This window comes from Marmota monax, unplaced genomic scaffold, assembly GCF_021218885.2.
Source record: "Marmota monax isolate L192 unplaced genomic scaffold, Marmota_monax_Labrador192_F-V1.1 WCK01_AAM20220418_F8-fsc00234, whole genome shotgun sequence".
NCBI classification, from domain to species: Eukaryota; Metazoa; Chordata; class Mammalia; order Rodentia; family Sciuridae; genus Marmota; species Marmota monax.
The window spans coordinates 1,240,375-1,307,927 of record NW_026692493.1 but is presented as its reverse complement, the minus strand read 5'-3'; the positions used below and the strand labels follow the sequence as shown (position 1 = coordinate 1,307,927).

The 67,553-nt window shown below is 59.5% G+C and overlaps 4 protein-coding genes across 13 annotated transcripts; 1 reads left to right on the top strand and 3 right to left on the bottom strand.

Annotated features, from left to right (window-relative positions):
- Window positions 1-3,061: 3,061 nt before the first annotated feature.
- On the bottom strand, window positions 3,062-3,940 carry LOC124092125 (palmitoyltransferase ZDHHC3-like). The gene has a single exon (XM_046443483.1). The coding sequence runs from the start codon at window positions 3,938-3,940 to the stop codon at window positions 3,062-3,064; it is 879 nt and encodes a 292-aa protein (XP_046299439.1).
- A 35,866-nt stretch (window positions 3,941-39,806) lies between these two features.
- Window positions 39,807-48,211, bottom strand: LOC124092135 (collagen alpha-1(I) chain-like). The gene is made up of 4 exons (XM_046443488.2): window positions 46,822-48,211; window positions 46,551-46,678; window positions 43,436-43,769; window positions 39,807-41,921 (listed from the first exon to the last, which is right to left on the bottom strand). Exons 3-4 carry the CDS (start codon window positions 43,484-43,486, stop codon window positions 40,767-40,769), a joined length of 1,206 nt encoding a protein of 401 aa, XP_046299444.1. The 5' UTR covers window positions 43,487-43,769; window positions 46,551-46,678; window positions 46,822-48,211; the 3' UTR covers window positions 39,807-40,766.
- A 3,299-nt stretch (window positions 48,212-51,510) lies between these two features.
- On the bottom strand, window positions 51,511-60,638 carry LOC124092137 (uncharacterized). 6 transcript variants are annotated; one of them, XM_046443506.2, is made up of 4 exons: window positions 59,787-60,633; window positions 58,241-58,313; window positions 56,916-57,107; window positions 56,153-56,761 (listed from the first exon to the last, which is right to left on the bottom strand). In XM_046443506.2, the coding sequence occupies exons 1-4, from the start codon at window positions 59,902-59,904 to the stop codon at window positions 56,605-56,607; spliced, it is 540 nt and encodes a 179-aa protein (XP_046299462.1). In that variant the 5' UTR covers window positions 59,905-60,633; the 3' UTR covers window positions 56,153-56,604. The 6 variants fall into 6 exon arrangements, 4 of the variants coding, with proteins under 4 accessions (XP_046299462.1, XP_046299461.1, XP_058435072.1 ...); XM_046443505.1 differs by lacking the exon at window positions 59,787-60,633 and adding an exon at window positions 58,452-59,556; XR_006851531.2 differs by adding an exon at window positions 51,511-56,112 and having other exon boundaries at window positions 56,383-58,313; window positions 59,787-60,638.
- On the top strand, window positions 60,105-65,786 carry LOC124092138 (uncharacterized). 5 transcript variants are annotated; one of them, XM_046443510.2, is made up of 4 exons: window positions 60,457-60,956; window positions 62,511-62,596; window positions 62,754-63,063; window positions 64,582-65,786. In XM_046443510.2, exons 1-4 carry the CDS (start codon window positions 60,793-60,795, stop codon window positions 64,658-64,660), a joined length of 639 nt encoding a protein of 212 aa, XP_046299466.1. In that variant the 5' UTR covers window positions 60,457-60,792; the 3' UTR covers window positions 64,661-65,786. The 5 variants fall into 5 exon arrangements, 3 of the variants coding, with proteins under 3 accessions (XP_046299466.1, XP_058435071.1, XP_046299464.1); XM_058579088.1 differs by having other exon boundaries at window positions 60,459-60,956; window positions 62,754-62,938; window positions 63,991-65,786; XM_046443508.2 differs by having other exon boundaries at window positions 60,459-60,956; window positions 63,991-65,786.
- Window positions 65,787-67,553: the final 1,767 nt, after the last annotated feature.

Below are 67,553 nucleotides of genomic sequence, written 5' to 3'. Positions count from 1 at the left end.
CCTACTGAACACAGTTCTTGAAACTCTACCATCAGGCAAGAGAGGGAAATTACAGGAGTACAAGCAGGAAAGGAAGTCAAACTGTCTGTTCACTGATGACATGACCCATATCCAGAACCTTCTAGAGCATCTACATGGTTTAGCAAGCAGCAGGCTACTAGAGAGCACTCACAGACGGAGCTCTCCTTACCCCACAGCAATTCTGCTGAGAAAGGAAAACCGTCCCATTCACAAAAACCTCAGGGAAAAGGGCATTGACCTAACCAAGGAGGTGAAAGAACTGTACAATGAAAATTATAAAACACCCAAGAAAGAAACCAAAGAAGCCCTCAGAGGATGGGAACACCTCCCATGTCCTTGGATAGGCAGGATTAATGTGAAATTAGGACCTAGATTAGGTTTATAAGAGACAAAGCTAAACCAAGAACCAAAATGATGTGATTTCTCCCCAGCATTCTCTATGCCACCCCACATGTTTGTTCTAAATGGAATTGAAAGTTAAAACCTACCCTTGTATTTACTATAATAAATGGGTTTTACACGTGCAGGATAAAGCCAGTTTGGATTGCATTATGATTTTTATTTTGTAAATTGATGCATTTATATGCAAATAATGTTTTAAATATTTTTCTGTTCATAAACTTAAAAAAATGAACCCAACTACTCTCATAACTATCACGCTAGAATAAAAAATAAAAAACGATTGATAACGAAAAGGCCCAGATGTAAAATGGTTGCAATCTTGGAAAACAGTGGGAGGTCACTCACCTGGTGTCAAGGCTCATGAAACAGCAGAGACACTCAAGACCCCGCGGCATCCGTCAGGACGGGCACGCAGGTCCACTGTGCACGGGAGAACCTGGGACACCGGCCAGGGGAGAGTGACCACCTCTGAACACACAGTGCTACAGCAACTGGACGGGTCAGGAGCTGGACCTGAGCCTGGAGCCTCGTGTGGAGAACTGGGAGTGGACGCCGGGTGGGAGAGAAGACATGAGCTGAAGTGCGTGGAAGACAGGACAGAACCTTGGGAGCTGGGGCCAGACGCCGTTCTTCGCTGGACACCCAAGGCATCATCCGCAAAAGGAAAACCCCGCAAACTGGGCCTCATCAGAATGAAGCTCTTGTGTGGAGGGGACAAGGCCACAGACGGGAGGAAGGGGGAGCCACACAGGACCCAACAAGGCTGAAACCAAACCACTGGCGGAAGCTCCCGGAAGGCGCCTGGCTGAGCAGGGGGCACGGCCAGCAGCGCGTGAAGGGCGGCACCGTGAGCCAGCAAGGAGGTGCACGTCAACCACGTGCAGGCGCGGCCTTGGCGTCGTCCCTGAACGCCCTGTCCCCCCCATCCTGGCCAGTCAAGGGGGCAGAGAGAGGCCTGGGCAGAGGGTGTGGACACAGCACCTGGAGGTTGCTGCTCTCTGGCACACGGGGAACGAGGGCAGCCCTGTTCTCTGTGGGAAGCGCCTTTCTTGCCCCTGAGCTGGGACAGCTGCTCTGGGACGCTGGGCAGAGCAGCACACTAAGCCACAACAGTGACAGCCTCGGTACAGGACCCTGTCTGTGTGGGGACAGGCGCAGGACAGAGGGCACCCTGCAAAGGGCACGCGTCACTGGTCCAGTGGCCACCACAGGACAGAACACCATGAGGGACGAGGTGCTGCTGTCACTCGTGGCCACTGAGCCCTTCTCGGGCAGTCCTGCTCTCTGGTCAGCGTCCCCAGCAAGCCCCGGGCCCCGTGCTGTCTCCGGGCACTTTCCTCCGTCTGTCTGCAGCCTGCCCCAACCTGGCACAGGTGGCTGGGAGAGACACCCTCAACCCCGGGGGAATGGCTAAAACAAATGGGTAACAACAAAAGCACACAAGAGGGTGCACAGGAAACAGCCCCCTCCCCCTGCGGTGGGACGTGAAAGGTGAGGGACTGGACGTGTGATACGCTGGGACCAGGGGACGCACCTGGGCATTGACCCCAGAGCAGCCGAAGCCTTTACACACACGTTCAGAGCAGCTTTACCTAAAATAACCCCGACGGGAAGAACCCAACGCCCTTCAATGGGCAAATGGCCAAACCAATTGCAGAACACACCCCACTGACTACCCACAATCAAACGAATCGGCTTTTCACGTGGGCAACATTCCAGTGGATCTGGAGGCATTCTGTTGTGTTGAGGAAGGCAGCCTCAGAAGATGCGCGGGGACAGTTCCAGGCACAGCATCCTGGTAGGAACCGCGGGCGACCAGGAACGTCAGCTGCTGCTGAGTCAGGGGAAGGGACAGGTGGCCCCTCTACACAATGGCCGTGTGGTGTACACACAAACCCACGTGCACACGCGTGCTCTGTGGTGGGACCTGAAGCGTCCACCAGGCAGGTGCCAGCAGGCAAGGCCTTGTCATGGGGGACCCAGGAAGGTCCTGGGGCCTCTTGTATTTCTGACAACCACACGGGGATCTCTAGCTACCTCAAAACCAAACAGTTATTTTTTGCCTGAGATCCACCAACATTCCCAAGGAACATCCGAGGCAGTCTTGCCCAGCGTGCCCAGAAAACAGTGGGAAAGAACCACAGACCCCCCACTTCCAGCGGCTGGCGTGACCTGGAGTGAGACACACCAGGGGAGGCCCACAGGACAAAGCAAACAGATGGGCCACCTCATGGCCACCCGGGGAGCAAAAGCCCTAAGTGAAATATTGGCTCAGCAAATCCAGCAGGTGACACAAGCTGATGCCCGGGACAGTAGGGCTCCTGAGCTGGACAGGGCAGAGAGGCCCGGCTCACCACAGGGTGGTGGCTGGCAGGCAATTACTTCAGCGTGAGCAGGGTGGCCACAAATCCACGGTACTTTATTCACAGCTGTGTGCATTTGATGGCTCTCCACATTACAGGCCAAAAAGGGGCAGCAGGTTCCACTTCTGCCTTGGACCTTCTCTGAATAGTGGTCACAGCTCTTCTGCTCAGAGGAGAGCCAGGGATCTTACTCTCTGTCGCTCGGCCTCTTCCCCCGGCCTCCGAGTGACTGACAGGCGGTGCCCTAAGGGCTCTGGCCCCGGCTCCATCCACCCTCAGACCACCCAGTGGTGGTCATCGACTCTCTGAGGCTCCGGGGAGGCAAAGGGGTTGAGCCAGTCCAGGGAGACACGGTGGCCAAACACGGCCTTCAAGCTGGACCACGGGGACCCTTTGCGTGGCAGCCCGCGGTCCCTCTGCAGCCGCTGGATGAGGGTCCTGTCGGTGCAGATGGAGTACATTTGCATGGCGAACATCGTGGAGTTGAGGAGGAACGCTATCAAGGCCACCAGGAAGAGGTACATGAGGGAGCGGCGGGGGGACACGGTGCTGTGCCTGTCCCACTCGCCCCGCGCGTGGCTGCGCATGACAGGGACGCCGAGCAGCAGCAGCAGGTGCAGCGAGGCCAGCCCCATGTACAGCGTGAAGAGCACGAAGTACTTCTGGTTGTCCTCGCCCACGCAGTTGTTGACCCAGGTGCAGTGGTGGTCCATCTTGCGGACGCAGCGCCCGCACACGCAGCAGTGGTGCGCGCGCGGCGGCTTGGCGCTGCAGCACCGGAGGCAGCGGGCCTCGGGGGCGCTGCCCGGCGCGCGGCCCAGGGGCACGGCGCCGGGGTCGGTGAGCATGGCCCGCGCGGCCTGCAGGTGCAGCAGCAAGCCGTTGGCCAGGCTGTAGGCCAGGCTGTAGGCCAGGTCCCGCGCAGGCAGGAACAGCTCGCGGGTGGTCACCCACGCGGTGCCGAAGGTCAGCACCCAGGTGCTCACGGCGAACACGATGCCCAGGATGTCCCACACGAACCAGGGCCGGCGCAAGGGGCCCAGCCTCGGGCACAAGGGGCCCAGCCTCGGGCGCACGGGCTGCAGGGTGCGGAGTGGCCCCAGCTGGGGCTTCTGGTCAAGCGTGTGAGGCGCGGGGACCGGGGCGGGAGCCATGGGCGCCCCGAGCAGGCTGTGGCACGGTGTCCTGGTGCCAGGCCTGGGCCCTGCGTGGTGCCACTAGCGGGGACAGGGTCCCTGTGCCTCCTCGCGCCTCTGCCCGGTGACTGGTGTCCCGCCTGGGCCCGTCTCCCGCTGGGGCACGTTGGGAGGCCCCTCCCGCGTTCTAGAATGGGCCCTTAGGGCTTTGTGAACTCAGAAAGGAGGCCCCGGTGCTGGCCACGGAACACCCCGAGGTGTCCCCTGGGGCAAGGCCGGCCCTGGCCCGTAGAGACGGGAGGGAGGAGCCACTACGCTGGTCTCGGCTGTCAGAAGGGGACACTGAGACAAAGGGAAGTCACTGCAGGTGGCGGTGAGTGACCAGGTGAGGAGTCCACCTCTGGCTCTCATCCAGAGCCTGGCCTTTGCCTTGCTCTGTGCTGGTCTGGAGGGGCCACCAGGCTGAGGTCTCAGGACGGTGACAGCAGACACACCCCAAACAGCAGCAGCGGTTGATGAGTGGAGTCAGGGCGTGGCCATATCTGCATTCTGAAAGGACCAGGCCTGATCTAAGAAGCAGGTCCTCAGTGGACACCATGGCATGGAGCCCAGTCCCCAAACACCTATGGCACAAGAGCAGGAAGAGGTGACCTATCCTCAGGGAAGAGTGAGAGGAGTGGAGAGGTGTGAATGTCACCCTGTGTGTAGACATGATGATGTTGCTGCTGGTATAGAGAAGTCATTGGCAGGTTGCATTAATGGGAGAATAGCATGAAGAATCAGGGAGGGGACAGTAGCCTGCATTTGCATCACCTTGGGAAATGTGTGCCCAGAGTGGCCCAGCAGCAGTCAGATGAGGAATCTGGGGGAGTGGGATGGGAGAGATAATGAGGAGGGGGACCCTGCTCCAGTCTCTGTTGAGTGAGCTGTGCAATGGTGAGGGGCAGGGCTCTGCTGGGGGTGGGTGGCAGTGTGCAGGATGCTGGCAGGTGTGGGTGAGGGTCTGCAGGAGGAGCTCGTCACAGGACTCGTCCACACAAGGCCACCGTGCCCCCCCCCGCCCCCGTGTCCTTTTAAACAGTTGGGCCGCAGGGATGGCTGGGGACAGGGTTTGTGACACAGCCACCTCCAGTGTGAAGTTCAGTGTCCTCGTGGTTCGCACGGGTCCCTGGGACCTGCAGCACCTCTGAACTAGTCACCCGCTTCCCTGCAGCTCGTGAAATGGCCTCCCGCTTCTGGGCAAGGGGCCGTGGGCGGAGGGGTCCAGTGCCTGAGGCTCATTCTGCGTGTCCAGGCCACCTGCAGCCTCTGACCGGTTTCCTGCTCCTGGAGCACACCGGTTCCCCCGGAGCCCCCTGGATTCCCCTAGAACACAACAGATCCCCCAGAGCACCCCAGAGCTCCTAGAACACACTGGATCCCCCCTGGAACACACCGGATCCCTCAGAGCACCCTGGAGCCCCCTAGAACACAAGATCCCCCGGAGTACCCCACAGCCCTCTGGAACACACCGGAGCCCCCTGAGCCCCCTGGAGCCCCCTAGAACACACTGGAGCCCCCCTGGAACACACCGGAGCCCCTAGAACACACTGGAGCCCCCCTGGAACACACCAGAGCCCCTAGAACACACCAGAGCCCCTGGAGCACCCCGGAGTCCCCTAGAACACACCGGAGCCCCCCTGGAACACACCAGATCCCCTGGAGCACCCTGGAGCCCCCTAGAACACACCGGAGCCCCCCTGGAACACACCAGATCCCTCGGAGCCCCCCAGAGCCCCCTAGAACACACTGGAGCCCCCCTGGAACACACCGGAGCCCCCTAGAACACACCAGAGCCCCTAGAACACACCGGAGCCTCTGGAACACACCGGATCCCCCAGAGACCCCCGGAGCCCCCTAGAACACACCGGAGCCCCCCTGGAACACACCGGATCCCTCGGAGCCCCCCGGAGCCCCCTAGAACACACCGGAGCCCCCAGAACACACCAGAGCCCCTAGAACACACCGGAGCCCCCCTGGAACACACCAGATCCCTCAGAGCCCCCCAGAGCCCCCTAGAACACACCGGAGCCCCTAGAACACACCAGAGCCCCTAGAACACACTGGAGCCTCTGGAACACACCAGATCCCCCAGAGCCCCCCGGAGCCCCCTAGAACACACCGGAGCCCCCTAGAACACACCGGAGCCCCCTAGAACACACTGGAGCCCCCTAGAACACACTGGAGCCCCCTAGAACACACCGGAGCCTCTGGAACACACCAGATCCCCCAGAGCCCCCCGGAGCCCCTAGAACACCCCGGAGCCCAGCTTGGCCAGCCCCTCGCACTCACCCCCTGCTGACCAAACCCAGCGTTCTGAGCTCTAAGTCCTGAGAGACATCCATTCGTCCAGGCTCCCCAGGCCTAGTGGCTCCAGGCGGGGACCTGGGGGCCCGACCTCCATCCTGCACAGATCTCCGGGCTCCTTGGTGGGGCTCTCTGCTGCTCATCCCTGGACACCCAGGGTTCCCCTCTGAGCCTCTGTCCCGACTGCCCTCCCCCAGCAGTGGCACCTGGGTGCGGTGGCTGCCTGGCCCAGCTGTGAGGGAGCCCAGTGGCCCTGCCCAGTGTGGGGTGCCCACGTGTCACTTCCTGGGTGCTGCTGCTCCAGGGCCACAGCAGGGCTCTGTCCTGTGACTGCGATGGACACTCCAGGAGGCCTCCTGCCTGTGGCCCTGAGGAGCTCCTGGTGGCCCTGGTGCTCTGGGCAGCCCCGGGGGGTGGGCTCTGGGTGGGCTTGGGTCAGCTGGTACCGAGGCCCGTGGGGAGGCTGGGTGCCTGGGGAGGGCGGGACAGCGGGTGGGGCAGGCGACCCCTTGTGCTCGGGAGGACCCTGGGAGCTCACCTCCAGTCCAGTCTCTCTGTCCCCTGCCCACATGTTCCCATCTGGGATGGGAGTGCCATGTAGCTGGGCTGTGGACACATGCTGCACCTGTCACCTGCACTGTGTCCAGGTGGGAGGGCCCAGGAAGCTGGCCGGCGAGAAACCGTGGCTTCAGGTCCACGGCCTGTGCTCAGGATCCAGCTTTGTCCAGCCCCACCCGCCCCGAGGCGCTGGCTCTGGCCCGGCCTGTCTGCCTGTCCCGAGGCCCTGCTTCTGTCCCTGCTCCTACCCAGGTGAGGGCATTGTCCCCTGGTCCCGGGATCCCTTCCTGGAGGAGGACCTGCCCCTCAGCCCAGCCCTGGGTGGTCTTCAGTGGCCACATGAAGGTGGCTGGATGCAGCCGTGCCTGGAGCCAGTTCTGATTATTAGTTTTACATCTTTTATTATTATTTTACTATTTTATTATTAGTTCTACATCCTCAGGAAATGTTGACTTTTACCACATAACTTTTGTGGCTCTTAAAGGACAGAGTGACTCTCTTCAGACCTTAGCTGTGTCCTCCTGGCACCTCTTGGATCTGCTTCCTCGGTGTGGCACTACCCTTGAATCCAGATGCCAGCTGCTCGTCCACGGCATGTCTCAAGTGTGGCATGACAGCAGACCGCTGGCCTTCGGTGGCTCCCTGGCCTGCGGCTTCCCTTTGTGCTCTGCAAGGTCGAGGGAAGTCCTTGCGCTTCCTGGGCTTTGGGCAGCAACGGCTCTGCTCGGTGCCCAGTGCTCGGCCCCAGAGCTCCTCTGCTGAGGGAGGTCTGCTGACCTCTGCATGGGCTCCGGGCTTCCTGCATCTGCGCCCTGGGGAGTCCCTCTTTCTGGGCAGCTGGGCACAGCTCCAACTTCCAGCTGCCCGCCTGCCTGTGGCCAGGTGTCCTCAGTTCCAGGTGGACGCTGCTGGGAAGGCTGCGTGGAGTCCGTGGCTGCCCAGAAGGACGCAGACGTCTCTTGGAGCTGGGTTCTACCCGGGGGGTCGGGTCCCCCTGGGCGTCAGGGGTTCTGCTAGTGGACAGCCTTCCTCAGAGAGCTGGACTGTCCCAGGGCTCAAGTCCTCAGAGGGCCTCTCCCTGCATTTCTGTCCTTGGAATTCTGGGACCTCCCCGAACCCCTCTTGCCGCTGACCCATGGTCGTGGCTTTACCCTGGGCCCCTGGGACCTCAGCCACGCTCTCTGGGTTCCATGCCCAGAAAGCTCCTCTTCTTATTTTTGGAGAACTTATTACCTAAGAATTTGACTTCCTTTTTAAGTAGAGAATTATTCATGCATGTGTTTTTAAATTGCATGAGGTTGGATATTTTTAAACATGATTTCTGTTATTTTTTTCTGGTGTTTTTCAGGCCTTAAGACTCAAGAGTTTCTGTCTCCTGGATTTATAGTTCTTTTTATTCTGCAGTCTTATTTATGATTAATATTTGCAAATCTTTCATGAGTTTGAGGAAAGTGTGTGCTCTGTCTGTGCATATTTATTAAATCAACCTTATTAATCACATTATTCGTTTTCCTCAGTCTCATCCATTCTGTCCATTTCAATGTTTGAGGACTGACTTGTAGGTTAATTATTTCACTATAATTGCTTTCCTGTCACATTTGAAAATATTTGTCTTTGTCTTGTGTGAGAAGCTCGGTGCTGTCACTAGCACATCCCAGGTTCAGGCCGCAGCCCCACCGTGGGGTCGCCTCGGTCCCTCTAAGCCCATGCCCACCTCCTTCCGTTTGCGATGACCTCCTTGGTTCTGGGGCCTTCATCATGCTATTGCCATGTGCCTGTCCCCAACAGAGTGAGCTGGGATTCTGTTTTGGCACCCAGCCCTCTGGCCATGTACAAGTCCCTGCCTCTGGGGCCCTCCCTCCTGGGCTGGGGCCTGCGACTTCCACTGCTCCGGCTCTCCTGCAGGGTGAGGGTCTAGAGTGTTGGGCGTGGCCCCCTCTGATCTCTGGGGATGGGGTCCTGGCTCCAGCGGTGTCGCCTGCACTCCCAGGCGCCGGCCCGTCTCTCCCTGCTCATTCTGAGTTTGCTCTCCTGCAGGGCTGTACCCAGCTTGTACCCACCATGGACATGGGCGGTCCAGCCTGGGAAGAAACCTCCCAGGGAGGAGGAGGTAGAGCAGGTGGCCCCGTCCTGCCCTGCCTGGGATCCCTGGGCTGGCCTCTCCGGCCTTTAGCTCCTGCTCCCCCAAAGCGGCCAGGAAGCCTTTTGCTCAAGAGCAACAGGCACTGCTAGTGGTTCTCATGGTCTTCAAGGTTAAGAACTTAGATCCTCATGGGAAGGAGCCGAGTTTCACATTGAAAAAGACGTATGTACACAGGAGAGTGTCACCGCAGACCGCGCACCGCTGGCCCTGCGTGGGGGCATCTGAAATGTAAATATGTATTTGTGAGGAAGTCTGTTCTCCATGAATCACTTAGGAATGATTCCTTGGGAATGAAGACACCCTGAGCGGTCCCCCGGCTTCTGGGCCTTCGGAAGCTGCCGATGGTATACAGACGTGAAACATTCAGGTGGGGATGCGGCCGTGTGGCTTGGTGCACTGTCTGAGGTGTGCGGGGAGCCTGCTGGCCCCAGAGAGCTGTCCTCGTTCTCCAAGGGTGAGTAGGGGTGGGTGTGTGCAGAGGGTCCCTGAGGCTCAGGGGGCGGCCTGAGCACCCCTGAGGGCCTTGAAGGACATTCCTGAGATGTGAAGAGGGCCTGTCAGGGTGCCCACACCTCTTCTCTCTCCACGCTCCAGCGAGGCCTCTTTGGCTCAGGCCCCTGCCCAGGCTCGAGAGCCCTCCACCAGAGACGGCGTGTGTGCTGAGTGCACCCCAGCTCCCCCACCCTCAGGGAACGGCTCCAGAGGACGGCGACCCCGGTGGCTCTCATGCCCCTCTGTGGCCCCAGCTGGCCTGCACCTGTCATTGGCTCTGTCCCTCCCCACGTCACCTCCTTGCACCTTTGGTGCCTTCTGTGCCACCAAGGCAATGACTTCTGTCCAGTCCCTGACCTGAGGTGGCTTTGGGGCACCTAGTGTCAGCTGGGAGAAGACCTGAGGTGTGACAGCAGGAGCAAATGTGACTCCATTTTGTTTTGTGACTTCATCCTGTAAAACAACCAGGCCAAGTAGAAGAGTCATGACTGGAGCAAGATGTTCTTTTCCTTTTACTTTAGAAACCTTTAAGAACACGGAACTACCTGATGGGCATTGTTTCTGTAACTAGGGTAACGGGGCTCTGTTTCTGTAACTGGGGTGACTGGGCTCACTGTGATTGGTTAGGCTTCCCTCTGCTTGACTGCACTGTCCTGCTTCTGTAACCTGGCTGGCTTGCATTGGCTAGACCCCCTGAACATCCCTTTTGTGGTTTTCAGGCTTATAAGGGGTGTCCTTGCAATTGTTCGGGGCTGATCAGGGGAACAGCCTTATGTTCTGGTCAGCCGCCACCGGTGTGCTTCAATAAAGGCTTGATCTGATGATACGTGAGTGGTCTGGAAGTCAGTTTATGAAACCCTGGGACGAAGCTTTAACTATAACAGAGGGTCTGTGGGTGTCCTTCCTGTGTCCCCCAGGCCCTGCCACCTGGTTTGAGCAAGGCCCACAGATGCCTCTAACGGCCCTCGGCCTGCGAACCCACTGCTGAGCAGGAGGGTCCAGGCCGAGGGCAGCTTGGTGACGGCCCTTCTTTCTCTGTGAAGTCGGCCATTCTGCCTGCCTGGGGAGGTCACTGAGCAGGCCACACTGGGGACAGCCCGGAGGTCCAGGCAGGGCCTGGGCAGAGGGAGGTAAGGCCTGGCACTAGGTCCAGGGGAGAAACCCAGGAGTCAGGAGAGGTGGCACGGGGCTGCAGGGAGGGAGGTGCCAAGGACGGCGCTCGAGTCCCAGCCTCGCCTGGAGGGCTCTGTTGGCGGTGCCCGGGGAGAGGGGAGGAGCTCCCCTGGCGCCCCGACACCACACCGTGCTGTGTGCACGTGCCGGGTCCACGACCAGCAGCGTGGCATGGGGAGAGTTCCCGGGAAGGTCTCTGTGAGTGTCCAACAGAGCTCAGGGTCTGGACGCCAGCAACTGGCAGACCTTGATGGGTGGGTGGAGACCTCGGGGGCGAGCTAGACCACCCCCAGCAGTGGACGGTAGGGGAGACCCCAGAGGGCAAGGGCTGAACCCAGAGGGTGGGTGGTGGGCAGAGACCCTGTTGACTGGTGGTCTCACCCCCAGACACCTGCGTGCATGAGGCTTCTTGTGTATTAAGAGTTTCTCCTGCGACAGAGTCCAGGAAAAGGAATTTATGGGCAAAGTTCAGGATTTAAAAAACCCACTATATTCCTCACCAGCTGACCTCTGTACCCCTCCAGCACCTGGGCACAAGTGAGCCAGTGCCGTCCCTGTCAGATCAGGCGAGGCGGGCAGCGACCAAAGGAGGCAGATTTAAAAGGGCCGCGGAGGCTTTATTGAGATATCACTCCCGGGCGAACTCGATCAGACCCACAGAGGGGACAGGAGAAGGGTCTGAGGAGAAACCACGGGGAGCTCGACCAGATGGACTTTTATGGGGCTTACAGCAGGAAGGGAAGGGCTTGGGACAGAAAAAGGTGTTTTTAGGGTCCCTTGTCCCTTTGGAGTTGGTCAGGGGAGTTGGCTGTACTCCAGGATTGGCCAGGGGGTCCTGCTGATTGACAGGCGATTCCCCCAGCACCTGATTGATGGTCCTTTCCTCCGAGGGCTGCTTTGTTCTAACAGTCCCCACCCACCTGGTCAGAGGGCTTGGTCTGCTGAGTTCAGCTGGGTGCACCCAGCAGCTCCCCAGATGACTGCTTTCAGGTTCCGGGGGAGCAGCGCCCGTGTTCTGGCCGCCGCTGCGTTCCCAGCCCTGTGGGTCCTGGCCAGTGGGGTCCGCAGGCTCCCTGGAGATCGGGGTGGTTCCCCTGCAGGACCACATTCCTGGCCACCAGGACTTCTCCCCTGTGCCGGGGGACCCTGCACTTGTCCTGGATCAAGGTCGAGACTCTCTGCCTCTGAGGGTGCCCTGCCTTTTGCCGCTGGGAGGGTGAGCGTCTCCCTGCTCTGACACTAGGTCCTCTGCCCTCTGCTCTCCTGAAGCAGGCTGGGTGAGGACAGGGAGTGGGGGAAGAATGGAAAGCCTGGGCGTCCCCTCTGCCCCCAGCCTGGCTGGAGGAGGTGGGCACTGGGGACATGGCTTTGTATTTGCAGAGTGGAGTCTCTTTCTCTGCTTCCTGATCATCCTGCTTCCCTCCACCACCCTCTTCCACCATGATGTTAGTCTTACCTTGAGCCCAGAGGAATGGAGCTGGCTCTCTGTGGACTGAGAGCTCTGAAACTGTGGGCACTCAAACTTTTCCTCCTCTTGAACAACAAGTGTCTTGAAAAATTTTGCTCTATGTGTGTAATATGAAATGGATTGCATTCTGCTATCAGGTATAACAAATCAGAATAAATAAAAAATATTTTTTGTTAAAACACCTTATGCTTTTACAACATAAAATGTTGCTAAATATAATAAAACACTATAAATATTAAAATAATTATATTGTCCTCATTTTTCAGGCTGTAAGATTTTGCCTTTTGCTGTTAGGTATGCTCAGTTAATTCCTGATGGTCATACTAAAATTTTATCCTTAACAGGCAAAAAAAAAAACAAAACAAAACTTTTCCTCCTCTCTGATTGTGCTGGTCGGGTGTTGTAGTGAGGGCACTAACACAGGCACGCTCTGCCCAAGCTCACACTGATGTGTGCACACACCCTTGCACACAGACACACCTGCACACTTATTCAGGTATTGTGCTCTGTGTGCACACACACCTGCACACACACACGCATATTCTACAGCTGTCACATCCAGACACCACTCACACCTCCCTGAAGATGGCTCTTCCTCAGGGCTGGGCAGCGTTCCAGGGGCGGTCAGTTTGGAATGCAGCTGTCTCCGGTCGTCCCATGAACATGCGAGGGTCAGCCGCGATGAGGCGGTGTGTGCTCAGGTTGGGCCCCAAGCAGCAAATGTCTCAGAGAGGAGAGAGGAGCCCCGGACGCAGCACCTGCTCCTGAGGCGGCTTCGGCTCCAGAAGCCGTTGGGAGGACAGGGCAGTGTGGTCGCCTCGGGCTCTGCGTGCAGCCCCTGGGTTAAGGGAGAGGCCCTGGGCTGGGCGCTCAGGGCACCGAGAGCCGTGCTGGAGTGGGCAGGCAACCAGTACAGATGCCGTTTGGGAAAGGCTCTTGGTCACTGTTGAGTCCTTCCTCCCTGTGCTGGGATCAGAGGACCTCAGAAGGGCCTGGCCTCCCTTCTCTCTGTCCTCCCAAGTGAGAAAGGAGTGCTCTTCCCGTACTTTTCCTCCCCTCCTCTGGGTCACCTGCTCCCACAGCCACAGGAAGCCACAGGCCACAGGAAGCACGAGGGTAGGGTGGGTGCAGGCCAGAGAGGAAGGCGAGGGCTGCCGGTCAGACAGCTGTGGGAGGAGCCAGGAGGTCACACGCTCTCCAGGAGAAACCTGCCGGCTCCCGGCTTGGGCCTCTCTCCCTCAGGGGGAGGGTGGACAGAGGCTGGAGCTCAGGCTGTGTCCACCATGGGAACTTTCTCTGTCCTTGGCCAATATTCATGCTCAGTCCACACCCGGGAAGACCGTCCCTCTCCTCTTTTCTGACTGGCCCGCGGCCCCCTGGGATTGTGCTCTGATGTTATGACACGTGGCCTCCCGGGCAGTGCCGTGGTCCTCACTGGGCTCTCTGAGGACCCACATGCACTGCGCCCACGGGCCCCGCGCGGGTGACGTCCTGTCTGGAGAAGCGGTCCACACTGGGCTCCTTGGGGGAGGTCAGCGCTGCAGGCCCCAAGAATAGACTTCAGCTGCCCCGCCAGACCGCAGGGGTCCCTTATGCTCCCGCGAGGATGGCTCGGGATGTGCCCATCAGCATGGCCGCACAGCCCTAGGGATCTGACTCAGATTTCCTCCATCTCTTCGAGTCTCTTTCATGAGCTCATCTGGAGGGGGTTTGGATACTAGGCCACATGAAGCTGGTTAGTGACATTTGCCAGGGTGGGGACAAATCTCTTGAACCTAGCAGGATGCACAGACCTGGGAATCTAGGCTGTGGGCTGGGGAAGGGCAGCACTGCGGGCAGTGAGTGCCTGCCTCTCGAGCTGACCACCCCGGAAGTCCGTCTACACTGCCTGCCCTTGCACAGAAGCTTCTGGATGGTGGCAAGCTGGCCTGCGCTCTGTCCTGTCCCTCCTGTATCCCCTAATGCTGTGGAATCACGGTGTTCTGTGTGGTCATCCATCTCACCCGACAGTGTGGGGTCTGCTAGACCCAGGGGCCAGGAACAACCCAGGAGAGGTCCCCGAGGCGCCCTGTGGGTCCCTGCCACTCACTCTGGTGTGGGTTTCGGGGGCTGTCATACAATTTGGTGCAAACTGAGGGCTTAAAACAAGAGAGGTTTCTTCTCTTGCCACCTGGAGACCAGAAGCCTGAGGTCCCGGAATGGGCAGGGCCATCACCCGCTGCAGGCTCCCGGGGAGGGTCCCCGGCCTCTCCCAGCCTCAGGTCTCAGGCTCTGTCTGCGCATGGCCTCCTCGGCCGGCCTCCTCTCAGCAGGACACCTGTCGTTGGATTTAGGCCCACTCTGAGTCCAGGCTGACCTCTAGAGCCTTAACCATGTAAAAAATACCTGTTTCCAAATAAGGCCACTTCAGGGGACCCCGGTACTTAAGAACCTCAGTGGGCGGATGGCATTTGGCTTCTTCCCTCTTCCCCCCAGCGGGCTCCGCCTGGTCTCTGCGTCTCTGGCTAAACCCATCTGGGAGTGAGGGACTCGAGTCCCCCTAGCTGACCTGGGCTCTTCTGGAGAGGTCTCAGGTCCACACGTCTGCCCAGCAGAGGGTCCCAGAGCCCACTGGATGCCACGCCTCAGCACTCGGAGGCTGCAGCCCTCTCCTGGGATTGCAGAGCAAAGGTCCTGCTGACACGGTCCAGGGTCCTCTGGTGGGCAAGCCTGGGCCCTTGTGTGCCCAGTGCAGGGGTCCCCTGTGAGCCTCACCTCTTCCTTCCCAGACAGGAATGAGTTCTGGCTGCAAGAAGTGGTTCCCTCTTCCTTACATACTTCTTTGTTTTCATTAAAAACAGTCATAAACAAAAGCAGGCAGGACTGTCGGCCCCTCCAGACTGCAGCTCAGCCCTCTGTCAAAGGGGGGGGACCCCAGGACTACCGTTGCCCTGTGGGTCCAGTTGTGATCTGGAGGGTGCCTCAGAGCTGCCCCCAGCCTGCCTCCAGGGCTGGCAGAGCCTCGGGCCGTTCAGGGAGTGCCTGCGCTGGTCCCCCAGCCTGGGATCCGCGTGCCCTCCCTGCAGTCTGGACGTCCGGCTGGGGCTGCCTTGCTCCCTGCAGGGCCTCCAGTGAGGCCCAGCTCTGCCCGCAGGAGAGATGCACCTGGAAAATCTGCCCACACCAGAGTCCCCAGCAACACCCTCTTGGCCAGCCCAAGGCGAGGCCCGGGGCGGCTTTGCGGCTCCTGCCTTTCCTCCTGCAGGTGGATTCTGGGGCTCTTGAGGGCTCATCTCCAAGGATCTCCCTCCCCTCCTCCCTCCCCTCCTCCCTCCCCTCCTCCCTCCCCTCCTCCCTCCCCTCCTCCCTCCCCTCCTCCCTCCCCGCTTTGGTTCTTCCTTCCAAGAAATCTGAGTGCCCAGTGCCCCAGACACTACGCTGGGCCCTGAGGCACGCAGGGGAGCAGACTTCAGGATGCGTTTGCATTTCCAAAGCACTCTTCTTGATCAGGGGGAACCCCGTTGCCTCTCATGCCAGGCTGCCCTGGTGGGGCCAGGCTGCAGGGTGCATTCAGCCCACTTGAAGCTTCCTGAGCCCTTCTCCCGTTCACTCACGGGACGAGCATTTATTGAGTGGACTCTATTGACTTATGAATTCTGTTTCCCACAGGGTTCCATTTCAGAGTGAACCAGCGATTTCCCCTCCCCTTCTTCCCGTCTCTTGCTCAGAGTCCCCTCTGCTGGGGAAGGTGCTGGAGAGCGGCGAGGCCGGCAAGGCTTCTGCATTTCTGGTGGACATTTGATGGCTGTGGGTTCCAACACTGTGCCCAGGTACCCATCTTCAGAGGCCAGCACTCAGGGGGGCATGGCCGCACCTGGCTCAGGTGCTTTGGGGCTATTATTAAGGAACATTGCAACCGTCACCTAAGGTGGATGGTTCCTGGTTCCTGGATGTCTTCTCCTCGTTTACGACTTTCAAACTTCAGACTTCCAGACGTGTCTGAGCCCTCAATCTGCAGACAGGCGAAGCGTGTTAACCCCAGGTGTGGCCAGAGGGTCTTGCTCACCGTCGAGGGCCAGAGCATCTGAGTGAAGAGTGGGTCTGTCCCCGAGGAGAGTCCCACCTCAGTGTCCCTGGTTTCCTGCCCAGCAGATGATCAGCAAGTGAGAAGATGAGAACCGACAGCTCCTCCCGCCGGCTCCCTGCTGCAGATTGTGGGGAGGTTCTGGCACGCGGAGGGCACTTTACGAGGCTGGCTCCCAACACCTGCGGTCCAGCAGCCCGCCACAGAAGGCTTCAGAGAGAGAACGTTTCCCTGGGCCGAGACGCGCATCAGCACCACTGTTCCCAAGCAAGACTGGAAGCCGGGTTTTGGCATCACTGAATTGTCCGCAAGGGCTGAGAAGCAGCAGACCAGTTCAAACGCAGACTTTGAAAGACAAGCTCCTCGGCTTCCACATAGCACTGGTGAGGGGCGGCCCCCCACCACCCTGCTGTCCCCTCCCTCCTGCCAGCGACCCACGGGCCCTGGGCCATGTGGGACTCTCTTGATTCCCTTAACGCTTCACTAGTGGCACGCGTCCTAGGACAACAGCACTGGAGTCAGCCTGGTCTGGCCTCTGCACCTGGTCTGGCCTCTGCACGTGGTCGAGGCGTGTGAGGACTGCAGACCCTTCTTTTTCTTTGCCGACTGCTGTTCCACCTCGGCCTCCCTGTTCTGTGGTGAGGCCCTCTCTCCTCCCAGCCCAGCAGCAGGGGTGGCTGCCTGAGCCTGGACACTGGGTCCCGTGCCTGGGAGGGCTCCTGGTGTCTGCATGGCTCCAGCCGCCCTCCCCAGGTTTCCTGGCCACCTTCCTGCTGCCGCTGGGCCCCCATCCCCAAGGCTGCCCGGCCCCCAGGACAGAGGGTGGACCCAGCTGTCTCCACCAGGCCACAGCTTTGGGGCCGAGCCCAGCGTGGGATCCGATTCCCCTGGGGCTGCAGGAGGCTGTGTCCCAGGCTGAAGGTGATGTGCTGGGGTGGAGCCAGCAGGTGCTCGGGGCCTCCCTGGCCTGCGTGGGGTTGGTGGACGTGGTGGTGACCGTCCACAGCGGCACCTTCTCTCCAACACCGGTGGGCCCTGGGGTGGGTGTGCAGCGACTCACTGTGGGGGCCCAGGTGTGAAGGGCACAGCCCTCCCAGTTCACCGTCCTTCACGCGCCGCCCGCACCCCCCACGCTGTTGGGCACACATCCACAGAAGGCAGACGCCACCCGGTGCCCTCAGGCTCGGGGTTGCCACTGGCCCTCCTGGGAAAGCCCAGCGGGTGCCTGGGCGTGGCCAGAGGCAGGGTCCAGTTCCCATTTTCTCCTGTGGTGCCCGCGGCCCAGCTTCACGGACCAAAGAGCCCATGGCCCCGGGTCCTGATCTGGCCACTTGGATCTCACTTCCGGACCCGCCTGCCTGCCCAGAGCTGGCCATGCTGTCCTAGACCGTCCGGCCACCGGGGAAGCTCTCGCCGTCATTAGTCTCTGAGAGCGCTGGCCCTTCTCGACCCCTGGCGCTGTTGTCCAAACTGTGGACTCAGCTTGTCAGGTTCGAGAAACCAGCTTTATAGGTCCGTCAGAGGAGAGGCGACAGCTTTGCTGAGTTTCTGTTCATGAATATGGATTTTCCTCCCGTCTCTTAGGAAAGTTCCATAAATCTGTCAGGGACAGTGGCTTCCTTTGCTAGAGGTGTCCCTAGATCTCAACGGTGTTAGATATTATTGTAAATGACACTTTTTTCCCCAGTACTGGGGATTGAACTCAAGGGTGCTTAAACACTGAGCCACATCCCCAGCTCTTAAAAAAATTTTTTTAGTTGTCAGTGGACCTTATTTAATTTATTAATTTTTATGTGGTGCTGAGAGCCAAAGCCAGAGCCTCACACACGCTAGGCAAGCACTCTGCTGCAGCCCCAGCCCACATCCCCAGCTCTTTTGTATTCTATTTTGAAATGGGATCTCACTAAGTTGCTTAGGGTCTTGCTAAGTTGCTGAGGCTGGCTTTGAACCTGTGGTCCTCCTGCCTCAGCCTCCTGAGCTGTGGGATTACAGGTGTGTGCCAATGCGTCCGGCTTCAGTGTTCACTTCATAGCAGTTCATGTTTGTAGAAGAAATTGGTTTTGTCACATCGATTCTGTCCTCCGTAGTCTTGCTGAGTGGTCATTTATCTGTGGGTCACTTTATCTCACGGTCTCTGAAGAGACAGTGTTGGGGATCCCAGGAGTGCTCCAGGGGCTGCACCCTGGCCTCTGTTCCTCTCCGTCCTGCAGACAGGGTTCCCGCCCATTTTGGGTGTGCACTGATGAGGCCCAGACGGTGGTTTCCTTTCGTCCTAAAGGGACGCGGGCACACTGCCTGGTCTCCTAGCTGCCGGTGGTTTTCACCCGCCCTCTGCTGGCCTGTGTCCTACTGGTGATCTTGTCGTGAATGGACGCCAGGTTTTAAAGCATCTCCGTTTCTGAGCCCACAGGGCCGGCAGGGTGAGCTGCTGGACTCTGGGTCCTCTGTTCTCTGTGTCCAGCTTGGACGCCACGGCCAGGCACGGCTTCCTAGTTCCTGGGTGGCTAAAACCCAGCTGGCGTCTTCCTCTGCCAGGTGCCTGGCACGTCTTGGCACCGAGGTCATGGGGACCCAGGGGCTGCGGGGACCGTCCCTCCCTCTGCGGGGTCTGGCAAGGCCGTGGGGAGTCAATGGGCTTAAGACAGGGCTTGCCCTGGGGCCTCCGGGCGGGAGCTTTCCTTGTGGGAAGATTTTGTTTTACTTTCAGAGGAATTTTTAGTTGCTCTAGCGATGACAGGGTTTTCCAGCTTTCCAAACGTCCACGTTAGTCCTTCCAGGAATCTGTCCACTGTGTTCCAATGTCCGAGAGTGCGGCGTTGGGCTGCCCCTGGCAGCGCTGGTGGAACCTAGCTGGCCGCTGACGCCCCCAGGCCCCAGGCCTTTCCCAACTCTCCCCTGGGGTCAGGACCTTCTTGCGGAGGGCGCCCAGGGCCTGGCTCTCGCAGCCGACCCCAGACACTTCTCTCCTCTCCCGGGGCACAGTTTCAGCGTTTCTATTTCCTTCTCCAAGTTTTTAATGCAGCTTATGCCTCTCATTCTAACTTCTTGAAATGTCATTTCAGGACTCTAACGCATAGGTTTTTTTTTTTTTTTAAAGATTTTTTTCCCTTTTTAAGAGATGGACACAATATCTTTATTTATTTTATTTATTTTATGTGGTATCAAGGATCTAACCCAGTGCCTCACAGGTGCGAGGCGAGCGCTGCAGCCCAGCCCTTCGCACGCGGTTGCAGGCGATTTCGGTGCGCGGAGCGGTGCGCGGAGCGGTGCGCGGAGCGGTGCGCGGAGCGGTGCGCGGAGCGGTGCGCGGAGCGGTGCGCGGAGCGGTGCGCGGAGCGGTGCGCGGAGCGGTGCGCGTCCCAGGACGTTCCGGCGTCGTCCGCCTCCGCCTCCTTCCTCGCCGGCTCCCGGGACTGCTGGCTGCCCGCCACAGCGCTGCTCCCTCCTCGCACCGCCCTCTCCATCCCGAACACACGACGGAACGTGCTTTCTAGACCAGTATGGGGCAGTTTCCATGGAAACTGTGGCCTTCCGGTCCTCATCTGCGCGTGGGTTGTCGCTGTTGATGCAGACTTTCCCATCTGTCCACCTGCCCCACCCCGACCGGAGGCTGGATTGGTCTGCTTCCCCCGAAAGGTGCCCAAGCTCTTGCTTGGTCTAGCACCAGCCCGCACACAGCTAAGCCTCCGGGGCCCTGCGCACCGCCCTTCCTCCCGGTGCCCCATCCCGTGAGGTCTTGGCTGTATGGTCTGTTTCTCTCTGGTCTAATGGAACCGCATGAACTTCCTTTTGTTAGTGATCTTAAGGTTTATGTGGCTCAGTCCGTACCTTTTCGTCTTCCTGGACTCCCTTGTTTGGGTGTGGCGCCTGGTGGCAGCGGACATAGGTCCTGTCTCCCATGGGGCTGGCTGTGCGTGGACTTCGCCTGCGACCTGACCTGTGCTTTCCAGTCCTCTCTTTGCTGTTTGACTGTAAGTCCTCTCTGCTCTCATGGGCATGCGTGTCCCTGCTCTCCGGGGCATTCTAGAAATCCAGACCTGCATATGGCTCAGGCCTGAGCCGGCCCAGTGCTCCCCCTCCCCAGGTCTTGGAGGTCTGGTCCACCTGTGCGTCTCAGCTGGGGGGACATCCAGGTCCTCCCTTTGCTGAAGCTCCTCTGGCCTCCTTCCTCTGTCTGCCTCCTGCCCCCCATCTTGCCTCCCTGGGGCTCCCTGGCTCCCCTGGGGCCAGCTGGGTCTTGGCTGGTCTGGAGGTTGGTTTTTTCTGTTCTCACTCTTGGAGGTTCCCCTTGGGTGGGGCTGGGCTTCGGGGACTGTGGCTTTGTCTGGGTGCATGGACTTCCCTTCCTGCTGAGAAGCCAGCTGCGTCCCCCTGGGTGAGGGCATCTGTTTATTTTCTGTGTCTTCTCGGTTTTGGTGCCTGGGTGGGTTTCTCTATTCATCCTGCTTCACAGTCATGGGGTTCTCAGGCCGAGTCTGAGTCTGTTTTGAGACTGGAAAGAGTCTCAGCCAGCCTTTCTTCTAGGAGTCTCCCACCCGCGTCCCCTGCCTCCTCCCGGAAGCTCTGGACAGTGTGCCGGAGGCATTCCACTCTGTCCCCACATCCAGATTCATTCTTTTGAACCCCCATCTTCCTGTCCCTTTGTTCTGTGTTCTGGAAAATTCGTTCTCCTCAGCTGTGTCCAGTCCGCTGACAGATGTATCCGCTGAGTTTTAAATTTTGATTGTTGGATTTCAATTCTAAAGTTTCTATTTGAGTTTTTCTGCAAATCAACTAGGTTATTTTTATAGTTTGTTTTCCCTGAATATATTTTCACATTTGTCATTTTAAACAATGAAGCACACTTGGTGTATTTGTCCGTTATGAGTTGCTATAACAAAGTACAGGAGGCAGGGTACTCTATAAGTAGAAGAGGTTTATTTAGCTCCCAACTCTGGCTGTTCCGGAGCGTGTGCTGGCAGCACAGTGTGGGAGTGCAGGTGAGGACGCTGAGCAGTGGGTGCAGAGGTTGGGGTGGTGCCAGGCAGGAGGGGTGCCGTCCTGCAGGCCTGCATTGGTCCCTCCCAGAGATGGCGTCCCACGAGGCCCCAGCTTTCAGGTCCCTCACCTCAGCGGCCACCCACTGGGGCCCTCTGGCATGTGGGCCACAGCAGGTGGGTTCCCCGGGGCCTCGGGGCACAGGCCTGACTCTGCTCTCTGCTCTCTGCTGCTCCCCGGTGCACTTGTCCTGGGCTTCTGGTCTCCCTGGCTCTGTGTGTCCCAGAGGCTCCGGGGGCTTCGCAGCAGCCAAGTGACAATGCAGGCCGGTCCTGTGACCATGGCTTCAGGGTCTCTGCCTGCTGACCGGGCTCTCCTCCCCCCCTCTCCTTTCCCAGGGTGGCGGGACGGCAGAACAAGAGCCGCCCAAGGCACGCAGCTTGCACCTGGGCCTCGTTGGCCACTTGGGGTTGTCCTTCCTCCTGGTGGCTGCTGGGCCTCCAAGGACACCGGTGGCATCCGGGAGGAAGCAGCCCAGCAGCAGGCCTCAGAGGGAACAGACTTTCCCACACAGCCATTGATCCCTCGCCTTGCACCGGGGCCCCTCAGGGCAGCAGGGGGGAGGGCCCCGGGCTCTTAGGGGCGGCCAGCCTCTCAGGCCTGTCCCCTCCTTCCCACTCCTCCATGGCTCCCTTCTCCAGGGCCCTGGCTGGCCGGGTTTGGGTTCCTTAACCACCTCTCTGACATGCCGCTGGCCCCTGCCTTCACACCTGGAGGCTTCCTCCTGCCCGGCCTCCCGGCACCTGCCTGGGGCTCTGGACGCAGCCTCTCAGGCCAGCTGACCTCTGGACACTGTGGGCTCATTCTGGGCTGGCCTGGTCCTCACCTGACTGAGGGGCTCAAGTCACCTTCTCTGCAGCCTCGGAGGTGGCAGCAGGTGGGAGAGCTGGGGGCGGCTGCCAGGTGGAGAAGGAGCACCTGGGCCTCCTGGGGCACCCTGGGACCCCGCCTCACAGCTGGGTTTCTGTCATCCGAGCCGAGGAGGGGCTCACGGGCTCCTGTTCTCCTGGGTGATGAGCGAGCTATTACAGGAAAGAGGCAGGGAGCCAGGGACACGGGCCCAGGCATCTCCCTGTCTCCTTAGCCAAGCCCCCTCTGATCTAAAGAAGGGCCCAGCAGTCTCAGAGGAGGACAAACTGGGATTCGAAGGACAGTGCCGTGCCTTTGGACTCTTGGGTCCCGATGCTGATTCCAACAGAACATCAGGCCTGCCCCCTCCATGCGAGCAGAGCCGGGGAGGAGCCGCCGCCGCCCGTCCTCCTTTCTGGATCACTGAGCCCTCATCTCTGGCGCTAACGGCCCTCTCGAGAGTGGAGCTCAACACATCACTGTGTAATCAGATGTGGCAGCTGCCCGGCAGCCGGCCCAGGGACAGCTTGCAGCCGAGAATGCTCTGATCTGACCACGACATCTTAATGTTGGGCCCCAGGCTGAGCCGCCTTGGGGGGGGGGAGCTCTGATGGCAGGACCCACCACCAGGGCCCCAGGGCTGTGCTCTGCCGCCCAGGACAGGCTGGCTGGGGACTGGAGGCTTCAGCCCATGGGACAAAGGCAGGTGACGGTGACAGCAGAACCCAGGTCCCCTGAGTGGCAGGACCTGGTCCCATCGAGGCCCAGGGGAGAGGAGACGACTCTCTCTGGAGTCCAGAGGCAGGGCGCCCAGGGGCTCAGCCTCACGGCTACTTTGAGACGCGGGTCAGGCTTCGCTTCCTGTGGCTGGAGTCCTGTCAGGTCCACTGTGGCCGGAAAGTATTGATATCTGTCTTGACTCTCTCATGAGAGACCTCTGGGGGTCTCTTGGGACCCCGAGCGCAGGCATCAGGTGAGTTGGGGGCCGACTCTCACAGGCAGAGCGCTCCTCCCTGATGCAGCGACACCAGGCCCGAGGCTTCTCCCTGGGGGTGTTTGGGGCCATCTGCTTATGCAGGTGAGGGACCGTTCAGGTCTGAGTATCACAGGGTCACGCCAGCCAGTGGGTGATGGTGTGGGGAGGGAGGGTGGCCAAGGCTCCACCTGAGGGCACTGGTCACTGTCTGTCATGGTCTGACTGGATGGTCAGTTGGGGTCTCCAAAGGGCCTCTTGGTCAGTGTCTGTGGGAGTCCCCCCAAGTCTGGTTCCAGAGCTTGGGTGCAGGTGGTGGGGAGCGGGCTCCCTCCTCCTCTGTCTAGGCCGTGAGGACCCTGTGGTGACCAGGCAGCGCTGTCCTTGGGCCCAGACTCAGTGACACCTTTGTCCTCAGAGTGTCCCTCACATTCCTCTTCCGTGTCCAACACTAGACTCAAATTTGGGTGTCACTGGGAGTTCGGGGCCTGTGTCCTGCGACCCCTCTGGTTTGTCCCGAGGAGGGCTGGGACTTAAGGCCTGGATGTGGCCTCAGCCAACTCTGCTCTGCTCCGAGACCTGAGCAGCCTGCCTGGCGGTGACGGAGCCGTGCTGCTCCCAGAGGCCGCCCCGGGCACACTGTCACCGTGGACAGCTGGACAGTTCAGCTCCCTGTGCTTCTGCTCCATCTGCCGCCGGGAGGCTCCGCGATTGGAAGCAGAGGGTTTGTTGGTGTTGGGAGCATTCACAGTGCGGGGGACCGGGGCCTCCGTCAGCTCTAGAGCGCTGTCACCTCCTGGAAGGAAGCCCGTGCTCTACTGTCCCCAGCCCACAGCCACTGAGCGCTTCCTGTCCCAGTGGAAGTGTTCTGGGGTGTCCTGCTCCAGCGGCCCACTGTCCTCGTGGTTGGTGACATCAGCATCCTTCCAGCCTGAGTGGGTCCCACGTTCCTCTGGGGCTGGCCCCGGGCTGGCGGTGCGGGGCCACCTGGGATTTGGTCTGACGTCTGGAGGAGCCAGCTCCCCTCCGATTGCGTTTTCAGTTTCACTTTCTTCCTTTGCTAAAAGACACCTGGAGGGTCCTGGGCAAAACCAGAGAAGCCAGTCTCCGAGTCTCCGTCAAACCTCAGTGTCGGCCGAGGCGGCTCCGTTCTGCAGGTCCTGCCTCCGCGGATGGAGCTCTGTCTCCAGAGGATCTCTTGGACCTCTGGTCAGTGTCCTGCGGTTCTGGTTGCCTCCCCCTTTGGTTTCCTGATGAATCGTGCAGCGGTGGATTTTAATAAGGACAGTGACAAACACAGGCACATTTAATTTTTAATTTTAAGTGACGCGCAACAGCCGTTAACCACTCTGAAGTCACAGCCTCTAAAAGCACAGTCGTTCCCACAGACCCGAGAAGACAGTGGCCCCAACCTGGCCTCGGGGGTGGGTGGTCTAGGGCGCCCCCTCCCTGGCTGCCCACCTGGTCCCCACGGCCACCCTGCAGAGGCCACCGACCTCCTGCTCCACACTCCACCCGTGGTTTGTGTCCTGGCTCCCACCCCCGTACTCCCCAGGTGAGATCTGGCCTTTCTGCCCTGGCCTGGCACACAGTAGGTGCTCAATCAGTGTTGGCTGTGGGGCAGCCTCGCTGAGAGCTCTGTCTTGTGTCATGTGTGTGTGACCTAACGTTGGGCCCTTTGGGACAGAGGCTGCACCTGGGTGACTGTGCCCAGATCAGCCAAGCCCTCTGCTGCCTGGGGACCCAGGGACTGAGGGACGAGGGGTGGAGGCAGCACAGCACTCAGGTGGCAGGCCCCGAAGGCTGCCGAGGAGGCACAGACCCGGGGGCCAGCTGGGCTGGTGAGAGGACGCTCTGGGATCCACCAGTGACCCGGGGCTCCTGAGCTGGGCAGGCTGGGCCTCTGTGCAGGTGCCAGCTGGACGTCCACAGGCAGCCTCCACGTCCCCGTGCACACGTGCTCTGGAAGGTTCTGGGGCAGACAGACTCCGGGATGGGAGTGTCCTGCATGGGGGAGGGGACCAGTCAGGGTGGCAGGTGGTCAGCGTGGCTGCCTCGGGAAGAGGTCGGCCTAGGGCGGGCAGCGCAGGGCGGGTCCCCAGAGCTGCGTGGGCTGGTCTGCGTCTGCCGCCCCTGGCTCTCCTGACGAGGCTCCGTCCTGCGTCTGGGTCCTCGTGAGGGTTTTTTCTGAACGCTGGCAGCAGGGTGGACTTGAACGATGAGGCTGTGCTTGAATAAAACTGTCTTGGTGTCTGTGGCCGTGCCCGAGCTGGTGCCTCTGGGGACCGGCTGTGCTGAGCAGGGCCTGGCCATGGATGGAGCTTGGCTAATGAGGACTCGCTGCTCAGGGGCAAACTGGCAAGTCACCGCGAACGTCCCCAAGGTCCCACCATGTGGTGTTGGCCTGACCCTGCAGTCTTCGAGGTCCCACCTCCTCCAGGTCAGCCCCAGCGTCCCTGTGGTGGCGGGGGGCTGACAGGACACTGGCGGGCATGTGCCCAGGCCACAGTCCCACTAGAGTCCATAAAGGCCTTGATCCAGTAGAAAACCTCTCAGGACGGGGGACAGCCCAGCCGGAGGAAGGCTGCCAGGCCACATGGGGCCCCGGGTCCCTGAGTCCTGTCCACTTCCCTGTAAAACCCGCGGGTGGGAAGTGGGGTCTGGTGTCGGCTAGTCACCCTGCACCCCCTTCGTCCAGAGCCCAAATGCCATGCGAGGGACTCAGAGGCCCAGCTGTCCTCCTAGCAGCGTCCTGTTCCTGGGGGCCTAGGCCGGGGCCGAGGCCGGCTGTCCTGCCTGGCAGCTTTCCTGCAGGAGTCTGACTGGGCTTTGAATGGCTCCTTGGCTGTTGAGGGGTTGAGACGACGTAGGTGGACTGGGAGCTTTGGCCACCTGAGCTGCCCTCTCCGGGGAGCCACCTCCTGTCTTTGCCAACGCCTGGGGCTGGGCAGGCAGGCCACCGTCGGTGACTGGACAGGCGGTAGTCACCTGAGCAAGGACCAGGCTCTGGAGGGGGCCTCAGTGAGCTCACGTATGGGGTGCCTGCTTGGTCCTGGCCAGGTGCAGGGCTGGGCTCAGCCAGGCTCTGGCTGCTCGGCAGAGTCCAGAGTCAGGTCAAGGCCAGGCTGAGTCTCAGCTGGGGTCGGGCCCAGGCACCGAGCCATGGCGTGTGTCTTCCCGGGGACCCAGCAGCTTTCCTGCCGTGGGCTGTGGGCAGCCCTGACTCCTTGGGGCCGACGGAGCAGGTGCAGGGGGAGGCTCAGCAGCCACCAGGGCCAGCCCTAGCGGCGGTCATCTTCTGGAGTGGCTCCTAGCTGCTCCCCTACGTCCTACCTCTGGTGATCTGGAGCCTTCTGCTTCGAGGCCCTGCCCAGACGTCCCTGGGAAGAGCTCTCCAAGCGCTGCCTGGGGGCTGGCCTTGGGGGCTGCCAGATGTCCAGCTGGAGGGGCTGGCCACCCCCTGGTACCCCTGGGGCCAAGGAGGAGCTACGGTTCTGGCTCCTACTTGAAACTCACATCTGAATGCAGACACCCAGCTCAGCCTCCTCCAGGGATGCCCGCGGCAGCTGCAGAGTCTGATGCAGTCTGCTCGGGTTTTAAATTACGCGGGACGCGCTGAGGGCCCTGCTCCTTTGTCCAGCTCGGGCTTCTCGGGATCCCAGGCTCCCAGTGGCTGCTGGCGCTGAGTTGGCCATTTCCTCCTACCTGTGGCTTAAGAAATGCCCGTGCAGCTTTCTGCCTGGGTCCGGGGTCTGCTCCCTTCTGCTCTCGCGCCCGCAGTTCTGCAGGCTCTGGTGCCTGGGTGGGGGTGCATCTCCCAGAAGACCCTAACCCCTGGCACCTGTGAGTGTGACCGTATTTGGAAATAGGGTCTCTGCAGATGTCACCAAGTGAAGGGTCTTGGGCTGCGATCATCCTGGATCATGGTGGCCCTGAATCCAATACCTGGTTACATGAGGGAGGGAGAGGTGGCTTGAGGCTTGGGGAGGGGGCCCCATCCCCTCCTGAGCCTTCAGAGGGAGAACCTCTGTCCACTCCTTGATTTCTGGCTTCTGGCCTCCGGGATGTGTGAATTTCTGTGGTTCGAGGACCAGTGGTGGCACTGTGCCAGGGCGGTCCGGGCCCTGCGGCAGTGGCTGTGGCTTGCCGATGCTTGTCAGGAGCAGGCGGAGGTCTCCCCTACCGAGCTCCACCTGCTGCTGACCCAGCCAGCCTCCCACTCGCCCGGTGATGGGGCTCTGCAGGGGCCCAGGCTGAGGCCAGGCGGCAAGACGGGCAGGTGGCCACCACACTTGTTTTGGCCTCAGGAGAGTGTCGATCCTCACACCCCCTCTTGCCGGTGCTGCCCATAACCTGCCCAGAGCTGCCCGCACCTGACGTTTCCCTCTTTAGCTTGTTCCACTTCTAAGGGGCTTCTAGCTCTGCTTTTTGGAGAGGAGGGTGCTGAGGAGGGACGTGACGCACCGGGGAAGCTGCTTCCCACAGTAGGGTGGTCCCGATGGGTCCCCGTGTTGAGCCAGAAAACCCTCTCCCCCTCCCTCCTCCCTCCTTTCTACCTCCCCTCTCCTCCTCCCTCCTCCTCCCTCCCCCCTCCCTCCTCCCTCCTTCCTCTCTCGCTCCTTCCTCCCTTTCTCCTCCCTCCCTCCCTCCTTCCACTCTCCCTCCTTCCTCTCTCCCTCCCTCCTCCCTCCCTCCCTTCTCCCTCTCTCCCTCCTCCCTCCCTCCCTCCTCCCTCCCTCCTCCCTCCCTCCCTTCTCCCTCTCTCCCTCCTCCCTCCCTCCTCCCTCTCTCCCTCCTCCCTCCCTCCCTCCTCCCTCCCTCCCTCCTTCCTCTCTCCCTTCTTCCTCCCTCCCTCCTCCCTCCTCCATTCCCTCCTTCCTTCCTCTCTTCCCTCCTCCCTTTCTCCTCCCTCCTCCTCCCTTCCCTCCCTCCCTCCTCCCTCCCTCCCTCCTTCCTCTCTCCTCCCTCCTCCCTCCCTCCCTCCTTCCCTCCCTCCTTCCTCCCTCTCTCCCTCCTCCCTCCCTCCTTTTCCCTCCCTCCTCCCTCCTTTCTTCCTCCCTGTCTCCCTCCTCCCTCCCTCTCTTCTTCCTCCCTCCTCCCTCCCTGTCTTCTCCCTCCCTCCTTCCTCCCTCTCTCCCTCCTCCCTCCCTCCATTTCCCTCCCTCCTCCCTCCCTCCTTCCTCCCTCTCTCCCTCCTCTCTCCTCTCTCCTCCCTCCCTCCTCCCTCCCTCCTTCCTCCCTCTCTCCCTCCTCCTTCCCTCCTGCCTCCTCCCTCTCTCCCTCCTCCCTCCTCCTCCTTTCCTCCTCCCTCCTTTTTTCCTCCCTCTCTCCCTCCTCCCTTCCCCCCTCCCCCCTCCCTCCCCCCTCCCTCTCTTCTCCCTCCCTCCTCCCTCCCTCCTTCCTCCCTTTCTCCCTCCTCCTTCCCTCCTCCCTCCTCCCTCTCTCCCTCCTCCCTCCCTCCATTTCCCTCCCTCCTCCCTCCCTCCTTCCTCCCTCTCTCCCTCCTCTCTCCTCTCTCTTCCCTCCCTCCTCCCTCCCTCCTTCCTCCCTCTCTCCCTCCTCCTTCCCTCCTCTCTCCTCCCTCCCTCCTCCCTCCCTCCTTCCTCCCTCTCTCCCTCCTCCTTCCCTCCTCCCTCCTCCCTCTCTCCCTCCTCCCTCCTCCTCCTTCCCTCCTCCCTCCTTTCTTCCTCCCTCTCTCCCTCCTCCCTCCTCCTCCTTCCCTCCTCCCTCCTTTTTTCCTCCCTCTCTCCCTCCTCCCTTCCTCTCTTCTCCCTCCCTCCTCCCTCCCTCCTTCCTCCCTCTCTCCCTCCTCCCTCCTCCTCCTTCCCTCCTCCCTCCTTTTTTCCTCCCTCTCTCCCTCCTTCCCTCCCTCCTCCCTCCCTCCCTCCTCCCTTCCTCTCTTCTCCCTCCCTCCTCCCTCCCTCCTTCCTCCCTTTCTCCCTCCTCCTTCCCTCCTCCCTCCTCCCTCTCTCCCTCCTCCCTCCTCCTCCTTCCCTCCTCCCTCCTTTCTTCCTCCCTCTCTCCCTCCTTCCCTCCCTCCCTCCTCCCTCCCTCCTCCCTCCCTCCCTCCTTCCCTCCTGGTAGGCAGCTTTCTGGACACACTGCAGGTTTGTCTCCTTGGCACTGTGCTGTGCTCTTGTCGCTCCTTTGACTGCATTTCTTTTCCAGCCTGGTCCCTGGTGGCCCCCATGCCTGAGCACTTTGGTGACCAGCCATGGCTTTGGGTGGAGGTGGGGCTCAGGCTCTGTGGCTTCTGGGTTCCAGGGATCCCCAGCCTTTCTGTGGTCGCTCTGAGCCTCCCCAGCTTCCTGTGCTCAGCTCACGCTGGGGAGGGCCCGGGGTCAAGCAGCAGACCTCAGTTCTGGCCCTCAGGCTTCCCTCTGGCCCTGCCTGCTGCCCACTGGCCCTGGCATCTCCTGGCGGGCAAGACAGCTGCAGCTGCGGGCCAGGCGGCCTGGCTCTCCCTTCCCAGCCGGCCTTGTGCTGACTCCTGCTCTCCACACGGAGGGAGGCCGAGGCGGCCCCAGGGTCTGGCAGGGCAGGGAGCACCTGGGGCAGAAGCTGCAGAGCCCCGCCTCCTCCTCTTCCCAGCCCCAGTTTTTCAGGCCAGGACCCTCGTGACCTCTGAACTGAGGTGCTGTCCAGGGCTGTCTGGTCTCACTGGGTTCCAGCGGGGTTCTGATCCTGATTTTGCTAACGGTGATCTTGGTGCCGCGGGCCCTTCCCGTCAGCTCTTCCAAAGCATTCCTGGCAGCTTTGGTGTGAGTCTTTGTGGATTTGGGTCTGCTCTCGAGGGGACCGGCTTCACAGCAGGGACACTGGCATCTGTGGGCTTTTCCTGGTCCTTGCTCTGCCTTGAATCTCTGAGGACCGGGCTCCTGCAGGGAGGGGGTTCTGCCCTGAGCAAATCAGCAGGGAAAAGACAATTTGCATTGGGCTTTGTTTAATTTATCCTTGAGCCTAGAGGACTGAGCACATTTCCCATCACATTATCTAAGACAACTCAAGATCCTCCTTCCAGGGTCAGTTTTACCCTGGAGTGGCATCCACTTAACACCAGGAGCCCCGGTGCATCCAGCTGGGTAAAGATCAAACAATCAGACGTCTGGAGGGACAGCTCATTCATCATGCGGAGACAGAGGTGCCACGCGCTGGTCTCTGGCACGGAGTGAGAGCCCACGCGGCAGAAGGTTAATGGGTGCAGAGAGCTCGCTCTGGAGTGGACGTTGCTGCTTTCATTCAGTTTAGGGGCTGGGTATTGTGGGTTTCACTGCTACTTACTCCATGGAGGGTGTTCGAGGGGAAGCACTGTCTGGCCAGGGTCAAGGCTGCCCTTTTCAAGAAACCTCTGACGTTCTTCAGGAGCACAGGAGGTGTCCCTGATGGGCCAGGCTGTCCAGCTAGCAGGTCACAGACCCCTTCCAATAACCCCGGCAGCCACGTGCATTTTCATGAGCTCCCAGGGCCTCTGGGGGAGAGGGGAGGGGAGCCTGACTGTCCTCGCTACCCCCAAGTGACAGTGACGTCAGCCCCTCTGATCAGTCAGATGAGCCTCTTGCCTTGCTGCTGTACCCTCTGATGCCAGAGGTCCAGGCCAGGTCAGCAGGGTCCTGGAAGGGGCGTTGGACGGGGAACTGAGGTGGGAGGCTTCCGGGAGCCTGTGGCCCTGGCCAGGGTCTCCGCTTGGTTCTTGGATCGCCTGAGCTGCTGGGAAACTCCTGAGAGGAGACTTCTGGACCTAGCACTCCGTCCAGCAGAAAGGGAAACATGGACCCTGGTCCACTCGTCTGTGCAAGGAGCCCAGGGCTCCTCGGAGAAGGTGGTCTCACAGCTGGAGCCTGGAGCACCCCGGACCCCGCTGTGGGGCAGCCCGCTCTGGGCACACTGGGTCTGCATTTGGGGATGAAGCCCTTTCCCGACAACGCTGCGGGGGTCGGTCAGGTACCTGGGCAGGCCTGGAGAGGACCAGGGTGGAAGCTGGCCCAGTTGTGTCCTTCCTCTAGGCCCCGATTTCTTGACAGGTACCCAGGCCTCAGCCTCCCAGGAATTGGTATCCATTCCTGGTGTAGGAGGTCATCCAATGTCCCCGACACAGCTGCCAGCAAGGGCTGTCCCCGCTGAGCCCCTCTGGGCTGTGACTTTGTCCTGGTGACTGGTGTTCAGTGGCTGGAGGGTGGTGGCCCAGGAGCAGCACTGTGCACAGAGCAGCCAAGTGCTGGGAGGTGCCCCACGCCTGAGCTAGTGTCCGCAGTGGGAAGGCTTGGCGGGCCCTGTGCTGCCCAAGGGGACTCTTGGCGGGAGGCCGTAGCTCTCACACTGTCGCCCACGGAGCCTCGTGATGCAGGGGTGAGGTTAAACACTCCCACGTCTCTGCTTTTCCTCTTTGGAAAAGAAGCCTAGATTAATTAGGAGTTTCACTGGATGCTGAATAAATGTCAGACAGATGTGAGCAGCATGTGGGAGACAGCAGCTCACATAGAAAATAAATGTATTTCTCCTTATCACAATGTTTGGGCTTGAAAAATACCCTGGGAAGAGGAGGGTGTCCCTGGGCTGTCCTGAATCCAAGCCGGCTGCACCCCACCGTGGGGCCGGCTCCCCGAGGCGAAGTTCATGGAGACCTGGAGCAGTGGGTCCTCAGTGGGCACCACAGACATCCGGACACTGAACGTGGAGGACAGGCCTCGGGAGCTGGTCCCCAGAACAGCAGGTTTTTGAATGGGACTCTCCGCACAGCACAGGGGTGGCAGGTGCCCGGGGAAGGGACAGGGAGGGGCGTGACAGGAGGGCGGCAGCGCCCAGGAGAACCCAGGGAGCCCAGGGTCCTGCTCACCAGGGACAGCTTCTGCCCCCAGCTCTCCTGCCCTCCTGGAGGAGCCCCACAGGGACCTGTGGGACGGGTGTTTTTTCATGAGCAGGATCAAGGCCCGGGGCCACAGACATCCAGATGGATAGGTGGGAAATTTGCCAGTGATCAATGATGAACTTTGCTGAGGAGCCGAGCGGATCACTAGGTAAATGGTCTGGGTCCTGTGGACCTAGGATTGGAAAGTCAGAATGAGGTTGTGATTCTTAGCCCACCCCAGCCTGACAAGGCGTGTATGAAAGAGTCGACCACTTCAGAGCCCCTGTGCTGGTCGGAGGACAGCTGCCCGCGGGCCCCGCACACCCAGAGGAAAGACGACCGTCACTGGGTGTCAGACAAGAAGCACACAGGTCAGATGATGGTTCTCCTTTTAAATTCAGGGGCCCAAACACAACCTGAGATGTCCCCTGGGGCCTCGGGTTTGGAGGGACCCTGGGCTCTGGGATGTGGGTGACCTCTGGCTCCTGAGCTGTGGGGCGAACAGAAGGCTCACCCCATTATGCGTCTGACATATTTATTTTAGGGATTATTCTAAATGCTCTGTTGAGATGCTCACATCATGCTGTTCTGGAAGTGCTTTCTAGTTAAAGGCTTAGTCCCAACCCAGAAAGCACAGCCCCTCTCCCTGGTCCTCCGAGCCCCACTGTCCCTCTGTTCCCAGACCTTGGCCCTTCTCAGTAGAGTGGAGACCAGATCCGTCAGGTAATTAACCAAAACAAGCAAAATCACCTGTGTGAGGCCACTCGTCTGCTGGAGAATCAGGGCTCTGACCCGGAGTTTGGGGACAGGTGCTAGGGGCCAGAAGCTTCCTCACCATGGAACCCAGGTGCTGGCCCACTGCCCAGCCCTGGCAACCCTGCTCGGACCTTGACCTCGTGTTCATGGAGGGCTCTGTGTGGTGACCTTGCAGTGGCACAGACGTGACCGGAGCCTAGGTCCCCTGCTCCCCCAGCTCTTTACATCTCTGACAGTGGGTGGGGGGTGGCAGGTCAGGGGTGGCCTGGACGCTGGCTCAGGTCACGTGCAGACTCCTGCTTTCCTTGGACAGGGTCCAGTAACCTGTTGCTGCAGGGTCGTTAGGCCCCCACAGCAGGGACCTCGCAGGAGTTGGAGGTGATCCAAGCACACCCTCACGCCCTCTGGAGACGGACCCTAGGGGGCTCCCACCTCCAGGACCCATAATCGCACTCTGGGGCTGTGTGCACCAGGGCTGTCCTCCACGGACATGCCTTTGCCTTGGAGACTGACGGCCACCTGCCTGGCAGTGAGGTTGATTGGGAGGACCGTGCAGTTCTCCAGGTCACCACAAAGCTGAGGAATGTCGGGACAGTGGACAGGAGCCGTGGTGATGGCCGGCTAGCACCTCCCCTCCAGAGAGGTTTCCAGGGACAACCGGTCTCTGCCGGCCCTGCAGATGCTCCCTCGCTCCCAGGCCAGCGGTCCAGCTCTGCCCTGCCACTGCACATAGTGTCTGCTGGGCCAGCTTCCTCTCATCTGCCCCTCCAGTGTCCTGCTGGGACCCTCAGTGGGCTGAATCCAAGCCACCTGCTGGCTGCTGAGATGCCAGGAGCTCGGAGGGGACTGGGGTCCTGTGTGGGGCCTCTCCTGGCCGGATCCTGAGCCTCAGTCAGCTCCCCAGGCTCTGGAGGACAGCAGTGAGCCTCTGCCTCCACCTCCGCCCTCCACGTGGAGAGGTTAGGATGCCGGCAGCGCAGAGAGTGGGCAACGGGTCCTCTCAGCTCTCCAAGGCCTCCAACGGCTCTGGAGCAGGGATCCAGACAAACTGGGGGCACAAAAGCAGGTGACAGCCATGCTGTGGGCAGCATCTCAACCAGCTGCTAGAGCCCTGCTGTGCTCCTGGCTCACACCAGTGACACTCCACCTGCGGGGACAGGGCAGAGCTGGGTCACAGCACACCTTCTCAGGGTATTGCTGCTCCTCAGCATGGCTCACAGTGTCCGCCCCTAAATCACCCTGAGTCCTCCTGCATCCCCCTGAGTCCTCCTGCATCACCCCTGAGTCCTCCTCTGAATCACCCTGAGTCCTCCTGCATCACCCCTGAGTCCTACTGTATCACCCCTGAGTCCTCCTGCATCACCCTGAGTCCTCCTCTGAATCACCCCTGAGTCCTCCTCTGAATCACCCTGAGTCCTCCTCTGAATCACCCTGAGTCCTCCTGCATCACCCCTGAGTCCTCCTGCATCACCCCTGAGTCCTCCTGCATCACCCTGAGTCCTCCTCTGAATCACCCTGAGTCCTCCTGCATCACCCCTGAGTCCTCCTGCATCACCCTGAGTCCTCCTCTGAATCACCCTTAGTCCTCCTCTGAATCACCCTGAGTCCTCCTGCGTCACCCCTGAGTCCTCCTGCATCACCCCTGAGTCCTCCTGCATCACCCTGAGTCCTCCTGCATCACCCCTGAGTCCTCCTCTGAATCACCCTGAGTCCTCCTGCATCACCCCTGAGTCCTCCTGCATCACCCCTGAGTCCTCCTGCATCACCCTGAGTCCTCCTGCATCACCCCTGAGTCCTCCTCTGAATCACCCTGAGTCCTCCTGCATCACCCCTGAGTCCTCCTGCATCACCCTGAGTCCTCCTGCATCACCCCTGAGTCCTCCTGCATCACCCTGAGTCCTCCTCTGAATCACCCTGAGTCCTCCTGCATCACTCCTGAGTCCTCCTGCATCACCCTGAGTCCTCCTGCATCACCCCTGAGTCCTCCTGCATCACCCTGAGTCCTCCTCTGAATCACACTGAGTCCTCCTGCATCACCCTGAGTCCTCCTCTGAATCACCCTGAGTCCTCCTCTGAATCACCCTGAGTCCTCCTGCATCACCCCTGAGTCCTCCTGCATCACCCTGAGTCCTCCTGCATCCCCCTGAGTCCTCCTGCATCACCCCTGAGTCCTCCTCTGAATCACCCTGAGTCCTCCTCTGAATCACCCTGAGTCCTCCTGCATCACCCCTGAGTCCTCCTCTGAATCACCCTGAGTCCTCCTACATCACCCCTGAATCCTCCTGCATCACCCTGAGTCCTCCTGCATCACCCTGAGTCCTCCTGCATCACCCCTGAGTCCTCCTCTGAATCACCCTGAGTCCTCCTGCATCACCCTGAGTCCTCCTGCATCACCCCTGAGTCCTCCTCTGAATCACCCTGAGTCCTCCTGCATCACCCCTGAGTCCTCCTGCATCACCCTGAGTCCTCCTCTGAATCACCCTGAGTCCTCCTGCATCACCCTGAGTCCTCCTACATCACCCCTGAGTCCTCCTCTGAATCACCCTGAGTCCTCCTGCATCACCCCTGAGTCCTCCTGCATCACCCGAGTCCTCCTCTGAATCACCCTGAGTCCTCCTGCATCACCCCTGAGTCCTCCTCTGAATCACCCTGAGTCCTCCTACATCACCCCTGAGTCCTCCTGCATCACCCCTGAGTCCTCCTCTGAATCACCCCTGAGTCCTCCTGCATCACCCTGAGTCCTCCCTGCATCTTCCCTGAGTCCTTCTGGGAAGGACTAGTTAAAGGCTTAGGTCACGTGCCCTCTGGAGTCCTTCTGCATCACCCTGAGTCCTCCTGCATCACCCTGAGTCCTCCTGCATCATCCCTGAGTCCTCCTGCATCACCCCTGAGTCCTCCTGCATCACCCTGAGTCCTCCCTGCATCACCCCGAGTCCTCCTGCATCACCCCTGAGTCCTCCCTGCATCACCCCTGAGTCCTCCTGCATCACCCCTGAGTCCTCCTGCATCACCCCTGAGTCCTCCTGCATCACCCCTGAGTCCTTCTGCATAAACCTGAGTCCTCCTGCATCACCCTGAGTCCTCCTGCATCACTCCTGAGTCCTCCTGCATCACCCCTGAGTTCTCCTGCATCACTCCTGAGTCCTCCTGCATCACCCCTGAGTCCTCCCTGCATCACCCCTGAGTCCTCCTGCATCACCCCTGAGTCCTCCTGCATCACCCTGAGTCCTCCTCTGAATCACTCCTGAGTCCTCCTGCATCACCCCTGAGTCCTCCTGCATAACCCTGAGTCCTCCTGCATCACCCCTGAGTCCTCCTTCATCACCCCTGAGTCCTCCTGCATCACCCCTGAGTCCTCCTGCATCACCCTGAGTCCTCCTCTGAATCACTCCTGAGTCCTCCTGTATCACCCTGAGTCCTCCTGCATCACCCTGAGTCCTCCTGCATCACCCCTGAGTCCTCCTCTGAATCACCCTGAGTCCTCCTGCATCACCCCTGAGTCCTCCTGCATCACCCTGAGTCCTCCTCTGAATCACCCCTGAGACCTCCTGCATCACCCCTGAGTCCTCCTGCATCACCCCTGAGTCCTCCTCTGAATCACCCTGAGTCCTCCTGCATCACCCCTGAGTCCTCCTCTGAATCACCCCTGAGTCCTCCTGCATCACCCTGAGTCCTCCTCTGAATCACCCCTGAGTCCTTCTGCATAACCCTGAGTCCTCCTGCATCACTCCTGAGTCCTCCTGCATCACCCCTGAGTCCTCCTCTGAATCACCCCTGAGACCTCCTGCATCACCCCTGAGTCCTCCTGCATCACCCTGAGTCCTCCTGCATCACCCCTGAGTCCTCCTCTGAATCACCCCTGAGTCCTCCTACATCACCCCTGAGTCCTCCTGCATCACCCTGAGTCCTCCTGCATCACCCCTGAGTCCTCCTGCATCACCCCTGAGTCCTCCTCTGAATCACCCCTGAGTCCTCCTGCATCACCCCTGAGTCCTTCTCCCATCGCCCACTCAGTCCTCCCTCCATCGCAGGCTGATGTGCTCACTATGTTCTCAGGAGGCTGCTGTGGGGGTGGGAGGTGGTGCTATGATCCGCCCCACGCCCCAGGCCTGCCTCTCCCATCGCCCTGGTTTCCTTGCACAAGAGGTCCTGGGTGCTGGCTTCTTGGGGTCCTTTGTGCATCCTAGGGCCCCTGTCTGTGTTAGCCCTGCAGCCTCGGTCTCCGTTAGCAGGGAGCAGAGAGCAATCTGTTTCCCCACGGACGCCACCAGCTGCCCCCATGGCTGCCTGACTCTGGCTCTGCTTAGGCAAAGAGGGACGAGTCTTCCAGGTTTCTGTGACAATCCAGGAACGCAGCAGAGCCAGGATCAGAGGCAGCGGGCTGGCAAGGGCCCGGGGAGGACCAAGAGGGAGGAATTTGGCCATTGCTTCATGTCTTTTTCCTGAGAGGAAGAAAACACAGACCTTTGTTTGGGCCATCATTCGTAACCCCAGGTGTGACTGCCCTGGAGTGATGGTGGAGCACTCTGGCAGTGAATGACTCAGACCCAGGGGTTCACACAGGTTCATGGTGTCTTTGGAGGCTCCGGAGGTTCCTCTGGTGAGGTGTGGTGTGTGGTGTGGAGGGTCCCTCATGACGGCCCTGTGTGCCGATGCTCCAGGGCTATCTCCTGTGCCCAGAGAGTCAGGCCTGGTCAGAGGCCAGGGGTGGCTTCCGGATCAGGTGGGAGGGAGGCTGAGCCCGGTCCTGGGCCTGCCACTGGGCTGGTGGGGACATCTGGCTCACCTCTCAGCTGTGTCCTGGGGTGCTGGGAGGGCTGGTGCTCCACCCCTTGCCCCTGGGGTGTTCTCCACCTGTGGCTGAGAGGCTGAGTGGACTCTCCCGTGATGTGGTTATTTCCAACATATTTACTTCACACGTTGGAGTGAGAAGTGTGGTCTGTGATGGTGCCATCCATTGTGGTGTGTGCTCCCGCAGCCGATCCAGACCCCCCAGGAGACGCTGGGAGGCCACGCCAGGCTCTGTCACTGTGCCCTACAGCACCCCCACTCTCACTCCAGTTTGCTGACTTCACTCCTGTTTGTGTGCCGCCCGTCACCAGGCATGATTCATGGCTCTGCAGAGCAGGGCCATCTGTGCCTCCCTGGGAGGGCGCGGCGGGGCATCCCCAGAGGGCAGTGCCACTACCAGGGGGGTGTGAGCAGCTCCCTCTCCTGCCACACTGTAAGGTGCTCTCACCATCATCAGCCTCCTCTCTGGGAGGAAGGTTCCAGCCATGGGGCAGGCGCTTCCTGCCGTGGTGGGTCCTGGTCTTCTGGTTGGTGGAGACGGGGCGGCAGGTAGCAGCAGCAGTCACTAGCCGTCCTCAGGAGGCTTCTCTGTGAGATCTATGTGCTCTTGGGGTTTTAGGCAGCACATCCCTCGTCTTCTGCTAGTCCTGGGAGCCCCTGCATATGCCTGTCTGTTGTCCGCCTATCCCCACTCATCCACCACCCACCACCCATATACGCACATGTTCACCCGCCTGCCCCTCACTGGGCATCTGCCCATCCACACACCCATACTCCATCCATTCAATAGCTATGCATCCACCATCCACACACCAAACATCCATTGGTTATCTACCCATCTACCCATCCTTCCACCCACCCACCCACCCACCTACTCACCCTTCCAACCGTCTACTTGTCCATCCATCCACCCATCCATCCATCCATCCACCCATCTACCCATTCATCCACCCATCCACCCATCACTCATCCACCCATCCACCCATCCATCCATCCATCCACCCACCCATCCACTCATCCACCCATCCATCCACCCATTCACCCATCCACCAATCCATCCACCTATCCACTCATCCACTCATCCATCCACTCATCCATCCACCCATCCATCTACCCACCCACCCATCCATCCATCCATCCACCCACCCATCCACCCATCCATCCACCCATCCACCCATTCATCCACCATCCACCCATCCATCCACCCATCCATCCACCCATCCACCCATCCACCCACCCATCCATCCACCCATCCATCTACCCATCTATCCACCCATCCACCCATCCATCCACCCATCCACCCATCCATCCACCCACCCACCTATCCACCCATTCACCCATCCACCCATCCACCCATTCACCCACCCATCCACCCATCCATCCACTCATCCATCTACCCACCCACCCATCCATCCACCTATCCACCCATCCACCCATCCATCCACCTATCCACCCATCCATCCACCTATCCACCCATCCATCCATCCATCCACCCATCCATCTACCCACCCACACATCCACCCATTCACCCATCCACCCATCCACCTATTCACCCACCCATCCATCCACCCATCCACCCATCCACCAATCCATCCACCTATCCACTCATCCACTCATCCATCCACTCATCCATCTACCCACCCACCCATCCATCCACCCATCTACCCATTCATCCACCATCTACCCATCCATCCACCCATCCATCCATCCATCCACCCATCCATCCATCCATCCATCCATCCACCCACCCATCCATCTACCCACCCACCCATCCATCCATCCACCCACCCACCCATCCACCCATCCATCCATCCATCCACCCACCCACCCATCTACCCATCCACCCATCCATCCATCCACCCACCCATCCATCCACCCATCCATCCATCCATCCACCCACCCATCCATCTACCCATCCACCCATCCATCCATCCATCCATCCACCCATCCATCCATCCATCCACCCACCCATCCATCTACCCATCCATCCATCCATCCATCCATCCACCCATCCATCCATCCATCCATCCACCCATCCATCCATCCATCCACCCACCCATCCATCTACCCATCCACCCATCCATCCATCCATCCATCCACCCATCCATCCATCCATCCACCCACCCATCCATCTACCCATCCATCCATCCATCCATCCATCCACCCATCCATCCATCATCCACCCATCCATCCATCCATCCACCCACCCATCCATCTACCCATCCACCCACCCATCCATCTACCCATCCATCCATCCATCCATCCATCCACCCATCCATCCACCCATCCATCCACCCATCCATCCATCCATCCACCCACCCATCCATCTACCCACCCACCCATCCATCCACCCATCCACCCATCCACCCACCCTTCCAACCATCCACTCGTCCATCCATCCATCCTCCACCCATTCTCCCCTTGTCAGTTTGGGAGTTCCGATGACAATCACAGGCAAAGTGCTGCCAGGTGGCTCTCCTGGGCCACACGCTGCAGCCTGGGGAGCTGGTCCTGTGTCTTGGGGATCAGGCCAGGGGCATTCTTGGGCCCCTCATTACCAGTGACCCCTGCTGCTCCTCAGGACCTTGTCTGTGCAGTGCTGTGGTTGGAGGGATCCTCCAGCAAGTGTTTGGGGTGGCTGATGGCAGGCGACCCCATTCACTTGTGCCCGTGACCCTGCTGTCCTGGGACAATGGCAGTGGAACCCACCTGCTGACCTTTGATGACTCTGTGGGGTGGGGGTCCAGGCATCCACTTTTCAGGTGGGCGGGGAGGTGTGGGGACTTTCTTGGAGTCACCCAGCAGGCAGGTGGAGCTGGGGATGCAGGCTCTCGGGTGGGCTGCCGTCTGCCACCCCCTGGGTTACTCTCCAGGTCCAGCACGGCAGGATCCAGGTACCAGGGGGCACCTGTGCCCCCCACCCAAGCAGCTGCTCCTGGCTTTGCCAATGGTGCTGTCCATCTGAGGGCCCTCTGTGCCAGCGCTGGGCCAGGAGGCCGCAAAGGTTAGCATGGCTGAGCCCCCGTCAGGCCTGACAGGAAGGAGTGGGGGCCAGAGAGCAGGACGCCTGGCAGGCCAAGGTGGACAGTGCCCAGAGAGACAGGGGCCCCTTGGCTGTCCTTGTGGAGATTCTCTTTGTGGGACTCCAGAGGTCAGCACATGCCCTGAAAGGTTCTGGGTGTCTTTTTGGGAGACATTTTGAATGTTAGTGTCCACTGTGCCAGTTCTCTTATGTGCCAGCCTGACTGAGCCGCAAGGTGTCAGGGCTCTGGTCAAGCCTGGTCCTGGGTGTTTTGGATGTGGTCAGCTTCCAGGGACAAATTGGAACTTGGACATGGGCCTCCTTGCCGTCAGTCTCGAGTGCCCCCTGGCTCCCGTGGGCCTGGGGACTTGTGTCCGGGGGGCTGCCTGAGCAGTTCCTCGCTGTCAGTCTGTCTGCTGGTCTGAGTCTCTGAGAACCCTGGCCAAAGCGCCCACAGGACGGCGCTGTCTCTGTGGTTTCTGCCCTTGTGACTGCACAGATGGCCTCTCGCTGTCCAGGGAGGGCGTCTGGGGTCTTCTGGAGCTCGGTGTGCGTGCTCCTTCCGCTTTCCGTCCATCTGAGGGTGCTCTGAGGGACCCACGAGGGACAGCCTTGCGCTCTGGCTCTGGTCCACTGACCACATGACTGGCCTGAGCCTGGCTCTGACAGCCTCGGTGGCTTCCTGTGCGCCTACACCTGGGCCTTCTGGGCTCTCCAGCCACAAAGGTAGGACTGGCCTCCGAGGCCCCCTGCTCTTCCTCACTGGCCCTCTGCCGTTTGCATGAGCTTGAGGGTCTCCTGCCGCCTGTGCTGGGGCTCCAGACTTCTCTGCCCAGGGCGGCCCCTGTCCAGCTCTTCCAGCTTCTCCCGAGGACCTTGCCTGAGCACCCTGCGGTGGGCGGCCAGCTGCTCTGAAAGCGCCTGGGGCACCTGCCGAGCTCGCCCTGGGCTCCTGCCTGAGTGGTGGAGGCAGGAGACTCAAGCCCGACTCCCCCCAGGTGAGTATCCCAGCCCCCGCCTGGCGCACACTGCCCTGGCTTTCCCTGCAGGCCTGTCCCCTGTGGCGGCAGCTCCGTCCCTCCGGCTGCTCTGGCTGGCTCCCGCGTTTTTGGCCCTGGACTCCTTTTCTCTCTGACCCCACCCAGTGGTCAGAAGCCGCCCTTTCTCCCCCTCTCCAAGGTGCCCAGGGCCTGGTGGCTTCCCAGGGCAGACCTCCACTAGGATGGCCACCGGGCAGGCCCAGAGCTCTGCAGCTGGCATCCCCCTGGCACGGGGCCTGGAGACCCTGTGTGCCGATGCCAGGGGTCCAGGGGTCCTGAGGAGCCCTGGGGACGAAGGTGACCTGGAATGTGGGCTGTTGCCCCTGCGGGGAGACCTTGCCTTTCAGCCCTGGTGGTGGGGGTCTGTGCAGCCACTGCCCACGCGAATGCCCACTGCTGTTCCTTCCTGTCCCTCTCTTGGGTCCTGCAGGGGCTTCACACACCTGTGGAGGTGGAAGAATGGAGAACAGTGACCCGGTGGCTCCCTCTGACTCTGGGCATGTCTCTAGGACACTGCAGTCCCCCCCAGCCCTGTCCAGTCCCCTGGGCACAGGGCACCCCAGCTGGGGAGGGGCCTGGGACAGGGGTGGGAGCCTGAGGAAGGTCTGAGTACGAGGAGCCCCAGGTGGGTGGGGCTGGGCAGCAGCACCCGGCCGAGGGGCAGCACCCAGGCCTCCACGTGCGGCGATCCTGGGGCCGAGCTGTCCGCAGGCAGGAGTGGGGACGGTCAGGGTGGAGCTCTGACAACCAAGGGTGGGCCTGGTGTGTGGGCGCAGATGTCACCGGGGCTGGGGGTGGTGGGAGGGGTGGAGTCTCCTGAGGTCGGAGGGCAGCTGGACCATGGTGCACAGACGGGGTGTGGGTGCAGTGACTGTCCATGGTGAGGTCCCCAAGATGACTGGGACCTCGGGCAGCTGAGATGGATGATGGGAGGGGGAGACAGAGACTCAAGCTCCACTGAACACTGGCCCACACTGCCCACAGGTCCCAGGGCCACCACCCCACTGGTCTGCCCTACTCAGTCATTGTCCCCCGGCTCCAGGCCCAGGCCCAGGCCCAGGTCTCTGGCTCAGCCAGGGGGCAGCGGGAGTCACCACAGTGGGCCAGGGAGGGCCAGGTAACTTTGGCTGTGGAGGGCTTGAGGGGGCCCTTGGGGCTGGGTCTGACCAGAAGTGGGTGAGCAGGGAGGCTGTGGGGCAGCCTGCCAGGCTGGGCCATTCCTGGAGACTGCAGGAAGCGCTAGGCCTGGGTGGGGTGCGGGGTACGGGGTGTGGGGTGCTGGGTGCGGGGTGCCAGGTGTAACGTGCCAGGTGCCGGGTGTGGGATACTGGGTGCGGGGTGTGGGGCACCGGGTACAGGGTGCCTGGTGCGGGGTGCCGGGTGCAGGGTGCCAGGTGCGGGGTTCAGGATGTGGGGTGCTGGGTGTGGGGTGCTGGTTGCTGGGTGCAGGATGCGGGGTGCTGGGTGCAGAGTGTGGGGTGCAGGGCACTGGGTGCAGGATGCAGGGTGCCGGGTGCAGAGTGTGGGGTACAGGGTGTGGGGCACTGGGTGCAGGGTGCCTGGTACGGGTTGCTGGGAGCAGAATGCGGGGTGCCAGGTGCAGGGTGCCAGGTGGGGGGTTCAGGGTGTGGGGTGCTGGTTGCAGGGTGATGGATACATAGTGTGGGGTGCCGGATGTGGGGTGCCAGGTGCGGGGTGTGGGTGTGGGGTGCTGGGTGCAGGGTACCAGGTGTGGGGTTCAGGGTGTGGGGTGCTGGTTGCTGGGTGCGGGACGCAGGGTGCTGGGTGCAGAGTGTGGGGTGCCGGGTGTGGGGTACAGGCAGGTGGGAAGGCCGGGGTGTTGGAAACAGCAGGAAAACACCGCATCCCTGGCAATCAAACCGTCTCCGACTCACGGGGAAACCCGGCTACAGAGCAATCAGCCAGAGGCCCAGGCACCAGCAGATGAGGGACTCACCTGGCTGGGAGACCAGCCCTGATGGACAGCACCCTGGAACATGGCTGCCATTCCCGGAAGGAAGGATGGCCAGGCAGTGACCAGTGAGTGCCCAGGACAGTGCTGCCCGAGCTGCCCTCTCAGAGGCCTCTGCAGGAGCGGCCTGCAGCAGGCTGTGGCCACTGGCCCCAATTTCAGCCAACAGCTCGAGGTAGAGTCCGCCAGCAAGTGTGTCTGGCATCCAAGCCCAGGGGCTGGTTCTCTTTGGAACTGGCCAGTCCCTGAGATAAGGGAAAGTCCGTGGTCAGTGAGTGGCCAGGCGGAACTCCAGGTCTCTCCTTGTGGTCAGGGAACCCTGCAAGAAAGAGAAAAACGAGACCAGAGACTACTGGGCAGAGTGCAGGTGTGGGGGGCAGCCTTGGCGGGGTGCCCTTTGGTGGGCACACCTGCTTGGGGGCCCCTAAGTGCACAGCCCAGGAGCAGATGATGATGGCAAGGGCCAGAGGTTGGAGGTGACCAGTAAGGTCAGGCGATGCCAGCAGAGCCCAGCAGAGGAGACCCGATGCTTCTGCCCTGGGTGGGGCTGGGACAGTCTGTGGGGCAAGGGAGTATGTCCAGGTGTCTGGCAGTGTCCCACCATGTGGGCGGGCCCAGCTGGAGGATGTGCCCACCTGCCCATCATGGGGCCTCGCCATGGCGTCCTGCTCCTCTGGCTGCTGTGGTCTGGGCCTGGCCCTGGTCAGAAGCTCAAGGCCAGCCCCACCGTCCCCCAGGACCCTCCTGCCTGAGCCCGAGGCCAGCCTCAGGAACTGGATTCAGCATCCACCTCCCGCCCTGGTGCTCAGCTGCCCAGCAAGGGCACTCGGCTGGCCTCAGGGCACTGTGATCCCTTCTGCTCCCACATTCAGGCCACCTCACACGGGCCTTAGCTTGCCCTGCCCTTTCCCTGACCCCAGCTGGCTGCGGGGGAGACCACCCATTCCCAGACTGCACGGTGTGGTCCAGGGGCTGCGGCCTCCACTCTGAGGCTGCTGACGGCCTCCTCTCCAGGACTCCTCCTTGGGCCGACTGCAGCCCTGCGGCACTTTTTTTAGTGGCTGGTCTCTGCCTGGTCCTTGGCATCTCCACGTTCAGACCCATGACTTAGAGGCACCTGGCACAGCCACGACCTCCTATGAATGACCAGCTGTGTCGGGGAGCAAGGGGACAGCAGACGCCAGCCGTGGGCACAGGATGCCCAGCCCCGTCTTCCCCAGCAGCCCAGCTCCAAATCCAGGGGCAGCAGGTGGAGGGGAGGCCCCCGCCCTCTGGGTCGTGGGATGGAGTCTTGGAGCCAACATGCCTGGGCGCTGTCACCTTGGGCCCTGTCCAGTGGAGCCTGCCCTCTGCTCCTTGCCCCTGGTGTGGGGTGGACCTCTCAAGTGTCCCTGCTAGTCCAGGTCCTCACTGGTTCCCGGCAGCCAGGATGCTGGACCTCGGGGCCTGCTCAGGCCATCTGTGACAGGCCAGGTACAGGCCTTGGAGGGACCCCGCCGGGCTCCCCCAACCCTGGTGGACTGCCTGCCCCTCCTCGGGGTCCTGAGCCCGAGCGCCAGGCCCAGGCTCAGCCTGGAGGGAGGCCAGTCCATGTGGGGAGGGAGGTTTCAGGGCCAAAGGTGGATGCCCCGCCAGGTGCCCTGCCAGGTGACAGGGACACACACTGGCTGAGAGATAAAGTCACCCGAAGGGGAGTCTCTGTGGGCTCAGCAGGAGCCCCCTGGCCTGTGGTTAGTTGAGGGCCCCTGGCCCATGTGGTTAGTTCAGAGGCACCCCCAGCCCACGTGTTAGTTCAGGGACCCCTGCCCACATGGATAATTCAGGACCCCCTGGCCCACATAGTTAGTTCAGGCCCCCCCCCCAGCCCATGTGGTTAGTTCAGGGGCCCCAGCCCATGTGGTTAGTTCAGCCCCCCCCCCCCCCCATGGCCCATGTGGTTAGTTCAGGTCCCCGAGCCCAAATGCTTAGTTCAGGGGCCCCCTGGCCCACATGCTTAGTTCAGAGTCCCTCTGCCCACATGGATAATTCAGGGCCCCCAGCCCATGATTTAGTTCAGGGACCCCCTGCCCATGTGGTAAGTTCAGGACCCCTGGCCCACATGGTTAGTTCAGGACCCCCGGCCCACATGTTAGTTCAGGACCCCTGGCCCACATGGTTAGTTCAGGACCCCTGGCCCACGTGGTTAGTTCAGGATCCCCCGGCCCACGTGGTAAGTTCAGGGCCTCCGGGCTGTGCAGCCCAGGGCTGAACGGGTCATACCAGGGTGTGGCTGATGAGCTCACCTGCCTTTCCAGCGTCTGGCCCATGGGGCAAGCAGGCGCCTGAGCCACACCTCGGCACCCCCTGGGGGACCCTGCTCCATGGACAGATGTGGGTGGACGTACGTTTTCCCACGGAGGTAATAAGGCTCCCAGCCCCGGGCTGCAGAGAGGAAGTGGTGAATGCCCCCCTCTGACTAATGCCCAATCAGTCCTTTGGCTGTGGGTGGCCCCCAGTAGTACCCACTGCCCTCACTGTCCATCTGTATTTGGGAGTGTCCCTGAGGGACAGTGGGGGGCAGGGCCACACCTTACAGGCTCCCTGACAGCAAGGCCAGCTCCTAAGGCTGGCCCTGGTGTCCCTGCTGAAGCCTCGGGTGATCTGGCTGTAGGGCCCAGAGGTCAGGCTGGCAGGATCCGCCGTGGGTGTCCAGCGTGTCTCAGAGATAGCCACCTCGGCCCCCGTGGATAGTTCAGGGACCCCTGCTGGGGCAGATGGGACACCAGTGCTCCTGCCTAGTGGCCTCCCCGGGCGGGCTGCCTGCAGTGTAGACCTCTCCTGCCACCCTGAGCCTGAGCCTCAGGGGCCTGTGGGGCCCTCCTCTGTCCAGCAGATGCTGAGGGGGCTCCATGGCCAGGGAGAATACCGACCAACCAGGAGGAGGCTGACCTGCCCTCCTGGAGCCTGTGGTCAGGAGCAACAGACATGCCCACTAAGACCTGAGCTGGGCAGAGGAGCACCGGGCCCTGTGACACTGCAGGGTGGACTGGGGGTCTGCCCCCCCGGGTCCTCCCCCAACTGGAGCCAGGCTGTGGCTCTCCCACTGGGGGACGGCACTCACCTGAGGCAGGTGGGTGGCCTGTGATGCCCCTCTGCAGTCCCCAGAGACGCCAGGCAGCTCTGAGCTCTCCGAGGTCTGATGTGGGTGCCACCCCACTCTGGGTGTGACGGGTGCAGTCTCCCAGGGTCCTGGGTGTGTGGTAGGGTCATCAGTGACACGGGACGGACAGGAGGTGGGTGGGTGGGTGGACCTGGGGCCAGGCCCCCCGGCTCCCCACCCCGCCTGCTGCTTGGCCCTTGGAGCTCCTGCCTCGGGCACTGCCAGGACTCACCCACAGAGGCTCAGCTTGACATAAGAAGCTCTGCTCTTGTCTTTAGGTCCCTTTGGAGGAATCGATGGCTCCTCTGAACCTGAAGGAGGGAGTGGTTCAGATCGGGATGCTCCGTCCTGGTGAGATGCGCGGTTGCTCCTGGAGGACAGGACTGGGAACGAGGACAGGCAGGACCCTGCCCCGTGCGGCCCTGCTGGACACTCGATCCGCCTCTCAAGCCTGGGATGGGATCCCGGGTGGTAGACAGGGAATGGGCTGTGTGGGGGCATCGCAGGCCCCCTCCACTCCGAGAGCAGTTCCCCGAGGGTCACGAAGGGCGAAAGCCCAGGGTCGCGCGTTCACCTGGGTCCATTAGACCCCCTGGACATTGGAAATGGAACCGTTGTTTCAGAGGGACCTTCTTATTCTAGTTAACTTGGTGTTTCTGCACCTCCACGGAGCTGGTGGGCTCCTGCAGCGCTCTGCTGCCCCCCCCACATGGACGACGTGTGCTGCTGGCCAAGCCAGGCCCCCTCAGGGAGGGCTTTCCCCAGCCTTTCCTCCTGAGCACTGTCTGGACAGACGGGGAGACGTGTGTCGGTACTTTGGAAATGCAAGAAGTCAGGGTTTTGGGGCAGAAGATTACCAAGCAATCCAGCAGGCTCACTGCCTCTTGAAAGCCTGGTGTAGGCAGTAAGAGTCCTGTGTGTGCACACAGTGACCCACCCCTGTGCATGTAAAGGACCTGGAGTCAGCAGGCTGAGGAGACTCGCACCCAGGTCCTCGGCACACTCTTCACAGGAGACAAGGTGTGGAATCAGCCCATGTCCATCAACAGATAAAGGGGTGAACGTGGTCCGCACATACAATGGAATACTAGGCAGCCAGAAAAACGATGAAGTCCTGTCATTTGCCACAAGTGGCTGGACCTGGGGGGCATGATGCTGAGTCAGGTAGAGAGAGGCAAATCCTGCCCAATCTCTGAAGAGTGGAGCTCACAGAAGCATGCGGCAGTAGGTGGCTGCCAGGGCGTGAGGGCAGAGGGAAAGGGCAGGCAGTTCCAATCAGGAGGGAGGTGTGACCTGCCAGTTAGCTGGATTCAACGTCCCACCTCGTCACATGATCATAGCATGACAATGTCCCTACAACTAGATACGACTATTATTTTCCAATGTTCAATTACATAAAAGTCGACGTCTTCCGTCTGTGGCTGTCTCTGGCGATTCTGCAGCCTGGTTTCCAGAAGTGCAGGGGAGGTCTCCACAGGCAGGACCTGCTGAGCCGATGACGTGTGCTGAGTCTCTGCAGCCGTAGTTTGGGGACAGAGAAAATCTCTCTCAGGGGGCTCCCAAGGGGAGGTAGCTGGGAAGCCCTCATGGGGAGGAGGCTGCATGGGCAGCTGTCCGTGCAGGCCGTGGGCACTGGACACCACGTCCACGCCTAAGGATGGCCATGCATGTCAGGAGCTTGTCGAGGACTCACCTCCTCCGCCGACCTGAGGCGGGGCCGGCCTGCTTTTTCTGGTCTAATGCCTGGGTCCTTGGTCTACTTTTGAGTTCTGTATGTGGTGAGGGATAGGGGTTCCATTTAATCTACTCCATATGGATTCCCAGTTTTCCCGCACCATTGGGGAAGAGGCTCTCTGTCTCCACTGTATGTTTAGGGCACCTTTGTCGGGTATGGGATAACTGTATTCATGTGTGTTTGTCACTGGGTCCTCTGTTCTGTACCGTGGGTCTTCACGTCTGTTTGGTGCCAAGACCATGCCATTTTGGTTCCTGGAGCTCTGTAGTGTGATTTAAGTCTGGTATTGTGAGGCCTCCTGTATCACCTTTCACACTAAGGAGCGCTTTGGCTATTCTGGGCCTCTTATTTTTCCAAATGGATTTCATAATTGCTTTTTCTATTTCTATGAAGAATGTCATTGGGATTTTAATAGGAATTGCATTCCTCAATAAGACTTCTAAAGTACAAGAAGTAAAATCAGGAATCAGTAAATGGGATGGTATCAAAATAACACTTCCTCACTGTATAGAAAACAATCAAGAACGTGAAGAGAGAGCCTACAGAATGGGAGAAGATCTTTACCACCTGCACCTCTGATAGAGCATTGATCTCCAGGATGTATAAAGAACTCAAAAAAACTTAACACCCAAAATCTCCCAAATGACCCAATCAATAAATGAGCAAAGGAACTAAACAGACACTTCACAGAAGAAGAAATATAAATGGTCAAAAAAAGATATAAAAATGTTTAACATCTCTAGCAATTAGAGAAATGCAAATTAAACTAGTGAGATTCCATCTCACTCCAGTCACAATGGCAACAATTAAGAATACAAGAAACAATTTATGTTGGTGAGGATGTGGTGAGGATTTGGATTCCAGAGAGATTAACTAAGGTCCTGACCCAGTGATTGTCTGGAGTCGGGGGTCTGTTTATGTGTTTCCACAGGGAGAACAGCAGCCGATTTGGATTCCAGAGAGATTAACCAAGGTCCTCACCCAGTGATTGTCTGGAGTCTGGGGTCTGTTTATGTGTTTCCACAGGGAGAACAGCAGCCGATTTGGATTCCAGAGAGATTAACTAACGCGATTTCTTCAGACCAAAAAGAAGATGATTTGGCTCAAATCCATAACAACTGATATCCAAAACTCCAGTTTGGCTATTCTTACATCTGCAACAGAACCAGGATGCTTTTTTCAATATCTATTTTATTATTGCCCTTTCCCACATCATGAAGTTCTATTTTGTTTTTTGAGCTCATACAGACCTAGGTTAATGTTTTGCTGATCAGTTCTATTTTTTGACTATAGAATTTTTAAACATTGCAATGGAGATTTCACCTGTAAAAAGTTATAAGGCCTTTACTATTATGTTATGTGTTGTGTGTATTATATTATGTGTGCACACTTGTGTTTTGTGTTGTATGTTTGAATGTACGTTTGTCCATACATCATATATGATGAGCGCTCATGAAAAAATGGATCCAAATATTTTTTTTTATTCACGTGATTTAAATGGTTTAATTTAAATTGGGTAAACAGCTGTTGAGGATTGTTTTAAAATGTGAACAAAAAAGGAGGTTAACAGATCTGTTTGTTTACTTTCACCTTTCCATTTCATTATATTTAATAATTCTCTTCAAGACAATGTAAATTGTTAAGAAAATTGTTTTCTTTTAGTGCCTTCTGGAATGTTACATAATTTTTTTCTTTAGCCATTATTGCCAGAATCCCTATCTTCATCCCAGTGCCGGTGAAGACAAAGATAAAACCAATCTACAGCTTCTGCAATAGCCATCACTGAACTGCTTGCAGAACTTGCCTGGACTATGCATCACTTGTATGCATTGTGAACTCACCTGTATGCATTGTGAACTATCTGTTGGTGCAGCGACTTGTGGTAGTGTTGGGGTATTTTTGCTGATGGTGTCATCGGTGGTACAATTTTTCCAAAAGGAGCCGTCAATTGGCTTGGTGTATCTTCCTCCCTCCTGCTTGTCATGGTTGTCAGCTAAAATTTGGGGGCCAACAGAGGTGAGGCAAAGAACCCCCCCCCCCGCTGGTACAAAGACCTATCCACAGGTGTGGCTATATACTGGACCGGTAGTCAATGACGGGTAAGATCCAATTGCAGTGGTACCAACCTAAGACAGGAGGCTGACGCCTTGAGGTCAGCTCATCTGATAACGGGTAAGGACCATATGTAGTATTGGACAACCTAAGGCAGGCACGGTCCCTAAGCCACATGCTTGTTGTTTAAACAGAGAAGGGGAGATGTTGAGAGCCACAGCCGAAGGGGCCCCAGCAAACTTTCAGACTGCCAGCTGATGATTGGCTCACAGCGCCCCAGCAACATCTAGCTGATTGGCTCCTCTGCAGTGATGCTCATTGGGCTGTTTCCCCGCCCTTTCAGACCACGGAGCTGCTCATTGGGGGACTTTTTTTGGCTCCACCCACGTGACCCAGCCAATCCGCCTCAAGAGCAGGAGGAGTGGGGGAAGTGGAGAGGCTTGTGGGAAGCTGGTGGTGGCAGTTGGGCTCTGAGGGTTTTTCCTGAGGAGCTGTGTGGTGTGGTGTGTGGTTCTAAAAATAAAGTTAGTTTGTTTTGACAAGTGGCTCCTGATTGTGCCCAGCCAGACTGCGGCAAGATTCCATCTCACTCCAGTCAGAATGGCAACAATTAAGAATACAAGAAACAATTTACGTTGGTGAGGATGTGGTGAGAATGGTCCACTCACACATTGCTGGTGGGACTGCAAATTGGTGCAACCATCATGGAAAGCAATATGGAGATTCCTTAGAAAACTTGAAGTGGAACCACCCAGCTACCCCACTCCTTGGTTTATACCCACAGGACTTAAAGTCAACATACTGTAGTAACACAGCCACATCAGTGTTTATGGCAGCTCAGTTCACAATAGCCAAGCAATGGAAACAACTATCCTTCAACATGAACGGATAAAGAAAATGAGATATTTATATACAATGGAATATTACTCAGCCTTAAAGAAAAATGAAATTATGGCATTTGCTGGTAAATGTACAAAACTGGAGAATATCATGCTAAGTGAAATAAGTCAGTCCCCCAAAACCAAATGCCAAATGTTCTCTTTAATATGTTGATGCTAGCCCACAACAAGGGAGGGTGGGGAGGGGAACAGAGGTCCATTGGATCAGACAAAGGGGAATGAAGGGAGGGAGGGGGTGGGGAACAGGAAAGACAGTAGAACTAATCAGACACGCAGATCACTTCTCGGCCAGAACATAACTGAATGGCCTCTTCTCCAGATTCCGATTGAGTCCTCTGCTGAACCCTCTTGAGCCCAGTCTTAGCTGACCATGGTCCTTTTGGCATTCTGGTCTTCGGAGCTTCCCCCAGGATTGGCCACTCAGCTCAGCTTACGACAATCTAAAGCATTTCCAGCCCGCACTGCTACAATCTCAAATTCCTCCTTCCAATCCCACAAAGCTCCGTAAGCTCCTGAACCCCACTCCTGGTACCAAATTCTGTTTTAGTCAGCTTTTCTGCTGTTGTGACTAAAAGAGCCGACCAGAACAATTGTAAAGGAGGAAGAGTTTATTTGGGGGCTCACAGTTTTAGAGGTCTTAGTCCACAGAAGTCTGCTCCATTCCTCAGGGCTCAGGTGAGGCTGAACATCCTGGCGGCAGAGGGAGGCAGAGGGCAGCAGCTCATGTGAGGATCAAGAAGCAGAGAGACTCCACTTGCCAGGTACAAATGCACCCCAAAGCCACGCCCCAATGCCCACCTCCTCCAGCCGCACCCCACCTGCCTCCAGTTGCCACCCAGTTAATTCCATCAGGGGATTAATGCACTGATTGGTTAAGAAGCTCACAACCCAATCATTTCTCCTTTGAATCTTCTTGCATTGCTTTTGGGGGACACCTCACATCCAGGCCGTAACAGTCATGTACAACTAAAAAGAACAAATACAGAAACAAGAAAAAATAAGACGGCCCGGTGCTGGTGAGTGCCGCACCTGCAGCAGGCTCTGTGGAGCACCGCATGGTGGCTGTCAGGTGGCTCCAGCCGGCTTGTCTCCCGCCACTGACCCAGGGCCGTCTGTCCTGGGGGAGCCCCCACACTCCTCCTGAGCCTGGGTCACGGTCCAGCGTTTCCTCCTTTGCACTTTCAAGTCCTGAGACGCCTGGAAGCTCCTCCGGGAAGGTTTTCTGGCGTCCCTCCTCTGCACGTGTCCATCTTCCTCTTGGCCACGGTTCTCTGTGGATGTGGCCAGTCCCCAGGTCCTGTCTCTGGCTGACCTTAGGCCAGCGGCCTCTTCTCTAACTCCAGGGTGCTGGGCTCCAACTTCCCGCCTCTCTGCCGCACCGGGTCCTGGTCGGCTGCTCCTCCTCTTTCACCCACTTTAGTCAAGTGCTCCCCGAGCTGGTCACCTGGACCCCAGCAGGAACCCAGCTTTGCCGAGGGCGTTGCATGACTGACAGGTGCCGGGGCCAAATCACAGACTGGCCTTGAAAGAAGCACCATGATTGGTCCCTGACGATGGCTCCCGTGTTATCTGTGTTGTGATTGGTGGAGGCTGAGGGAGGGCATGAGGCTTTTAATTGACAGCTGTCACTTAGTTAACCCATCCTGGACTCTGGCGTCCAACCCGTGTGCTGGGCTAGACTGAAGTGGGGACTGACCGTGTTAGCTGCTGTTATTATTGGCATCTCCTGGTCTCACCTGGGGCATGGGGACACCGCTGGCAAGGTAACCAGGGTGTCCCCAGGGGCCACCTGACCTGCTTCCTGAGCTCTGTGCTCTGCGCCCGAGCGGGCAGGGCGGCCTTCCTGGAGGGGGGGCGAGGTAGTGATGAGCTGCCCTGATGCCGAGGGGCGCGGGCATTCTGGAAGGTTAGGGCCATGGAAATGAGCTTCGTGTATTATCGCCTTCACATTCTGACTCAGGTCAGGAAGAGAGGAACTGACGGCTGTTTCCCTAGATCCCCAAGTGTGGCACGAGCCAGGCGGTGTTTCTGGCTCTGATTTGTGTCCAGTGGGTTTTAATTAAAGTCTCCTGCTTGGGGAGAGCGTCTAGGGCTAGGGTGTTTGGAGAGTCAGGGGTCGTGTTGTGACGGAGCTGTACCCTCCGTACCTGGGGCCTGGCTAGAAATAGGAAACAGGTCTGGTGCCAGGCCCTGGCCTGTGTGGATGGATGGGCATCAGGTGACCACCTGGCTGAGCAGGGAGTCTGGCACAAGCTGGTTGGAGAGCAGCGAGACAGCACCGGTGCCAGAGTGGAAGGGCCAGAAGAGGGCGTGGTCACGGAGGGGGGACTCTGGAAGCTTCCGGGGGCAGCAGGTGCCCCGAGACTCAGGCGGGAGGGCCAGGCTCCTGCAGCCCTGTGGCTCCTCCGTGCCAGAGACCTGCATCATGTTCCTGCAGCACCCTCTGCTTGGAGTCTTGATGCCTCGCCTGCCTGCTTTGGGAGACAGCAGCCCTGACTCCCCCTGCATTTATGCTGGGTCGAGGCGGTGGACACCGGCCTGGGAGAGGTGTGAGGGTGGCCCTGTTGCTCCTGGAGCATGGGGCTCTCTTTTGGGTCAGGGTCTCTCCTGGGGTTCTGGGGTCTCCCCTCCTGGGGTTCAAGGGTCCCTCATTCCTCTCGGCAGACCCACTTTGCTGGTTCCTGTCTTAGAATTCATGTTTAAAACTCGCCTCTGGAGCAGGGGGTCAGATGCCCCAGGTGGAGATGGGGGGCGAGTTCAGAATGGAGAATCCAGGCCATGGGCTGAGAGCATCCCAAGTGCAGCCCCTTGTTCAGGGACCAAGGCTTGGGCTGGGGGGCTGCTCCCCATCTTCCAGGAGGCTGAGGCTGGTCTGGACCAGAGTTTGGGGTGAGTCCCTCCAAGGTGGGGCTGCTGAGCCTGCAGGGTGCAGGGCGGGGTGGCTGGGCTGGGAGGGCTCTCAACAGCACTCCTTCTCCACCCGATCCTGGGCTTCCTCCTGGCTTCTCTTGGTCCCTGGGGTGGCCTCTGGCCATGGGGGTGTCCTTCCCCAGCCAGGAATCCCGGGTGCATGTCACAGACATCAGGGTGACAAAGAAGCGCACTCTGGATGCCAGGCTTAGGACTCTGGTTACCTCTGTGCTTCCTGCCCTCAGGACGGTGCTGGGACATGGCTCAGGACGAGGGCACTTGCCTGGCTTTGACCCCTGCCATGGGAAAAAAAAAGAAAAACCTTTCCCTTTTTCTCTCTAGATTAATTGCTTGTAGAATTTTTATTAATTGGGTTTATTTTTTGATGGATGAGTGATTCTGAGGCACGTGATGCTCTGATTCATGTAGCCTTTGGTGACAATGCTCAGGGTCCTTAGCTTTATCACTTTGTCTTCTCTATGTGAGCAAGTTTTTAAAACAGAACAGAAGCAGGTAGGAGCCGTGCTGTGAGCACAGGCTGCCCCGTGCGGTGTCCAGGCTGTCCACTGGGGCAGGAGGACCCGACACCCTTGGGAGACAGAGCTGGGAGCCGTCTGCCAGGGCTGGTCTGGGCGGTGCTCCTGGGACAGCCCTGAAGTTGGGCTGCAGGTCTGCAAACCCAGGAGACTGGCCGTCCATCCCTGGGCCACACAAGTGTGGGGCCAGCTCTGCCAGACCTGGGCCCCAGCTCCCAGGGCCACCTGCCACAGGTGAGCTGGCTGCACAGGGCGGGGGCACTGAGGCCATCGGGTAGTGAGTGAGCTCCCTCAGGTCTCTGGTGGGTGGGGGGGGTGGCAGAGTGCACAGGGCACAGGGGCATCTGGGGCACCTCGGATCTGGGGGATGGGCTGTCCTGCCACCTTTCACCTGGGGACAAAGAAGGCTCTGCTCTGGGACGCACCCTGCTTTCCACCGGCCTCGGCCCCCGGGCTCCCTGATAGGTGGACGCCGAGACCTGCTTCCTGGTTGTGGAGTTGCACACACTGGTCTCTCAGGGACGCAGCACAGCCCACAGCCCTGAGGCAGCAGCAGGCCCCTCTGCACCCGGCACGTGGGGACTCCTGGGTGTCTCTGCTGCGTCCGTGGGGACGTGGCGCCAGCACCCGACCTCTTCAGACCCACTGTGTCCTTCCTCGTTGGTTCCCTTGACCAAGGAATCGGCCCTTAAAGACTCTCAGAGCGCAGAAGCCTGAGGTGGCCTGGGCCCTGTCGCTATCCCCACATGTCCTCCCTGTCACAGCCTCTGCCATGGTGGCTCCTGGAGGGCAGGAGACCCGCCTGAGCTTTTGGGCAGGTGCAGGAGCCATTTTTCTGTGTCCCCACTGGCTACGGAAACTCCCCTTGACCAGGCCCCTGGCCCCTGGAGTGTTGAGGGCCACAGCCGAGTCGGGATGACGCATGGCATTTTGCCAGAAGTAGTGGTTGAGAGGTGACGCCAGCGAGCCATTAAGATGATGACTTTTGAGCTCTCGTGGGGATGCCTGCAGAGTTCGCGTTGGCTGGTGAAGTTCGGGTGGGTGGGGGGAGTTCCGGTGTGGGGTGGTGTGGGGTGTGTCGGGGAGGCGGCGTTCCCGGGGTGCGGAGAGTAAAGGAGTTCCTGTTTTGAACCTACGGGGCTGTGTGGCGGCTTGGTTATTTTGTGCCCCGCCAGACTGCGGCACTGGAGGCCCTTCCCTGCCCGGGGCCCCAGGCCTGCTGCCCCCAGCCCCGCTCCCAGCAGACCAGGGAGCGCACGCCTTGTCTCCTTCTCCAGCGCCCCGCTGGGTCTGCGCACCGCCACCGGCCAGGAACTCACGCTGGGCCCGCAAACCACGCGCCCCGGCAGGTGTCAGTACTGCAGGGATGGAGATGCCACTCAGCGCCAGGTCTGTCTAGATGAAAGTGCCTCATCAGAAAACACTGGGGGCTTAGGAGAGATGGGCCAGGCAATCCCCAAACAATTTATCTCAGAAACGAATTCCCAGGAAGTTCACCCAGGAGGCTGGAGCCGCAGGAGCTGTCTCATGCACAGTGAGCTCCGGGCTCCTTTTCTGCCTGTGCGGGGGTTGTCCTTCGGTGCTCAGTCCACACGGCCCCCCGAGGATGCTCCGTCTTCTGCCACCCCAGGCACGCCCCAGAGACGGGTGTCACCCATCACCTCTGTCCTGCTCCAGCTCCCGTCACCAATCCAGGGGTGGCAGACCCATGGCACCTCTCCTCCTGGGCCTTGTGCTGAGTCAGGGCTGTCCTTGCTCCACCTCCTGCAGGACTGTCCAAAGGCTGCTGCAGGGCAGCACCTGGGCCCTGCAGCAATTCTGTGCTCCCCCATGAGCCCTGCGCCTGGCCCTGTGGCTCCCAGCACACACTGTCCCCTCGACCTTCACCCCTCAGCTGGGGGGCTGCTGCCTGCACACCCAAGGTCTGCTTCTGGAGCCAGCTCCTCTCTGGAGAGCTGTGTGGCCTTGGGCAAGACTCCAGACTTCTCTGAGCTTCTCGTGTCAGCTGTACAGTGGGTGGGGACAGCTGCTGCGGCAGACCTGGGGTGAGGGTCAGATGCTGGGGTTCAGCTCTAACTGCTCAGACCAGGAAGAACCTGCAGCCAATGGAGGGACACTCCCAGGCTGGGCCAGCTCTGCCTGGGGGCAGGGACAGGGTGGCTCTGGTGCTTGGAGCTCTGGGCTGGCAGCTCACCCTGAGGCAGAGGTCCTGGGGAGAGCGGCCCGAGGCGCCCTGGACCCATCCTCAGGGGAGGAGTCTGCAGGGGTCGGTGGGGCTGGGGGAGCCCGGGAGACCCCCTCCCTGGCTGCGCAGCCCAGGGGTGAGTCCCAGTGAGGAAGCGCCTCTCCGCCTGCCGTGACCCAGGTCTCCACGAGGCTCAGGAGGCTGTGGGCACAGGCAGGTCCTTCCAGGGACAGTGGACACAGTTCTGGTTCCTCGATGTCCCCCCTAGAGAGGAGGCCTGAGCACAGCCCGGAGCAGCTGGTGTGAGTCACCAGGCTCTGCTCTACGGCGCCTCCGGGCCTGTGCTCCTCAGGGTGCCGGGGACAGAGCTCCCGCTCGGGCAGCGCCCTTCCCTGGCCCCTGGGCTTCGGGGGTCTCAGGTGGCTAGAGACAGGCCAGAGAGCTCAACACAAGGCATGGGGATGGCAGTCGAGGCACCAACGCAGAGCGGGGAAGGGCCGCTGGAGGAAGGCCCTGGGGCCATCTGCCCTTGGGACAGCAGCCACCTCAGGAGCCCTCACAGGCCAAGGCAGGGGTGAGGCAGGGAGCATGAGGGACAGAGGACACGACAGAGCACAGACACTTGATAGCCCCTTCACTGCTGGCCAGATGCACTCACCCAGGGCTGGCTCAGGCAGAGGTGGGGAGGGTCCCCAGGGGCTCTGCAGGACTTCTCCTGTGCCTGTGGCCAGGTTCCAGAGGCCCCCCCTGTGTTGCAGCTGATGGGCAGGACCGTGGTGGTCCTCAGAGTTCCCCAAACGCTAAAGCTGTGGCCTCCCATCCACCTGGAGGTGGCGGGTGGGACGGGACGTGGGACTCCTGTGGCCTGGTGGAGGTCACTTGGGCCCGTCTGCTTTAGTGGACTCTCCCCACCAGGAGCCTTTAGTGGACTCTCTCCCCATTCCTGTTGTGCAGGTGGAGCTCGGGCACCGTCCAGCTGCCCTTCCTGAGACAATTGGAAGACCCCAAACAAGGGAGACTAAAAAGGACCAGTGTAACGTGGAACAACACGTTCACCTCAACGTAAGAAGGGTGGTGACATCCATGTGCCATGGGACTCCCCACGTGACCACTTTAAGGTGCACTGTCCAGTGGCATCAGGCCAAGCCAAGCATTGTGAGGCCACCTCCCCATCCCCAGGACCTGCCATCTCCCAAACAAAACTGTCCCCTCCCCAGCAGCAGCGACCACCTTGGAATGTGGCCACCCCAGGAGCTGGGCAGCAGGACTCCTACAGCATTTGCCCGGTGGCCGGCCCACATCACCGGCTCGTTCTCAACGGTCACCTACTTTACCTCGTGCCTGGCTTTCCTTTTCCTTCGGGACTGGGTGACATTCCACTGCGTGGACATCTTGTTTGGCCGTCACCTGTGGACAGACACCTGGCTGCCGTGACTAAGGCTGTCACAGCGTGGTGGGCGGTCACCTCGCGACTGCTTTTAGCTCCTTTGCCTGCGCCGGAGACAGAGTTGCTGGACCACTCATTGAGAAGCCAGCTGCACTGACCCCAGCGCAGGGGTCCTGCGTTCTCCGCGTGCTGGCCAGCGCCTCTTGTTCTCTGTGTGGACAGGTAGTAGGGGCCGTCCCCGTGGGCGGAGAGGCCGTCTCTCCCTGTGGTCCTGACTTGCCCTTCCCTAGCCACATGCTGCTGGGCATCTTTCCTGAGCGTTCTGGCCATCTCAACATCTTCACGGATGTCCAGGTCTGCGTGAGTGCTGGGGCCACCCTGAGGCAGTGCCGTGGGGTGGGGCCAGGAGGGGTGCTGGCGTGGTGGGCTCCAGGAAGGCTCCTGCTGACCTGCAGACGGCTGCCTGCCCAGCCTGACCTCACATGCACACGCTAACCCTCGTGGGCCCGGCTGTCGAAGCCCATCGAACCCTGTCCACCCAACTCCAGGAGCCCGGAGGCAGGGGCTTGACTTGTGGGGTCTGGGCTCACTGCCTCGGGTCCTCGCAGGTCCCTGGTCTGATTTTGAACTGGATCGTCATTTGCTGCTCAGTTCTTTGTATAGTCAGGATTGAAACCATCCAGGGGTGGCTCTGTCACTCTGCCGAGGCGCCTGTGGTGGCCGGAGGGTTTAGGTGTCGATGAGGTCTTGTTCCTTCTCTCTGTGGTCTCAGAGTCACATCCCAGAGCCGTGCCACGGAGCTGGCCCTGTGTTTATTCTGAGGGTTGAAGCCCCCAGCTCTGAGGCAGGCTGTGGAGCTGGCGTGAGGCGGTTTTGCATATGGTGTCCCATAAGGGGACCCTGAGAAGACAGAGTGAAGCAAGGGCCCCGACGGCAGCGCCCGCCCCAGAAGGCAGCTGGGCAGATGGCCTGTGGGAGGGGGAGGCTGGGCACAGAGGAGCTGGACTCAGAGGCGCTGCTTCCCTGAGAGCCCGGCCTCCGCTGGCCTGGACAGAAGGCACCAGAGAGCTCTTGCCTGAGCCCAGCCCCAGTGCAGCCAGGCCCATCCCACAGGGGACTCGGGCCTGGGTCCCCTGCCAGAACCTGACGGCAGAGGGTGACACAGTGGCCAGGGCAGAGCCCACCCAGAGCCAGAGGTGTGGCTTCTCCTCCCAGGGCCGGGGGCAGAGGGCTGGATGGCCCTCAGCGGCTGCCTTCGCCCCTCTCTCCCCCCCGTCCCCCTCCCACCATCCCTCCCTCCTTCCTTCCTTGAGACTGTAGGGTGGTGTCCCCAACCTGGGGTCCTGTTTCCCTCCTGGAAAAGCCACGACCCCCGCTGACCTTGGCATCCTGGGAGAGAAAGGCTGCCCACTGAGCAGAGACCAGGGAGGACCCCAGAAGGAGGGCCAGGCAGACCCAGGGGTCAGGAGGAAAAGCAGGGTCCTGTGTCTTACCTGTCCAGCAGAGGCAGTCTCTGGGGGAGGTCACCTCCAGGGTGGAGGCCGGGGCAGCCCTCCAAGGCCTGAGCTTCCTCCAGCAAAGCCTTCCATGAGGTTTTGGTGGGCAGCGCATGGGCACAGTGGCCGGGCAGGGTCTGGGTGGACAGCCAGGGGCCCCAAGGCATGTGTGCCCTGCCCCGGGAATGGGAGTGTCCAGGGTCAGCAGTTGTGGAGCTGCTGGGCAGGAGGGAGCCGCTGGGAGGACTGAGTGCCCAGCGCAGCCCTGAGGGCTCAGGCCTGTCCCGTAAGCAGCCCTCGATGGCCGCTCCCCGGGGGCAGCTGAGGAATTCTGCTGGGCGCAGAAGTGCCTGGGCGAAGAGCCTCCTGAGCAGGACCCACTGATCCCCCCGCTTGTGTGAGGGGTGCTTGGGTGGTGGTGGCCTCTCCCTCAGGGCCTGGCCGTGGGCCGAGGGGGAAGCGGCCTCTGTCCCTGCAGGCTCCGGCTCTGCAGCGGCCTCCCTGCAGGTGGCGCTGGGCCACTGCCTTTATGGCCAATCCTCTCCCTGGGCCACCATCTACCAGGCTTTGATCTTCCTCTTAGGCAACAGTTTACAGAACCCACTGTTGATTCAGGGATCTGAGGCGCCTGATGTGAAATTGAATAAACATGACCCAGTGTCACTGTCCCCAGACTCTGGCCTCTGTCTGTGGTGAGCCCTGCCTGGACTGTAGCTGCGGCTCATGGGGCCCTTTATACACAGCGCCTGGCCCAAGAAGAGCAGGCTCCCTCCCAGGCCTGGACACGGCAGGACGGGGACCCTGGGCTCTTCCCAGGGTGGCTGAAGGCACTGCCTGGCCCCCAAACAGGGGCAGGACCTCGAGGACTGGCACGTGCCCCTCCTGAAGCCTGCACGCTTGCCCCTGGGGCCTGCCACTGCGGGGGCACTGATAGAATGTGCTGGAAGCTCTGCCCTCTGTGGGGTGGTGGCGCCCTGTGTGGTGAAACACAGAACTCGCCAGGATGATCTGCTGGCCCACGCCCGGCCCAGGGAGGAGCCAGGCTTCACGCTCACCCCTGCCGGGCATGGTGACACCATGGTGGCACTGGCACAAGGCTCCCCCAGCTCTGAGATCCGCACACGCCTGCCCTGGGTGTGGGACAAGCTGGATTCTGACAGATCCCAGGTTTGACTTGTTTGTGTTCTGGAACTGCTAATTGCAGGGCGCTTTGGCAAGATGCGGTCATCTCTGGCTCCTCAGTGACCTGCCCTCAGGCTCCCTGGTGGGTCTGACAGGGGGTCAGGGGAGGGCCGCGTCTCAGGGCCTGGCCTGATTCTCAGCTTCAGACCCGCATGGGGCCGCCTCGCCTCTCAGAGAGACGGAAGCAAGGTGCTGGCTCCAAGGGGAAGCACCCAGCCGAGTCCCCCGCAGTCCCCTAGAGGGGCAGAGTGGGGGGCTGGGCCACCTGCCTTCCAGGGCCCTCTGTTCTCATTCCCTGGGGGCTCTGGGAGGACGGGCAGGGTAGCAGGTGACCCCAGAGGTGCCTGCGGCCTGACTCACAGCCGTCCACCCAGGGCTGGGCTGCCGCGGTGGTGGCTCCTCGGGGACGGTCCGCCTCTCTGGTTGCCCGGCCTGCCCCGTCCAGGGTGCCCTGAGCACTCAGGGCCTCCTGCGTCACCTCACCAGTGACCTGCCTTCTTGGCTGCTCCTGATGGTCCTGCACTGGCCCCTTCTGGGAACTTCTTCCAGGGGCTGCTGATCCCTGGGCATCTGTCCTACCTTCCCCTGCCACGTCCACACACCTGCACTGGGGCTGAGCCGGAGGCCATGGGGGGCTGACCCCACCACAAGCCCCTCACCTCCTACTGCCTGGTGTGGGAGCTGCACAGGGCCAGCACCTGCTGTCCAGGTACAGGGGAGAGGGACAGGCCAGCCAGTTTCTATCCTGGCAGCACCTCTGGGTGTGGCTGCCTCCTGGGGACCTGCCTGGGGACTCAACCTGGAGGACCTGACCCAGGGGACATGACCAGGGACAACCTGATCGGGGGACCTGACCCTGGGGACGTGACCCAGAGGACCTGACCTGGGCTACGGTGCTCTTTAGCTGGAGGGGTCCCCGAGAGGGACTTGACGGAGAGCTGCTCTGGGGGCCCCTCAGCCTCAGTCCTGTGAATCTGGGTGTCCACCGCAGTCCCTCTGTGTGGTCTTGGTGGCTGTGTGACTTTCCCACATTCAGCCGATGACAACCTCAGCCAAATGCTACGGCCTCTGGGAAATGCCCTGAGTTTTCTTCCTGCCTCTTTGATGGATATTTATAGTTTGTGCCATTGATAAGGAATACAGCCATTTTTCGCAGACTAGCACGGTGCCCTGTGCCCCACGGGGTGACCCTGCAGACAGCAGCTCCCTCAGGACCCACAGAGAGCCCGGAGCCCTCACCGCCACCCCAGCGTTGGGATTCTCCCCAACACGTGCCGTCCTTGTGTTCCCTGGCTCTCGAGAGCTTTCCTGCCTGTCGGGGGTGGGGTGGGGTGGGGTGAAGATGCAGCTGTTTGTGGATGAAATTAAAAGAGGCCCATTAATAAATCATGTGAACCCATTATTCTAAAAACTACGCTGGAAAGTGAGTTGACATATTGCAAATGCTGTGATTTCTATATTGTGATTACTTGTCTTTTTTAAAGCAGAATGCATTTTAAATAACCAGACGAATCCTCTGATTAACCACTGTTTGCCTAGGGACCATGCTCACGCCCCGGGAGAGGGGCTCTCCTCCAGAGCTAAGGGGGTCACTGGAAAAGTCCCCGATGCCCACGGTCGTGGAGGTACTTCCTGCTGCTAGACCCTCGAGCTGCCCATTATCCCCAAATTCAGTGTGGGTGCAACTGAGGCTGTCCCTTTGGTGGGCTGGCGGGCTCTCAGGACGGTCACCTCTTGTGGGTCAAATCCTGGTGAGCACTGATTCCACCTCTGCTTCCCCAGATCTCAGGACCTTGTTCTCTGAGAATTGCCTGCTCCAAAGCCCCTGGCATCGCGGGGATCTCCTGGGAGCCTGGACCCAGGAGGGTGGAGCTGAGAAGCGGCACTTCTGCAGATTGAAATTGAGCAAGGCTTCGCCATGTTCTGGGCGCGGAGAAGATCCCAGGAAGCCAGTGGCTTGTGGATGGGTGAGCAGATCCTGTCTGTGCATGGAGGAGCTCAGTCCAGCCTCCCAACAGGCAGGAGCCCTGCAGTGCACAGTGACCCGGGTGGACCTGGAGGCCCTGGCGCTCAGGGGCCTGAGCCAAGCTCAGTAAGAAGCACCACTCTACCTCCTGGGGGCAGCAGAGGGTGGGCTCTAGGAGGCAGAGCACACGGTGGCTGCCAAGGCTGGGCAGGGCCACGGCACGTTGGCCCAAGGGGCCAAGTCCACGTGGGGTGGTCGGGGTCTTACTGACTGCAGTCAGGCCGCGTGTGCCATCTGGAGACCTCCCACATGCACAGATGGGGCCGTGTGGTGCCGGGTGGATGGCTGATCAGCTCGCGGCTAAACCATTTCACAGCGCGTGCGCTAAGCCATCCCAGCGCTGCCCTCGAGAAAAACGAGTTCTATTTGTCAATTACACCCTAAAAAAAGCTGGGGGCAGGGGCAGGCACAGTGGCACATGCCTGTAATCCCACTGGTTTGGGAGGCTGAGCCAGGAGGATCACGAGTTCAAAGCCAGCCTCAGCAACTCAGCGAGTCCCTGAGCAACTCAGCGAGACTCTTTCTAAATTAAAAAGAAAGAAAAAAGGCTGGGGATGTTGCTCAGTGGTCGAGTGCCCCTGGATTCAATCTCAGGTACCAACCAATCAGTCAATAAACAAACAAATAAATAAAAGCTGGGTGGAGAAAAGTATCCCTGGTGCAGCCTGCCCCCACCACAAGAGGCAATCGCTCCCCTTGTGGGAGGGGTTCAGACCTCTCAGCAGGTGGCCCCAGGACCTTTCTGCATGTGCCTGGTCCTTGGCCCTCCTGTTGCCCCATGAGGACACAGCCGGGCACTGCCTGGGCCCGAGTCACGGTGCAGGGTCGGCCATCAGTCTCTCCCTCCTCCTCGACTCCACATTTGGGGATGGAAACTCCAGCTCTTGTCCGGGTCCTGCGGTCCTGGGCTGCAAGGGTGGCTGGGATCACAACCACAGGGTGGCATCTGGTGCCACAGAGACCTTCATCTTCCTCTCTGCCCTCGGTACCCAGGAGAGGCGTCTCAGCCCCGGGGAGGCCAATCAGAGGCTCTCGCAGGCCCAAGCCTTGGGCGCCCAGCTCAGCCCCACAGGGGCAACCTCGTCTAGGAGCACAAGGTCCAGAGGCTCCCGCCTGCCCTCCAGAGCGCCCCGGGGAATGTGCCTGGACAGGTAGCCTTCTCTGCACAGAGGATATCTGAACTCGAAGACTTGGACTTGGACTTGGTCTTTGTTTGAAAGCATGTCTTTATTATAGAACCCAAACCTGCTCATGAGAGGGGGTTTTCAGAATACCCAGGCACAAAGACAAAGGGCAGGGTGAGTCATCTGTAATGCGGCTGCCCAGAGGCGACTTCTGTTAATTTTTTTTGGTGTATTTCCTTCCTAAAGTTGTATCTTTTTGAGGTTGTTGTGTAGAAAACATGGCAACCAAGTCCCAGGCCCAATCCTGCTCTTAAAATAGAAAGCAGGCTCCTAATCAGGAGTCTTTTCGCCAGGAGAGGCGATACGTCTTAGCCAGGTTTGCGAGAGGATGGTGTCTTCTCCCCCTTCCTTCTCGCGGCACATTAAATCATGGATGAATACAAATGAGTTCCTCAATTAGAATAAAATACCAAGACGGTCCAGTGTGCTGCGTGGCCATGGAGAGTTCAGCTGATGGGGGAACCAGCAGGAGGAGCTGACGGGGCGCCCAGGGGGAGCCTGCTGGGCCCGGCTGCAGTCTGTGGGGATGCGGCTGCTCCTCGGGAGCCCCCTGGAGGAGGTGGGTTAACTACTGAGGTTGGCCCAGCGCACACCCCCTGTGCACCCGCCAGGAGCCAGCCTGCACCGGCTTCTGGAACACTTCAGCATGGGGCAGGACACCCCGGGCAGGCACTTATGAGTTTGATTCTGAGATCAGTTCTCAGTGGTGAGGTGAGTGCGTTCCCCCCTAGGAGGGGCTCCGCCTGCTCCGAGGCCTCCAGGTCCCCTTCGCAGATCTTCCTGGTCACCTCCCATCATGCATCCAAGGAACCCTCACCTGGAGAGAGTTGCTGTGTCCATGCCTGCCCCTGGCCGATCTCAGCACCACCCCTGTGAGGCCACACTTGCTGTGAAGTCTTCAGAAGCACCAGGGCTCCTGGGCAGAAGGCAAAGTCATAGCTGGGGTCACTGGCAGCTTCGACTAATGACGACTTCTGAGGAGCCCTCGTTCATCCCAGCTGGCTGCCGCAGGGCTGCGGTGGCTTTGCAAACAGGACTCTGGCCATGTACGATTTTAGTTAATCCCAGACTTACTGAATATGCAGAATCCCCAGGTAGTGTGCAAGGTCAAGAAAAACTTGGGTGTAACTGGTTCAGGGGAAGAGAAGAGGATGTGAACACAGATTCCGTCACTAAAGGACAACACTCTGCCTAAGCTTGAGACCTGAGCTGGTGGTGGTCGGTGGAGTTGGACTTGGCCAGCCAAAGTGGTGGTCACTGAGTGGACCAAGGTGGAGGACAGTGTGTGCTACTGAAAGTGGGTCAGCAGAGTGGGGAGGTGGAACAGGGGGCTGGTGGGCAGCTCAGCCTGGTGTTGAGGGTGTGGGGTGTGCCGGCTCCCATCCAGTCAGTCCAAGCCACACGGGTATGCAGCTGGAGATGATGCAGTGTGCTCTGGCTGGCACCAGGAACTGGTGGCCTCCCCTTCCACTGAAGCCACTGGAAGAGTTTTATGTGGTTCCCTGGTCAAAACGAGACTCAGACAGGACCATCATTTAGCTGTAATGACCACATCAGACACAGTTTACACTAACATATCCAACAATAAATCCATTTACAATAGCATCTTGAACAAGAAATACTCAAGAATGTGTGGAGACATTCATGCTGACGACCGTAATGCACAGTGAGAGAAACTCAAGGAAGGCGAGATAGGTGGAGGGTATACAATGTTCATGGATCCAAAGACTCAACTGTAAGATTTCAGTTCTACCCAAGTGGTCTGTAGAGTCAACAGAATCCCCTCAAATCCCAGAAGCCTTTTTGGAGAAATGACAAGCTGATTCTAAGATTTATTTAGAAATGCTTAGGATCTAAAATAGAGAAGATAATTTCCAAAAGAAATATCAGAGCTGGAGGATTTACACTAACTTATTTTAAGATTTATTATGAATAAATCAACAAGACAATGTGAAATTGGTGCAAGGAGAAATAGATGATGGAATAGAATGGAGAATCTGTAATTAGGCCTAAAACTGGTATCGGCATGGGAAGAAAATGAATTTCAATTTTATTCCATACTACACTAAAACAGTGATTGAAAAGAGATCATAGATCTCTGTGGAGATACTAAAGCAACAACATTCTCCCCAAAATATGTAAAAAAGACTTTGTGACCCTGGAATAGGCAAAAATTTCTTAGATAAAACACAAAAAGCAAAATAGCAATACATTGTGCTTGATTAAAACTCACTGTCAGAACCGACATTCACAACAGACTCCCCCAGGTAGGAGGCCCTGGAGTGCGCATCCCCGTAAGGTCAGGGGGAGCAAACTGGCCTCTAAGGAGATCCCCTGCACCTCCTTCAGCCTGGCCAAATTCAAATGTCTGACAGCACCAGGTGTGGACAAGGATGTTGTCACTGGCGCTGACCAGCATTGTTGGTAAGAATGGAGATGATTCACCTCTCTGGGAAAGAGTTTGGTTAAACATCCACAATTACACCCCTGGGCATCTAGAGACGGCATGGGCCCTGCAAAGTCTTGTTCAAAGACTTAAAACCTGCAAGTGATGCTCCGGCAGTGCCTGGGGAATGTGTCCCTGTGAACTGGTGCACTGGGTGTGTCCATGTGCTGTACGTATCACGTGTTCTTACAGTGGAAAACTATTCAGAAATAAAGAGGGATCAGCTTCGGATGCACCAAGAACATGTCAGTGGCTGAAGCCACATCATGCGCACTGCTGGGGAGGGCCAGGGCGCACCTGGCTGCCAAGTGTGACCCTGATGTATGTGCACTTCCCACAGAGCCTGGAGGCCAGCTGCAGGAGCTGGGTCCAGTGGCTGTCTCCCACCCCAACCTCTGGTCACCAGTGGCCTCAACCCAGTTTTCAGGGCAGCCTCCTCTCCCCAGCCCCGGGGCCAGGGCTTTGTTGGTCGATCCCAGTTCCACCCCAGCTCCCAGGACAGTCCTGCCCTGAACCACAGTGCTGGCTACGGCACCTGGATGATACTGATGTGTCCCGTGAGCTACGCTGTTCCCGCTGTGGGCACGGGCTGGGACATCTGCTCTCTGTGACAGCCCTGGAGGCCAAGGCTGAGTCCTCGCCACTCATGCTGCTCCTGGGATATGCCTCTTTCTTCTGTGAAAATCGTGGAATCCTTGAAACAGAGGGCGTCCTTGGGCATCTGCACCAAGACCCACAGTCACGGGAGGCCCAGGGAGCTGCAGAGGGCCCTGAGGGCAGCCCAGCATGCAGCTCCAGCAGGCAGCCCTGGACACACCCTCTGAGGGCCAAGTTCAGGGAGGGCAGGCCATTGGCTGCAACCAGCAGGAAGGTTTGTTCACTGTGAGAATCTAAGACTGGAAGTTCCACAAATCCCTGTGTCAACC

Excerpts from the sequence above, each read along its gene's own strand:
- LOC124092125 (XM_046443483.1), bottom strand. The coding sequence starts at position 3,940 with ATGGCTCCCGCCCCGGTCCCCGCGCCTCACACGCTTGACCAGAAGCCC.
- LOC124092135 (XM_046443488.2), bottom strand. The coding sequence starts at position 43,486 with ATGGCAGCCATGTTCCAGGGTGCTGTCCATCAGGGCTGGTCTCCCAGC. Across the intron at positions 41,922-43,435 it reads AGGGCTGGTCTCCCAGCCAG|GTGTGTGAAGCCCCTGCAGG; the intron begins GTGAGTCCCTCA and ends CCACCTCCACAG.
- LOC124092137 (XM_058579089.1), bottom strand. The coding sequence starts at position 58,623 with ATGGCCAGAACGCTCAGGAAAGATGCCCAGCAGCATGTGGCTAGGGAA. Across the intron at positions 57,108-58,240 it reads AAAGGAAAGCCAGGCACGAG|CCTCCTGAGCCTCGTGGAGA; the intron begins GTAAAGTAGGTG and ends CTGTGCCCACAG. Across the intron at positions 56,762-56,915 it reads CCCAGGACCTCTGCCTCAGG|GTCTGCCGCAGCAGCTGTCC; the intron begins GTGAGCTGCCAG and ends CCCTCACCCCAG.
- LOC124092138 (XM_046443508.2), top strand. The coding sequence starts at position 60,793 with ATGATCTGCTGGCCCACGCCCGGCCCAGGGAGGAGCCAGGCTTCACGC. Across the intron at positions 60,957-62,510 it reads TGGATTCTGACAGATCCCAG|GGACCATGCTCACGCCCCGG; the intron begins GTTTGACTTGTT and ends CTGTTTGCCTAG. Across the intron at positions 63,064-63,990 it reads AGGGGCCTGAGCCAAGCTCA|GAGAGGCGTCTCAGCCCCGG; the intron begins GTAAGAAGCACC and ends CTCGGTACCCAG.